Source organism: Tamandua tetradactyla, chromosome 16 (genome assembly GCF_023851605.1).
Source record: "Tamandua tetradactyla isolate mTamTet1 chromosome 16, mTamTet1.pri, whole genome shotgun sequence".
Lineage (NCBI taxonomy): Eukaryota > Metazoa > Chordata > Mammalia > Pilosa > Myrmecophagidae > Tamandua > Tamandua tetradactyla.
Window position 1 is genome coordinate 30,571,778 of NC_135342.1, and position 60,948 is coordinate 30,632,725.

Consider the following 60,948-nt stretch of genomic DNA (forward strand, 5'->3'; position numbering starts at 1 on the left):
AGGACTGGAGATGTGGGACAAGGAGATGTTAGACATATGATAATGGTCAAAAATGTCACGTTGTGACACTGGACAGGGGCTTGAAAGGTGATAGGACAAGTGGCATGAAGAAGGATGGGGAGATATGGGGAGACACGGACACAGGGATTTGGGACATGGGGAAGCTGTTCATGGAGGACCCAGAAAGTGGAGCATGAGGTATAGAGCACACAAACACATGGAAATGAGGCCAGAAGGATAAAGAAACTACTGGGCACAGGGGACACAGAGAATGGCATGTAGATAATGTAACACAAAATATGAAACTTGGGACAGAAGGAATGCAGGATATGGGAACTAGAGGGGATATAGGACAGTGGACATGGGGAAGGTAATACTTGGTGGACACAGAAAAAGGGAACACATGAGACCAAGGTACATTGTGGCATGGGGCACAAGTTACAGGACATGGGCACATGGTAAATAGGTGACATAGGATTCAGGGGCGGGGGATACAGGCACACAAGGTAATGGGAGTACAGGGCAGTTGAACATAGGATATGAATATTATGGGGACAGGAACACAGGCTACAGCATCCTGGGCATGAGGCTTCACAGCAGTTTGGAGAAAAACCTTCAGGTGACTCCTAGAACACCAGGGAACCAGAGAGCAGATGGGTGGCCCCTTCTTATAACCCTAACCCCATTTCCTTCTCATACAGCTGTACCTGGCACTGGCCCTCATTGCTGTGGTTGTGGTCACTGGTTGCTTTGGCTACTATCAGGAGTTCAAGAGTACCAACATAATTGCCAGCTTCAAGAACCTCGTGCCCCAGGTGGGTCCCTCAGTGCCCGTGCTCTTCAGATTCCAGAGACTGCAGCCTCTCTCTGGGGCCCCTTCCCATCAGACCTGCTCTGCCCTTCATCCATGGCCCCATCTCTCCCTGTGGACCCTCGTCTCTCTCCATCACCCCATCTCTTTCCATTTTTCACCTCCCCATATCCCTATTACACCCAGCAACCTCCATCCTCAAATCCTGCCCACCTCCCCTTGGTATTCCTGTTCCTCAGCAAGCTACTGTGATTCGAGATGGGGACAAGTTCCAGATCAATGCAGACCAGCTGGTGGTGGGTGATCTTGTGGAGATGAAAGGTGGGGACCGAGTGCCAGCCGACATTCGCATCCTGGTGGCCCAGGGCTGCAAGGTGGACAACTCTTCGCTGACTGGAGAATCTGAACCACAGACCCGCTCACCTGAGTGCACCCATGAGAGCCCCCTCGAGACCCGCAACATCGCCTTCTTCTCCACCATGTGTCTTGAGGGTCCGTAAGTCCCCTGCCTGCCTGACCCCCTGAGACACACTGCCTCCTAGATCACCCTGTCTCTCCACCTCCCATTGTTGCCACCCTCTTCCTGGCCACACTGCCTGCACTGGCTTCTGTGACTGCCATTCCAGCCCTAAGTCACCCTCTTGCTCCCTCTTCAGGTACAGCTCAGGGCCTGGTAGTGAGCACAGGTGACCGCACCATCATTGGGCGCATTGCATCACTGGCATCTGGAGTAGAAAATGAGAAGACACCCATTGCTATCGAGATTGAGCATTTTGTGGACATTATCGCAGGGCTGGCCATCCTCTTTGGGGGCACATTTTTTGTGGTGGCCATGTGCATCGGCTACACCTTCCTGAGGGCCATGGTCTTCTTCATGGCCATCGTGGTAGCCTATGTGCCTGAGGGGCTGCTGGCCACTGTCACGGTGAGCTGGGGAGAAAGATGAGGGGTGCAGGGGGGCGAGAGGCCTGGCCATCTGTTCATTCATTCATCCAGGCTTCCACCCATCCATCTTGCTCTCTTTTTACCTGTTTACCTCCCTGTCTACCCATCCACTTTTCCATCCACCCATCCTCCCTCCTACCCTATCCATTCATTCAGTAAACAGTTGCTGAGTCCACGCCCTGGGCAAATCACTGGGGTCTCGGAGATGCATAAGCAGGGTCTTGACTGGGAGGCTGAGGTCTGACGTGGGCAGCTGGCTTGTACCCAGGCCTCCCATCGCCAGCACCCAGCCTAAGGCCAGGCCTGGAGGAGGCTCAGGGAAAGTTCATTTCTCATTTCAATTGTGTTGGCAAGAGAACTTACAAGACCACGTGCGGTCTTTCAGACAGGGGACCTTGCTACTCTTTTCTGGGGCAGTTTGGGGAATATGTCCCAAATAGAAAGCACAGGCTGGACCAAGACATGGAGGCAAGAAAAAGTCTGGTGTTCCAGAGAAATGCTGCATATGCAGTCCTGTGGCTGGGGTAAAGGATTCCCGAGGGCTGGGAGCAGAGGAAGTGGGTGTGGGAGTGGGGACTGGTCCGGATGACTGGGTTTCTCATCTCTTCCCCAGGTGTGCCTGTCCCTGACCGCCAAGCGGCTGGCCAGCAAGAACTGTGTGGTCAAGAACCTGGAAGCAGTGGAGACACTGGGCTCCACATCAGTGATCTGCTCTGACAAGACTGGGACCCTCACTCAGAACCGCATGACTGTGTCCCATCTGTGGTTTGACAACCACATCCACTCTGCTGACACCACAGAAGACCAGTCAGGTTGGGGGAGGGAGGGCAGGAGCTGGCGTACATCTGGGTGCATCCCTGGTAGATGGTGAAGTCCTCGAAGGGAGCCTGGGAAGAGCTTTGTATTAATCGGGAAGGGGTTCCATCACGATTCGGGGGAGGGGTGTCAAGGAGGGGACTTGGGCTCTCAAAGGAGACTCCATGTGAGGTCTGGAGAGAAGGTTCTGTCCCAAGGCATGAAGGGGGTTGGGCCCCAGATCTGGGGAGGCGACCCTGTCCTGGATCTAGGGAGAGGGGTTGGTTCCTGTCTGGGAGAGCCGCCGCTCTGGGTTTGGGGCCTGCGCGGGTCTAAGGCCAGCCCCGACGCCTGGCCTCCAGGGCAGACGTTTGATCAGTCTTCGGAGACGTGGCGGGCGCTGTGCCGCGTGCTCACCCTGTGCAACCGCGCCGCCTTCAAGTCGGGCCAGGACGCGGTGCCGGTACCCAAGGTGAGGGCCGGCGGCGCTCCGGGGGATCCCGGGAATCCGGCGCAGCCCGGTTCGTACTTGACACCGGCCCCCGCCCCCAGCGCATCGTGATCGGCGACGCATCGGAGACCGCGCTGCTCAAATTCTCGGAGCTGACGCTGGGCAATGCCATGGGTTACCGCGAACGTTTCCCCAAAGTCTGTGAGATCCCCTTCAACTCCACCAATAAATTCCAGGTGTGAAGCCCCCCGCGGCCGGCCCTGCCACGGCCAAGTCCAGCCCGCCACAGAGCCCCGCCCACTCTCAGGCTGACCAAGAGAGGGGCTTCGCTCAGTTCCCTTACCGCTCCCTGGTCTTGCCACGCTCACACTCCCAGGCCACGCCCACGGTCCACTTCGCCCACAGCCCTTTCGGGTTCTCACTCTCACCCCAGCTCTCAGGTCCTCTGTGGGAGCTTCTTCCTGCCCAAGTCCCGCCCCCAGCCCGACTCAGGACCCTTATTCGGCCCATTCCCTGTTCCCAAGACTCTCACCCCGCAACTAGCCCAGTCCTAACCCTCAGCTTCTCCCAAGGACCCTTCCAGCACACGAGCCCCACCACCGGGCCGCGCCTTCAGCCTCTACCCAACCCGTTCCAGGTTCTGCTGTTAGCGTCCCGCCCCAAGCCTCCGGGCCTCGCCCACAGCCCCGCCCCCTCCCCCGCCCATAGCTGTCCATCCACACGCTGGAGGACCCGCGGGACCCACGGCACTTACTGGTGATGAAGGGCGCCCCCGAGCGTGTGCTGGAGCGCTGTAGCTCCATCCTCATCAAGGGCCAGGAGCTGCCACTGGACGAGCAGTGGCGGGAGGCCTTCCAGACCGCCTACCTCAGCCTGGGAGGCCTGGGCGAGCGCGTGCTGGGTGAGCCCCCCTTTCCCCAATTCCTGCCTCAACTCAAGATTTTCCCTAATCCTTGTCCTGAACTCTGATCTCCCCCAGTTTTATACTGGTCCCTCAAACTTCCCCACCCCCTGCCTTGACCCTGGACAGCACAGACCTGTGGTCCAATGCTGGATCCTTCACTTGTTGTGTGACCTCTGGCAAGAAAAGTCCCCTCTCTAAGCCTCAGTTTCCCGGTCTGTAAAATGGGGATGCGACAGCCCTGCAGGATGACTGCCAAGGTGAAGAGTAGAGCACAGGTTCGGGCAGCTGTAGGCGTCTTGTGCACGGTGCTGGTTATCTCCCTCATCTCCTGACCCTGTCAGGGAATATCCTCCTGGACTTCTGTCTGACCACCCTATTTCTTGTCAGGCTTCTGCCAGCTTTACCTGAGTGAGAAGGATTACCCGCCTGGCTATGCCTTCGATGTGGAGGCCATGAACTTCCCAAGCAGCGGCCTCTGCTTTGCGGGACTCGTATCCATGATAGACCCACCCAGGGCCACTGTACCAGATGCTGTGCTCAAGTGCCGCACGGCAGGCATCCGGGTATGCCGGGGAGAGGACCAGGCAGGAGGGACAGAGGACTGCAGTATTTGGTGATGAGAATCCCTTGCCAGAAACTCACCCAAAACTGGCTTGGACCTATATTGGCTCAGAAACAGAAATTTTCTGGCAAATGAAGCTTCTACCATAGGTGGATCCAAGAGCTCAGTGTCATCAGGGTGTTGCTTTTCTCTGTGCCTCAGCTCTGCTTTTCTCTCTACTGACTTTATTCTCAAGCAGTTCTTTCAATCTGGGGTCAAAGATACCCCCCCCCCCCCCCTTTCTCAGCAGCTCTAATTTACATCCCACAGAAAAAGAGTGCCTCTTTTACAATAGTTTCAGATTAGGCCATCATATCTATCTCTGAACCAGTCACTGTGGCCTGGGGAAGAAATACTTTGATTGGCCAGGTCTGGGCTCACTTGCCCAATCTTGGCCAGGGACCTTTCTTCAACCAGCAGCCTGAAGGTTGTTTTCCAAAGACAAGTCAAGGGCATGGAGCAAGTGCCAGCAGGCATCACCCAAGTTCTTCCCTTGAGCTCTCAGACCCCATAAGATCTTGGCCCATGTCACCTTTCTAAGCTCACCCCTTAGCCTTCTATTCCTTGCTCACCCCTGTCATGCCTCCCTGCTGTTCTTTCCACAGTTCAGGCACATTTTCACACCAGGGTCTTTACATTGGCTGTTTCCTCTGCCAGGAACACTTTTCCCCCAGATTTCCACACAGCAGCTCCCACACCTCTTTCAGGTCTTTGCTCAAATATCACCTTCTTGGACACACTTCATACTGAACCACTACTCTCTCCACTCTGCACTTGCCATCCCCTTTACTAGGCTTTCTTTTACCCCTTAGCAGTTATCACTTTCTAATATTGTCTACTTCATTTCTTTATTATATATTTTTTCTGTTGACTTCACAAGGATAGGCATTTTTGTCTGTTTTGTCCCTGTTATATCCCAGGCTTATAATTGGCAGTCACGATTAGTTGAATAAATGGATGAGTATCCACAGACACCTGCCAGGGAGGACAGGGAGATTGGGCTGACCTGAAGGAGTCAAGGGTCTTCCTGGTACCCCGCACAGGTGATCATGGTGACAGGTGACCACCCCATCACGGCCAAGGCCATTGCGGCCAGCGTGGGCATTATCTCAGAAGGCAGTGAGACCGTAGAGGACATCGCTGCCCGCCTGCGTGTGCCCGTGGACCAGGTCAATCGAAAGTAAGTCTCCTCAGCACCCCCCACAGTTTCTCCCACACCCCATATCAGTGAGACCCTGGCAAGGTCCTCCCACCACCCTCCCCAGGGACGCCCGCGCCTGTGTGATCAATGGCATGCAGCTGAAGGACATGGACCCGGCAGAGCTGGTCGAGGTGCTGCGTACCCACCCTGAGATGGTGTTTGCCCGCACCAGTCCCCAGCAGAAGCTGGTGATCGTGGAGAGCTGCCAGCGGCTGGTGCGACCTTGCTGCGGAGGGTGGGCCGGCAGGTGCCCTGGGCTGGCCGCTTGCTGACCACCGGCCCACCGGCACCCACTCCCTGCAGGGTGCGATTGTGGCTGTGACGGGGGACGGCGTGAATGACTCCCCCGCCCTGAAGAAGGCAGACATCGGTGTGGCCATGGGCATCGCCGGCTCAGATGCCGCCAAAAATGCAGCCGACATGATCCTGCTGGATGACAATTTCGCCTCCATTGTCACCGGCGTGGAGCAGGGTCCGGGCTGGGTCAGGGAGGGACCGGGCAGTGTGGGCACAGCAGATAGCTCCTATGGGGAGGCTGAGGTACCAGCTGTACCCCCGCAGGTCGGCTGATCTTCGACAATCTGAAGAAGTCCATCGCCTACACGCTGACCAAGAACATCCCCGAGCTGACACCCTACCTCATTTACATCACCGTCAGCGTGCCTCTGCCCCTCGGCTGCATCACCATCCTCTTCATAGAACTCTGTACCGACATTGTGAGTCCACGCCCTGGGCCCTTCTGCCCAGTGCCTACAGACATGTGTTCATAGACAGGCTTGACAGACAGAGGCCACCATGGACACTCCTGGGCATAGAATGACACAGACAAGGCATGTGGGTACACCAACACATAGTCAGGCATGGACACACTGTGGGGCAGGTGGGTGGGTGTGGGCAGACCTACAGACAAGGACACACAGGTGAGCATGGACAGACCCATGGACACATGGGAATTCCCAGGTGTGGATACCCAGACAAACAGAGCTATTAACAGAACGGCTGACTGGTCAAACACGTCACAGATAGACATCCCTAAAACAGCCACAGACATATAAAAACCCTGAGACCTCGAGGCCGACAGACAGAAAAGAGCCACAGATACTGCCGTGGATGCAGCCAGAGAACCAGCCATGATGACAACTATCTCAACAACACATATATGGTGCTTACAGGGGGCTGGGCACACATTCATTTGTCCTCATAGCCACTCTCTGAGATAGATTTTATTACTGTCAACCCTATTTTACCGATGAGCTAATTGAGGCATAGACAGGTCTAGTGACTTGCCCCAGGTCACATAGCTAGTAAGTGGCTGGGCTATCAGGTGCCCCAGAGACTGCACTGTTGAACGCTGGGCACTGCTGCCACTCTGTGGTCACAAACGGACCAAGTGGTGAGGTGGGGACACAGGGACATAGAGACAGAGAGTGACAAAAAGAGTCATAGGGTCATGGACACAGACACACACAAGGCAGAGGCAATGTCATAGATAGAGACTGGAGACAGGAAGGAAGAAACAAAGAGAATATGAGACCTGTGAGAGAGTGACAAGGAAACAGGCTGAGACTGGAGTACTCCAGAGACAAAGCCACAGAGACTGAGAGAGAGACAGCAGAGACAAAGGTAGACCTTCTGATGAAGAGGGATACCAGGACAGATGTAGACACAATTGTGCACTGGACATACCAACACTTCTGACAGGGGCCAGTCCGCACACAAGCTGTCCAGGCGGAAGTGGCCATGTATTCACTGCAGATCCAGCTTCCTAACCACAGTCCTACCACTGCCCACTGTGGGGGACTCCAGGGTGTAGAGGACAAGGGTCCAAGCAAACCGTCAGCCCGGCTCCTCTTGCCCTTGGCCAGTTCCCCTCTGTGTCCCTGGCCTATGAGAAGGCCGAGAGTGACATCATGCACCTGCGTCCACGGAACCCAAAGCGTGACCGATTGGTCAACGAGCCCCTGGCTGCCTATTCCTACTTCCAGATCGGTGAGTGCCATGGGACCACACGCCTGCCTAGGGGCTCTGATTTGGGCTCTGGCTTGTCTGGATCTTGGTGTCTGCATCTGACTCTGGGTCTCTGTCATTCTCTATGACCCTGTCTGCCCATGATGGTCTCCACCTTCTCTCTGTGTCCCGCTCTGGCCTCATTCCCCTCGACCCTGTCTCCATGACATTGCCTTTGTCTTTTGGGGTTCTCTGGGTACATCTCTCTTTTTCTCTGTTGGTCTATTTCTTTCTATCCCCATCTGTCTCTATGTGCTTGTGTCCCTATCAATCTTTCTTGGGGTCCTGGATTCTTTGTCCTTCTCTGTGTGTCCCTCTCTATCTCTCCATCTTAGTTTGTGTGTCTGTCTTTCTGTGTCTCTGTCCTCCCTGTTTCCTTCCCCTTCCCCAGGTGCTATCCAGTCATTTGCTGGCTTTACCGACTACTTCACGGCCATGGCCCAGGAGGGCTGGTTCCCGCTGCTGTGTGTGGGGCTGCGGCCACAGTGGGAGGACCACCACCTCCAAGATCTGCAGGACAGCTATGGCCAGGAGTGGGTGAGCCCCTCCCCTGCCCCATCCCAGGACTCCCTCGTTCCCAATGCCACCTACCTTGCATGTCGGTGCTCTTCTCTTCTGTGTGGGACTGATCTCAGTCAAAGGCTCCCAGACACCCAGACTCTCTGCCAATAGGGGGGCCCTTACCTGTACCCACTCTAGCTCCAAGCCCCTGCTGCATAGGATCCCAGCTGCAAGTGGGTCCTCTCCCTGCACTGACAGGACCACCTTGCCTCAAATGTGGGATATGACCCTATTCTGTTATTTTCCCTGTGGCGTCACTCATACAGAGAACTGTGTGTGTGGCAGACTTTAATGAAGGTTTGAAGAGGCTCCATCTCATTAGCAGATGGGATGTTTGTCCTGTAGAGTTACTCACCTTGGAGTAACTCTAGTATTAGTTCCAGTATTCCTGATCTGACATTGGCTATTAAAGTTATGTGACCCAGGGAAAGTTGCTTTGCTTCTGTGCCTGTTTTCTCACCTTTAAACTGGGCAAATAAACTCATGTCTACCTCTGTGGTTTAGCAGTATACTCCACATACCAGCAGCATTAGCACCTGGGAACTTGCACAAAATGCAAATTCTAGAGCCCCACCCAGACCCCTGGGCTCTGGAAGTCTGGGGGTGCAGCCTGGAAGTCTATGTTGTTAACAAGCCCTTTGGGGGATTCTGATGCATGCTAATGTTTGAGCACCACTGATCTACCTCGGAGGGTTACTGGGGGGATTAAATGAGATAATGTGTGAAACACTTGGGAGCTGGAGCAGAGTAAGTGGTCCCCACACAATTTGCTGGAATTAAAGTTAATCATGTTGAAAGATGGACCAAGTGGTGGATGTCCCCATTTAAAGGGGGCACATGCCCTCTCTTCCCCAAAGGCCCACCTCACCCACTTCACTCGTCTTGGCCTCTGGAGTCACTGGCCTTGGCAAATCCTGCCTTGGGATTCTGATTCCCTTTTCCTGGGTCCCCCTTTTCAGGTGCCCAGGAAACCTACATTTTTCCTTTCAGCAGAAAAGCAATCTAGACCCCACCTGGCCCACTCTTGCCCAGGCAGTGCCATCCAGGATCAGCCAGACTGGGGTTCTGTCTTATGTCCTGGGGTCCCATAGAACTGCAGACCCTGCATCCCTCCATCCCTACCCTGCTCCACTCCCTACCTCCAGCCTCTGATGTGGGGGAAAGAGTATTTTTCAGGGCTCATAGCCCCAGGCCTCAAGCGTCCTGCTGGCTGCAGAGGTCCCCCGTCAGGGCTTAGGTGGCTTTTGCCCTTCTTGGCCCCACAGACTTTCGGGCAGCGCCTGTATCAGCAGTACACTTGCTACACTGTGTTCTTCATCAGCATTGAGATGTGCCAGATTGCCGATGTCCTCATCCGCAAGACGCGCCGCCTCTCCGCCTTCCAGCAGGGCTTCTTCAGGTGTACCCAGCCGGCCCCTACCCTGCCAACTCCTGGTCCCAAACTCATCAGACCCTGACCAGGGCTGGTTGCAGCCAGCAAATCCTGTCACTGGATGTAACCAGGCCAAGTGCTCAAGTCCAGAATCATTTCCCTATCAGCTGGCGAGTGGCTCCTGCCCCATTGCTCAACTGATCCTTCCTTGTTTCCATCAACGGGGCAATGCAGTGTCAAATGTTTAGAACATTCTCCTACCCCTGAGGGCATCTGACCTACTTTGACCTAGCACCGTGATTTCCACCTAGTCCCCAGCTTATGACAGCCTATCTTCACCCCACCCCACCGGCAGGAACCGGATCCTGGTGATTGCCATCGTCTTCCAGGTCTGCATCGGTTGCTTCCTGTGTTACTGTCCTGGGATGCCCAACATCTTCAACTTCATGCCCATTCGGTGAGGGGCTGTGAGGTACACGTGGGGGGCTGGGGGCCATAGGATGCAGATTGGAGGAGCCTTCACCTTGCTATCCTGCCTGTGCCTTCAGGTACCAGTGGTGGCTAGTCCCCCTGCCCTATGGCCTCCTCATCTTTGTCTATGATGAGCTGCGGAAACTTGGAGTTCGCTGTTGCCCAGGGAGTGAGTTTGGAAACTGGGGGTCTGGGGGTGGGGGGATGAAATGCTCGGCGTTACTACCCCAGCCTTTGATCCCTAACATCTGACCTCCAAGCCCCTGATCCTCCATATCAGATTGCTGCTAATCTATAACGTCTGAGCCTCTGATCTGGGCTCCAACCTTGACCTTCCACATCTGCCCCCTCGGTCCCCAACCCCTTAGCCTGCACTTCCCCAGCACTGAGTCTCCTTTCTCCTCTCTCCTAGGCTGGTGGGACCAGGAACTCTACTATTAGAGGACCACTGCCTTCAAGCCATCCCTGCATCCACCACAGCCAGGCGGAGGCATAGCTCATTATAAGGACCCTATGGCCAGCCACCAAAACACGTGAACAACCAAGAGTCCTACATATGTCTGCTTCCACAGTGTGGCTCCCTAATCTTGGAGGGCCCTATTCACTCTCCTTTCCCACCCACAAGGGGCCTACCACTATTTCTGGAGAAATATTCTATTTCTTTCTCATCCTGGCCCTCTCAGCTGGCCTCAGGGAGTCCCCACCTTAAGTGGTGGTGGGGTTTTGATGGGGACTAGGAGTCAGCAGGTCATGGTGAGTTCCTCCTTAGGACTCCCAAGCTGGGCAAGAGGGCTGCCTGGGGGCTTTTGGTAAAAAACACACCCATTTTCTGCATAATAATAAAACCAGGTCACATTGATTATGTGCTTTTTATTCAGTGTCTGACATGGCCTCAAACATTTTTCATTAGGCCATTTGATCTCCCACAATCCTACAAGGTAGGGGCTATTTATTCAGGGCTTTATCTCCAGTTCCCAGAACACAGCCTGGTATATAGTACGTACCCCAATAAATGTTGACTAGGGGAACAAATCCCCATTTCTTTGCCCAGAGTAACAGTGTTTATTAAGGGCAGAACTGGATGTGACTGCAGGCAGCCTCCAGAATGGGTGCTTTAACCACCCCTCCTTTCTCAAGGGAACCTCGACACAAGGATGTCGTGCATCTTTCCCACATCCAGAAATACCTGCCTGTCCCCTTCACGGGGCTCCATTCTGATGCTACTTGCTTACTCCTTTTGCCCCAGCAATAGGCATCCTATCACTGGTTAGTCCCTGAGCAATTCCTGGAGGCTAAAGCCACAGGCCTCTCCTGCCCCACTTCACCTGAAAAGCTAGCCTCTCCCACTGCCGGAAACACTCTGTCCCTTTTCCCCCATCCATATCTACCATTTCTTTTCCCAGTCACCTGTTTGCTTCTCTTCCCCCAACCTTTCTTTAATATCAGTGTCCCTCTGGCTGAAGCCTGGGTTTCTCCCTCTTGGCTGCCACCCTCCCTGCCCCTAGAGCCTGAGTTCCCTGTGCTTGGTGACAGTCACATCTGTCTCCAGCCTCCCCCAGCACATCTAAGGGGACCCACATTGGCCTCTGCATCATTCCCCAAATCCAATGGCCTTCGCTGCCCCTATCTCAGTGACAGCCCCACTGTTCCATCAGTGAAGTTCATTCACTGAGGCTGGGAAAACGTGGTGAGCCCTCAGGGAGCCCCAAACTTGTATTTGGGTAATCTGGACTCCTTCACTTCCTTCCTCACCTGTCATCTCCCCACTCACCCGTTGTCCCCACTGGTAAAATAAAAAGACCCCAGTCATCACTCCCTCTCAATGCTGTGTTGATCTATTTTCCCCCTGCCCGCCTCCAGCCCCACCCTAGCCTAGCCTAGCCCTGGCCTTTCAGCCTCAGTCTCCCTCGCTGCTCCACATACACACAGTAGCCATGCAGCTCTTCCTGAAGTGAAATCTGCCTGCTTTTTTCCCTGCCTATAACTCTCCATGGTTCCCTAGTGCAGTCTTCAGAGCCTTTTGAGATTTGGCCCCTGCTACCTTCTGTAGTCTCAGAAGCCCCTTTAAACTCTATTTTCAATCGATTCTTAGGTTTCCCTGGGAAGGCCTTTACACACATCTTGATACATGCTCTTCTCTTTGCCTCACTAACTCATTCTTCAGTTCTCTGCTCACATCCCCTCCTCCAGGGAACCTACCCTGACTCCCACCTCCATCCCAGACTGGGTAGGGCAACTTCTCCAGGACACCCCCCGCCACACACACACACACACACACCCCTTCCTAACCTCTACTTTTCTGTTGGGGCTCCCCCCACCGCCACACACACACACACACACACACACACACACACACACACACACACACACACACACACACACACCTTCCTAACCTCTACTCTTCTGTTGGGCCTCCCCCCACCGCCACACACACACACACACACACACACACACACACACACACACACACACACACACACACACCTTCCTAACCTCTACTCTTCTGTTGGGCCTCCCCCCACCGCCACACACACACACACACACACACACACACACACACACACACACACACACACACACACCTTCCTAACCTCTACTCTTCTGTTGGGGCTCCCCCCACCTCAGCCCTGACCACTCTAGTCTGTCATTATAAGGTAGGTCTGTCTCCCTGGGCCCTACAGAAATCTGAAAGTATTTCACAGATAGCTGGCTACCAGGATGAGAGTCCCTGCAACCTTTATTTGTTCTCACCTGTGTCCAGGGCTAGATAGGCATGGGATAGAGGTTGTTAGGGAAAGTGACCCCATTCTTTATCCATCAGGTAACCAGGATAGGCTGGAGAGTGTCCCTCTCCTTCCTTTCCTCATCAAATTTGAGAAAAATTATTCACCGCACCCCCCAAAAAACATACCTGTGAACCTTGTCTTGAGTAGGGGCAAAGAGAACACAGTGAGGCCAGAAGGTGGCTGCCACATCTGAATATAAATGCTCTCTCTGAGAACACCAAAACTGTCAGAGCAGAGCTGAACAGGGCTGACTTTGGGCCTTCCTAGGCCAAGAGTTCAATGACATCATGCCAGAACCTCAACAGTCTGGTGAAGGGAGGAAGAAACTGCCCCATTCTACCCTGGGGGGAGGTGGGGGTCCCTGGAAGCACCAAGGCTGGGGAACAGCTTCCTCAGTGGGCAGGATTTATGTCAAGGTATAGCTTGAGCATGACATATTATGCCCAGCTTCAGACACATTCCTCAGAGAAGGGAGAAATGGGGCAGGATGCTGGCCCAGTTGGACAAAGGGGCTAGACCAAGGAAGGGCTGGGGAAGGGGACGGTGGTGTCCAGAACATGCGAGATAGTGGGCTCGACTGCTCTGCTATTTGGCTATCTCTGTATTCTGCTCCCAAGCCAGGAACCCAATCTGAAGGCCACAGAACAGAAGCACTGAAGAGACAGTGGTACAAAAGGCTAGGGGCCAATGGCCTAACTTGAATATTATCTAGATCAGAGAGTTCAAGGACAAAACAAAGGGTCAGGTGGTTGGACAGTCCAGTATGCCATGGGGAGCTCTGGATGGTTCTAAGTGGGAGAGGATGACTGAGTCAGACTGGGGTTTCAAACAGATCCCTTGGCTGTAGAGAGAGTGCCTTAGAGTGGAAAGATTGGGGCCAGGAGTCAAGGAAGTGGGGTTGGTTAAGGCTTGAGTAAATACAGCTGGACACAAGGTGAGGCTGTTAAGATGGACGGAGTTGCCAAGAGGCCTCCTTTCGGAGTCGAGCTTCCCTCTACAACCTGCTCCTGATAGCCCTGGCTTCTGCCACTGCTCAGAGATCATCTAGCCCTAGTGTATAATGAGAAAACAAGGACTCTGAGGAACTGCTCCAGAAACACAGGACAAGTCAATAGTTGGTGAGCTTTCCAGTTCACCTTTTGGCTCCAGAGTGAAAGTAAGGACTGGGACCCAAAGAGAGAAATGGAGGCAAAAATAACTTTCCAAATACTGTTTACTTCAACAAAACCTGAAGGGAGACAGGGAACAGGTAGGTGAATGACACCAAACCTAGGAGTGCACGTTGACAACGGCGACATACAGGGCCAGGGTGCTGAGGGCCAGCAGCCCTGTCACCACTGCTCGGGCTAGCAGTGCTGTCCAGCTGCCCAGGGAGCAGAGGTGGACGAAGGTCCTGTGAGAAAACATCACAATGAGGGAAGGAGAGCAGCTACACCACCCCCACTTGGACCCTCCTTGCCCCACCCAGCTCACTCCATGACAAAGGCCTTGTAGACACTAAGGAACATCAGCAGGAGGACAGCAGGCCGGAAAGTGTGGTAGAGGTCATAGCGTGTTATCATCCAGACCTGGGCAGATGCCACGATATAATGTACCTGGAGGGAGGCAGGAAATCAGGGCCAGGCTTTGGGAAGGAGTGTGGCCACCAGCAAAAAGGCATGTGTGGGTGGGGCAGGGGTGGCATACCAGACTGATGTTGGAGTCGATGCTCATCTGGATATATTTCCAGTCAAACTCAATGCCCCGGGCTCCCACCCAGAGGGGGATACAGCTGAGGAAGGCAAAGAGAGGGTTTCTCTAGTATCCAGACACCCTCATCTCTCAGAACCCAAGCCCCCACCCTCCAGCACTCCCTGGGATCCAGAGGTAGTTTCTCAGGCATCTGGGCTCCCTGCTGCTGCACAAACCGAGACATAATGAGCTCAGCGGTGGCCCAGCCCAAGGCAGCAACCATGATCTTGTACTCCCCCTTGCCGGCGTTCCGGGACATAACAAGGTTCAGGCCCATCAGGTCTGCCACATCTACACTGGCCTTCATGAACTCCTGTGGGTCGGTTGAGGCTTGAGTAAGTACAAGGTCAAAGAACTCCCACACCTGCACTCCCTCCCTCTTCCCTGGCGCACTCACTCCAATGAAGTCATAGATGCCGCCTTCCCAGGTGGGAAAGAAGGTGGCCAGGAACAGCATCTGGGAACAGAAAACAGAGCGCCCACCCTAGGGTTAGGTTAATGTGTGTGTGGGTGGAAGATCTGGGGGCAGGAGAAAAAGGCAGCACAGATGGTAGCAAGAATCCCAGGCTGCTGGAAGTTAGGAGGCAAGAGAAAGGGGATCTGGGGTCAGGTTGCAGGTGCCTGCCTGGGCTGGCTTCATGGGGGTTATTCAGCGTTTTTAACCACACAAAATCTTTTACCCATACAAGTGAAGTTTTCCCCGTCTAACTAAAAGTTTTATGCAAAAGCTACTACAAGACGCTTCCTCAGGTTCCACCCCTTCCAAAGCTGTTCCTCTATAGGAATTCTGGAGCCGATCCCATGTATAGGAATTCTGGAGCCGATTCCATGAGGATTTCCAAGGATTGTGCCGTCCTGGGGAACGTGTGGCGGGGTCGGACACGTGGGGTCCCAGCGATTCTCACCTTGCACAGCTGCACGAAGAGGTAGGTGACCCCGGCCTGGACGCATTTCCAGAAAGCGTTGTACTCAGACCTGGAGGAGCAGGCGGTGAGGGGTGGGCCCGGGCTCCGCGCCCTCTCCGCCCCTCGCCCACCCCGCACTCACAGGCCGCTACACTTGTATGTGATGAAGTAGGGGAAGTAGGCGAGAGCGAAGCAGTTCCCGAAGTGGAACAGGGTCATGACGCCGGCCGCCCCGTGCCGCCAGCGCGGGGGTCGCGAGGCGGCGTCTCAGAGTTCGGGTCCCTGCCACCACCCACTGTCCGGGCAGCCAGGGCCTACCGCCCACCTGCCTTCGCCGCGGCCCGCGCGCGGCCTTCTGGGAACCGTAGTCTGCGCTCGCAGCGCCGGCGCGCGGTGACGTCAGAGGGGGCCGGCCGTGCACCCTACGCAGACACTACACTAACACCGCGCGCCGGAACCGAGCTCTTTTGGGGACCCACGCCAGGCTTCCAGCACCACTGTGGTCCTCGTTTCCCTGACGTGGGATCAGGCTCTGAGTCGAGGCGTGACCCCTTGCCCAAGGGCGCAGGTCGTCCGAACAAGTGGGGAGGGGTATTTGAACTCGGATCTGAACCCGATGTAACCGGCACAGAGACATGGGGCGCAGTTGTGAGCACTAGTTTTTATTTCATCCGCGAGCACAGCGGCGACGGGCCCTCACGGACGGCGCCTTCTTCTTTCCCCGGGAGCCGAGTGCGGAGCGGGAAATAACAGGTCCTGGCCTGTGGGGCACAGGGAAGCAGGGCGTGGGGGGGGGGGGGGGGCTTCCTGCGATTACTTCTCTCGGCTGAACATGTAACACATGAGGTCCACCACCCGGTTACTGTAGCCGTATTCGTTGTCGTACCTTCGGAGGGGGAAGCGGGGCTCAGGGGTGTCCCTTCGGACTCCTCTGTTATCCTCCCCAATTCTTTGACCCCTTCCCCCCTCACCAGGAAATGAGCTTGACGAAGTTGTTGTTGAGCGCGATTCCAGCCTTGGCATCGAAGATGGACGAGTGGGGATTGCCGAGGAAGTCCGTGGAGACCACCTGGGTGTCAGAATTTCAAAGTTAAGTGCGGATTCTCAGAATAAGGATCGCCAGGAGCTTTAGGCTGGGCGTTCTTAGGCCTGACTCTTATTCATGGCTCTGCCACTTAATGGGCTGCAACCTTGGGCAAGTGACATCACTTCTCTGAGCCTGGTTCCTTGTTTGCAAGGTGGGATGGTGTGAAGGTGCCATGAAATGAGGATTGGAGTGTTGCCAGCACTGAGCCCAACAAAGTTAGATGGGGGCTCTGCCTGTCTGGGACTGGCCAAAGGATCCAGACCACAAGCACCCTAATGCTTTACCACTGACCACCATTTTCTGGGAATAGTGCAGGCTCTTCACACCAGGCAGCAGAGTATCTGAGGTGGAAGAAGTGCAGCAAGCTCTGAGGGTTCAGCTACGAAGTGGTGGGAATCCACAGGAGGGTTTTCAGCAGCTTGGGGGATGTGACCTGATTCCATTAAAATAAAAGATCCTCACTGGTGGGTAAGTGGGCAGGCAGGAGCTGAAGCAGGAATACAGTATCAGGCATGCAGAGATGGCTGTCTTGGGAGCAGAGTGACCATAACACCCCCTCGTAGGACAGGCACTTGACCAGGACCTGGCTCTGAGCAAGTGCTGAAAAAATGGGAGCTGGCTAGGGAGGTAAAGAGATACCATCTTAAATTCCTGCTTTTGTGGAATGTACATATGAAGGGAACAAACAGTGGCTATATTTTCAGGTGAGGAAGAGGACTACAAAAAGAATATTTTTTTGAGGGAGGTCTTGCTGAGGAGGTGAGTTGAAGTAGAGACTTAAGGAAATGACGGCAGAGTTGGCATAGGGGAAAGCTTTCCTAGGTAGAGCTTTCCAGACCAAAGGAGCATAAATGCAAAGGCCCTGATGCAGGGCAATTTGCCCTCACCAACCCTGCTGCTCTGATCTTGACCTGCTCGAAGCAGCTCTCTGGCAAGTGGAAATCATACCCCCTCCCTCAGAGGGCTCCTCCCAGGGTCCCCACTCCTCAGCCCCTACCTCATCCTCGGTATAGGCAAGGATGCCAGCCATGGGTCCATGGGCTGCTGCTTTTATGGCTTCCTTAATAGTGGAGTATGGGGCAGGCTGGGCCAGGCGGCAGGTCAGGTCCACAACAGACACATCTGGGGTTGGTACCCGGAATGCCATTCCTGTTAGCTTCCTGGAGAGTCTCACATCAGGGATGGGAGTGAAAATCTAGGGATTCTCCCTCTGGTCCCCCTTGTTCTGGGGCTTGGCTAGGCCCCTCAACAAACACCTCAAGGCTTGGGAGCCAGTTCACTCCTCTTGGGGTGTGCCCTATCACCCGGGTTGCAGTTTCCTGCCCTCATACCCTTGGAGCTCTGGGATGACTTTGCCCACGGCCTTGGCAGCCCCTGTGGAGGCTGGGATGATGTTCTGATGGGCCCCCCGTCCATCTCGCCAGGCCTTCTTTGATGGCCCATCCACAGTCTTCTGGGTGGCCGTGTAGGCGTGAACTGTGGTCTTGGGAAAGGAGAGTACTGAGTGAAGCCTTCCTGCTCCTGAACTCCATGCCTCTTTGTCCCAGCCCAGTTGGAGGCCCAGGTGTGGAGAGTCTGGTAGAGTCCCCACCACAGACCACAGGAGGGGCATGGCAAGGTCCAGTCTTGCCTGAGAGTTGCTTAGTGTTTTAAAAGAATTCCCCACCAGAGGGCCTCTCCTCCCCAAACCAATTTCTCCCTATTAACTTCACACTAAGCAAGTCCTAGGAAAGAAGAGATGTGAGTTTCTCTGGAATCCCTCCTGCCCCAATCCCTCATCCACGACTCACCATCAGCCCTTCTACAATCCCAAACTGCTCATGGATGACTTTGGCCAAGGGGGCCAGGCAGTTGGTGGTACAGGAGGCATTGCTGAAATGGTGCAGATGTAAAGGGCACAGTGAGGTGAGCTGCAGATCCACCCTTCCACCCCTCCACCTGTACCCCTCTAGGGGTGTTGCACACAGGCCTGCTTTGTGGAAGGCAGGATGGGGATGACTGGGATCATTGGTCCCAAAACATGCTGTCCAGGAGTTGTGTGTCTCAACAGATAGTTTTAGGTTAATATTAACATGATTGCTGTTAAGAGTTCAGGAAAGAGAAGCAGATGGATGTGAAAGTGGCACTAGTACCACAGGTTGAGGGGTAGTGGTGGGAGGGTGAGTCTGTTCCCTCCCCACAGAGGCTGTGTTCTCCCCCCCCCCCCACTCTACCTGACAATGTGCATGGAGCCAGGGTTATAGTCCTTTTCGTTCACACCCATGACAAACATGGGTGCATCCGGTGAGGGTGCACAGATGACCACACGCTGGGCACCTGCTGTGATGTGTTCCTAGGAGGGAGCTCAGGCGTCATGAGATGCTCTGAGCACCATAGTGTCCCCTGCCCCAGCCAGCCCTGGCCACCACTCCCCAACTCACCGAAGCTGCCTCTAAGGAGAGGTACACGCCTGTGCACTCCACTACAAAGGGGTTCCCGACGTCCCTCCAGGGGATGTCTTTGGGCTGCTTGCTGTGAAGGGTGGCATGGCTGTGAGCCAATCTCTTTCCTGTATGGCGCTCACCTTCACAAGTCACAGCTTTTACAGTCCCAAGGGCTGAGCATACACCTAACCTGGCCTGCAACCCATCAGCCCCATCCCACGTTTGTCCCACGTAGACTCTGCTGGGCTTGCCTCTGACCATTGCTACCCCTGTGGGCCACTTTTCATTTACGCACTGCGTCATCCCTGCTGCACCTGGGTACAAGCTACCTTGGCAACCCCAGGCACCAGTTTCCTTAGGGGGGGCCATCCTTGCCTATTCACAGCTGTGTCAATCTTGTTATGTGTGCTACCCAGAACGTGAACTCCGGAAGGGCCATCATGCCCAGCGACTTCCCCTTATCCCTAAGTCTTGCTGCCTCACCATGAATCCCACTAACCCTTCTTGTCTCTAATCATTCAACCTCTGCAACAGGGAGCCTGCTGTAGAGGCCAGAAAGGCACCCCTGGGAGAGGGAGTCAGGTACACTTGGTTCCTGCAGTGGCAAAGGTTTAAGTTAGGAAGGTAAAGAAGGTTTACCTTTTTCTGTTTTATGAATTGACATTTTTGATATTTTGTTAATTATTTGTATTTGAAACACAATACCCAATATCACTGTTTTCTACTTAACTTTCACAAATCATTAATAAATGAATAAATTGCATACAGGTTTTTTCCCTTCAGGGTTTATCACAACTGCAGTATTTGCTGGTATCTGTCTCATCTCCTAGACCCTTCTGGCAGCAGGGCTGGGTCTGTTTCCCACTGGGCCTGCTCCATCCATGGAGTTCAGTCAATGTTTGTGGTTTTTAAATTTACTAAAAATTTTATTACTAGCCATTCCACAGATATTTATAGAACACTTGGACACCTGCCATGTGCCCATGTCCTAAGTACTTTACCTGCATTAAACTCATTGAGCCCTCACCTCCTGTGGAGTAGGTGCTATTACTCCTGTTTTTCATAGGAAGGAGTGGTAAGGTGGAGGCAAAGGGAGTAAAAGGTAGAGGTATCTGGTTGCGCAGGCAGCCCTGAGGTCTGCATTTGTAGCTCTGCTGCCAGAATGACTGAATGGCCAAATGAATGAGTGAGCAAGCTTCTTCCTGAGCCATCCCACATGGTTATTCCTCATCCCTGGTCATTGCTCTGCCAGTCCACACTACATTATCTGGCCCAATAGCTCTTCTCTGATGCTCCCTATTTCCTACCTTCCAAGCCAGGGGACACTTTCTCAAATTCCACTGGAGGAATTGCTGAGTTGACATGGGGAAGAGTCTACCCTAGGAGATCCAACAGGCTGCCATGGGCCCTCCCCTCTTGCCCACAGGGCTGTTTTGAGGATTCCATTCATTCATACAGCAAGGATACACCAAGTATCTACCAAGAGCCAGGCAGGACTTTGGCCCTAGGTGCCAAAAGAGCAATGGTGAGTGCCAACTGGCAGGGCCCTCCTTGCAAGGAGGTGTGTGTGTGTGAGTTTGTCCTTCCAAGAGTCACACACACACTTGCTAATTCCAATCAGGCTCCAGATACCCACTGGCTGTCATGACATACAGGAGGAAAATGAGGCACAGGGGAGGTTGACCCTTACCCAACGTCACCTGCTGGGAAGGGGTGGGGCCAGGTCAAGTGCACACAAAACAGCATTGCTTTTGTTGGGTGCCAGTAGGACATCAACAGTGTAGTGATGGAGGGGAGAAGGAGTGGGCTGCAATAGCTGGAGGAAGTGACCCCTGAGTGAGGACACCGTTCCAAGTGGCAGGAATGATGGTGCCCTGACAGGTGGGAAAGGGCATGGCATGTCTGAGTAATGTCGTTCTGCCAGAGTTGTTGATCTCATAATTTCAAATGGGTCAAACAGCTTCTCCTATTCTCACTGACATTGTCCTGGCTTCCCCAGGTCCTCTTCCTTGCACCTACTCTTAACAACCTCACACGAGTCCTCTGACCTCTCTACACTCATCTTACCCTCAGCAAGTAGAGAGGTGCTACGAAAGGACAAGCCCAGAGGAGAGCGTGTGGAAGGCAGTAGATTTTGCCTGGGGCTGGAAGGGGTTATACCACAAGTGGGATGTGAAAGATTTTTTGATATCTTGAAAATGTTTGTAAATGTTTATATATGAAACATTAAAGTCTTGTGTTAACTGCTTTTGACTTAGGGATTCTGAACATATCTTTAAGGCTAAGTATTAATATCAGTATGAGTGGTAGATAGGTACTAAGAAGCCAGCATTGCCTGGGTATGAGAGGTATTGGCTCAGGGGCCCAAGAGGCCAGTAGCCAGTGTGGCTGAGGTGACATGGAAAGGCTGCAGGTTGGGGACCACAGCACTTGGGGACCCCATTAGGAACTGGCATTTTATTTAAAGGGTGATGGGAAGTCACTGGAGGATTTAAGAGGGGATAACCTGGTCTAATTGATGTTTTAGAAAGACCTCTAGCTACTGTGTTGGACCATATTGGAAGGAAAGAGATGTCGTTTCTTAGGAAGGGAGATGAATAGGTTTGAAATTGATAGGGGATAGAGTTTTATTTAAGACATGTTGAGTTGATGATATACCTGTGAAAAAATGTGCATGTTAAATAAAAACTATTCCTGAGTACAGTGGACCATCTTTCTAGGTTGGTGGTATTTAACAAGTTTTAGGAATCAGGGACCCGTCTGAAACCCCCTGTCCATACCAGTCTCCAGAAGCATTTATACACACTATTTGGGGTGTTGTGCATCCCGTTTGAGAGGTTGGAATTCCATTTTCATCATCTCCACACCCCCTGCCTTCCCATGACACAGGCGTGCATGGTGCACTTACCACTGGAAGACCTTGATCTCTCGGTTATCCACAACCAGCTCTCCATTCTTGCATTCCACACTCCCCTTGTATCTGCCGTGAGTGGAGTCATACTTAAACATGTACACCTGTGGGAGATGGACAGGCTCGTGGGCTTGAGGGTGGCTGCGGTGGTGGGGCGGGCATGAAGCAAGCATCTCTAGCAAGTTCCCATCTTGATAGAGGTGTGGACCTGTTCCACATTGCAGTTGGGAGCCTTCTGTGGAGTTCCCTGGAGCCCCTTCCCCAGGCTGTCCCTCCCCTTCCCACCCAGCCCCACTCACCATGTACTCCACATCAATGAACGGGTCATTCACCGCTACCACCTTAACGCCCTTCTCCATGCACATGCGCATCACCAGGCGCCCAATGCGGCCAAATCTGTCCCAAAGCAAGAGTGGTGGGGCTGCCCTCAGGATCCTGGGCAGGCCACTGGCATCTTGGTCAGATGACCTCACTAGACTCCTCTTTGCTTTTCCTGCTTCCTCTCCCCATCCACCCCCAAACACTATTTTTGAAAACTGCAACTCAGATTACATCTCTCCACGACTCCCTATCACTAAAACAAGATCCAAACTCCTTACTATGGCCTGCCAGGCCCCTGCTGGGCTTTCTACCTCCTCTCCTCCCCCTCCGAGCCACCCCAAACTCCTGGCATTCCTGAAGCACACTGAGCTTGCCCCCTTCACCTTGTCAGCTGCTTGTCTCTGCCTGAAAGATACTTTCCCCAGCAGGCTGCACAGCTGGCTGCCCTTTGTCACTCAGATTTCTCTCCAATGTCACCTCCCAGAAGTCTCCCCTAACCCTGCCCTCTCTAGACTTATTTTACCACCGAGTTCCTTATAGTTCGTGGCATGAATCATGGAACTGTTTTCTTTCTTTGCTTGCTTATTTTCTTCCCAACCAGAATAGGAGCCCTCTGAGGGCAGAGGACCTGTCTGCCTAATTACCTGCTATGTCTCCAGGGCTGGCAGAATGGAAACACTGATGGTGAGAAATGTAGAAGTGCTCCTGGGATATAACCAGAGGGCTGAGCCCTGAGGTTCAGGGGCTGTTCTGGGGTCAAAGCACCGACTTACCCATTGATACCCACAGTCAACTCCCGAATGGGAGAAATCTTTGGTGGAGGCTGGGCTTGCACATTCTCGCAGACTGGCTCTGGTTCAGGTGGGGCCTGGGCCGGGGGCTCAGACTGGGCCTCGGACTCAGCCTTGGGTTCACATGGGGGTGGTGGTCTGGTCACTATAGGGAAGAGGAGATGTTGGGGACCAGGGGACAGGGCAGGAAGGGGGAAGGATACAAATAAGCTGTACCACTGCAGTGAAAGAGAATAAACTTTCTTACCCTGCATCTGCTGCTGGGTCCTGACTCTGTCCCCAGTGTTTCCCACACCCACCTGATAACACAGAATGCATTTTCAAGTACGATTTTAAAATATTAATCCTAGGACCCAGTCCTTCGAGATTCTAATTCAGTGGGTATGAATTTAACAACTGCTTCTCTGAGCCCTGGTTTCCTCCTTGGTAAAATGGAGATACATGTTAGTCTTCTGATAATCATTTCCCCAATTTTACTGTGATAATTTTTTTGCTGATCTAGCCCAATGGTCCCCCAACTGTTCTGATGATAACCACCTAGGGGAGGCCTCTTCCTGGGAAACCCTGACACTATAATCTGCTCTGAGGCACAGGAATCCGGATTTAGCCGGCACTGCAGGTGATTCTTATTCTCAGGAGAGTTTAGGAAAATAGGGGTGATAATCCACCAGATGAAACAACTGGAAATCCACATCGGCTACTACCTCTCTGAATGCCCACTCCCATCCCCACATTGCACTTAAAAAAATGCCTGTACTAGTACGCAGGCTTCTGCCCGAGCTACCGAGGAGGGCCTGCAGATAGGAGGGCAGATGTGGAGCAGGTAGCCCGATGGGCAGACTGGGGCCAGGGGCTGGGTGGGCAGAGGGTTTCAAGCTGAGGAATTCAGCCTGGATGCCAGCCCTGGCTCAGTCACCTGCTAGCTGGTGGCCTTGAGGAAGTTGAGGAAACTCTGGTCTGTTTCTGGGGGTTACATCTGCCCCTCCACCTGGGCACTGCTGTGGGGTCTCAGACCTCAGGCCCGTGAGCAGCAGTTGTTTAATCAGATAGTAAGAGGGCTTGTGAGAGAAGACAGAAAGGGGTTGGAGAGAGACTGGAAGTAGAAGTTGCTTTTGGCACTGAAATCGAAGGCACAGGGGAGGTGGTAAGATGAGTGGAAGGTGGTCAAATGGCCTCAGCTAGCTGCCTGTCTGCTGCCCTGACCACTCCCTGCTGCCACAGATCTTGTAGCCCAAGGCTGAGCTATGGGTGTTGCCAGGAGCAGTACATGGTCATAAAGTGTTCTGTTTATTGCTGGCAGTGACCCTGTGGTTATTGGAGACCTTGAGGACATTTGCATTCCTGGAGCTCCTGCTCCTTCTCCTGCTATCATCAAAGGGAGAGATTTGTCTCCCTAGCTAAGGGTGGGGATGTGAGCAGAAACTCAGCCACCTTTCAGAAGCAAATCCGGCTGGTCCTCTTTTCCCCCTTACCCCAGCCTTCTCCTCCCTTCCACTCCAGAGGTGGGTACAAGAATTGGAGGCAAGCTGCTGAGCTAGAAAGGAAGAGTAGGGAGGAGCTGCAATGACGGGGCATCACCTGGAGGTGACACAAGGGTACAGGCACGCTCTCTCGCAATTACAGTGATGCTCCGTTTCCTGGGTGCTCCCATGGGCCAGGTGCTGGGCTGAGCCCTTCAGGTGCACCCTTTCGCTGAATCCTGGGAAGCATCTCCAGTAAACCCACTTTAGCAGGGGTGGGGTGGTGGTGAAAGGGGACAGGCAGTAGGACTGAGGGCTGTGGTTGCAGAGCAGGTGATGAGCAGGGAAGGATCCAAGTCTAATGGCTGTTAAGCTCTGGGCTGTTCGATCTTCCAGGGTCCTTGGACCCTGAAACCGGGATGAAGCCCGGTCCCACCCTAAACACCCGATCCTGCGATGCTGAGGCCTCCCGGCTGGTGCTCCAGGTTATAGGAGGTGAGCAGGCAGCCAGGGGAGAGGGCTACCTTCAGGAAGACCTGGGTTTCTTTGACTGGGTGAGGCAAAACTGCCCAGTGACTGGGAACAGGGACTCTGGAGTTCCAGAGCCCTGAGCTAAGTCCCAACTCTACCATTAGCTTGCTAAGAGACCTAGGGAAATTGCCCTTTCCTACCTCTGTTGGCCGCTCTATAAAATGGGGACAATAAATAAACTGGCCTCACTAGCGGGTTATGAAAAGTGAATGAGCCGACAGCGGCAAGAGCATGATAAGCAGGTGGCAAGTGCCCTTGCTTTGAGCAGTGCCCGGGAGGAAAGCCCACCAACACCCAAAGTGTCTCCATCCTCGCTGCCCACCACGAGCACCACGCAAACTCTGTGTGGACACCTAGCCTGCCTAGGTCCAAGATCCGCACCAACGCCCCCCCCCCCCCCCCCCCCCCCCGCCATCAAACCCCGGGCTCTTGTCGCCACCCTCGGACTCAACCTCCGACCCTGCCCCAGCTTCTACCTTTCTCACTGCGCGAGAGAGACGCTCAAGGCCCAGCAGAGGGTCCCCGCCCCAGTCCCCATTGCCATAGAAACCACTTTGCTGCCGACTGGGGGCGGCAAGGAGGGCGGGGCTGGAGGGCAGGAGGGAGGCTGCTCCCGGACGGACGGACAGACGGAAGAGCTGGGGCTGGCACGTGCCGGACCCGCCCCTGCGCCCCCTGCCTCCTCCGCCCACACTGGACACTGCGCGCGTCGTCGGTGAGAGGAGCGAGGAGGGACGCGGGCCGAGCCCTTTGCTGCGGCGGGGGATCTTCCACCGCCCTTTTTTCCCCCTCCCCCGGGTGGCTCCGCCGCCTCTCTCACCGGGGCATGGCTGTCGCAGCAGCTGAACTACAGTGACGTTGGTCAAGACGACGTCGCGTTTCGACATGGCCTCCTAAGGTTTCATGGCCTAGCGGTCCCGGGACCCGCCGTGATGTGACTGAGATGCCAGGCCCCAGGTCTCATGGGTCCGGAGCTTCTCCCTGTGACGTTACAGTGCCCGATGACATCACAGAGGGGTGGCACTCTGGCCCGAGCCCCGGGGCCACCGTGGTCCCGCTCCCTTCGAAGTGTCCACGGGCTGTGCACCACCGTTCTAAAGTCACCCACTGGCACCTGAAATGGGAGCCGGCTCTTCACCATGGTCCTCGAAGCTCCTTTTCTCTGTTATCTCTCTCTCCCTTGGCACATTGGCTTTATGCTGTTCCTTGATCTCTGAACTTTTCCCTAGCTGTTCCCTAGCCTGGAAAGCCCTTCTCAGGTCTTCCCTTTACTTTCCTTGGTTTCCTTCAGACATTAGTCATCTTTAAGAGCAACACTCTTGGATTCCCATCTACAGTCCCTTTCCTCGTCACTGCCAGCCCCCACCTGCAGGCCCTCGCCAACTCCCACAAGTGTCTACCCATCTCCCAGGAAGCCTTGTCTGACTTCCCCATCCTGGGGTGGGTTGGCAGCTCTACCTGTCTGCCAACGTGCAAAACTGTTGTAGTACTACACTCGATATATTTTTTATTTTCCTCGTAGAACATGTCTCTCTATAAAAACCCACTTGTTTGTTCATTTGTTTCCTTGCCACATGTCTCTGCTCACATGTGTAAGCTCTATGATGGAAGAGTTCTCTTCTGTCTTGGTCACTTATGTCTCCTCTTGTCTGGAAAAGTGTGTGGCTCTTAGAGTGCTCGCTTATGATGACCTCTTCAGAACGGTTTCTCCTGACCCCCCAACCTTAAAGCAAGCCCTAGGTTATATTCCTCCACAGCACCCATCCTTTTCGGTGAAGCTTTTCATGTAGCTCACTATGATCTAGTTATTGGTTTACTCGTTCACTGTCTTCCAGTGGGCTGTAAGCTCCCTACAGGCCATGCATCTGAGTCTGTTTTGCTTACCACTGTGCCTCCAGCACCTAGAACAGTGCCTGGCACAAAGCAGGCTTTCAGTAAACTTTTGGAAAGAACGAACGCTGGCTCTCCTGCCCCAAGCACGGGAAATGGGGGCTTGCCTTGCATATCTATGAGTCACAGGCAGGCACCTCCATTTGCAGGGCTGGTTGCTACACAGCTGTGAACACAATGTAGGGGGTATAGGGGTTTTGGCCAGGAAGGTTAGTCATCTTCCCAAAGCAAGGGGTGGAAGCAGGAAGGAACAGAATGACATACGCTCCCTATAATCTCCATGGGAACTCAGTTAGCCCAGCACCTGCCATGGGGCAGGGTGAGGGTGAGGCTCTCCTGCTTGGATGACCTGGAAGAGTTGGAACTGAAAAGAAATGGGTGCATGGATGGGGAGAATTCAACAAACCAATACCAAAAAAAGAATGATTAATGTTTAAAATATTTTTAATATATATGACCAAGGGAGAGGAGAAGAAGAAAAAAGACGGCACAAACCAAACCAGAATTGAGAAAGGACAAAATTCGTACAACTTTGTAACAATGGATTTGAAAATCTAGATGAAATTAAAAATTTTCTTAGAAGATATAAGGGATCCAAATTGGTACCAGAAGAAATAGCAAACCTGGTTAGGCCAGTAATAAAAGAAGAAAAAAAAGGTGTTAGGATATATCCTCCCAAAGGTTTAGGATCCAGATGGTTTTATGGGCAATATTTACCAAACCATCAGTGAACAAATATTCGTCATTGTACAATAACTGTTGCACATTATAACCTGTGGGTTGTAATGTGGCTGGGATGTCCATTGGCAGCTCCTCTGCAGAGGGTCTCCGGGCAGGGCACTTTCTCTGAGGCACTGCTCATCAGCAAGCATGCTATATGCTTATTTGGACACTTCTTTGGAGTGTTTGCAGGGAGGGCTGTGATGGCTGAACTCACTCTGGGAAACCAGCATGACCATGTTACCCATCCAGCAGAGGACAGCCTAAGAAAGAACGACTTCAGCCTCAATAATGAAGACAGATGCTGAGGTACAGAGTCACGTCATAGCAGATGGGAATGGAGAGACTGAAGAAGAGCAGTCGAGGCCGACAGAAGATGGAAGAATGGGGCAGAGAGTGGGTAGAAAAAAAATGATGGAATAAATTTCAAAAGGAAAACCCCTGTTTCTCAGTTTTGGGATGGATTAGGATTCTGTTGCTCACCACCCACCCTTTCCCACCCAACCATCTCCTGGCATGGGAAACACCTTCATTAAGGCACTAGATAAAGGCAGGAGAGCCACATCTGAGGTTGCCCAGGGTTTTGGCTTTCTCTCTGGACCATGAAACTGGGAAACAGATTTGATGAGCCCCAGCTTGTAGGGGTGGCACAATTAGTCACTATCTCTAGGCAGAGCCTTGAAAAAGCAGGTGTCTTGGGTCTCTCAGCCTGGGATGCCTGGGCCTGGGAGGAGCCAAGTATCCAGTATGTGGGATGAGACCATGGTTCCTGTGAGGGGAGTGGGCCTTGCCACCCTTGTTTCAGCAAAGCCTGCAAACACGTGCCGATTCTTGCCACGCCTGGGCACCCACATACATAACTCTACCACTTGCCTACACCCTGCACATTCCTTCCTGCCTGACCTTCCCACCAGCAAACCCTGCCCCACCCCCTCTCTGTTTCTCCCCTTGACACCAAGATCCAAATACCTTTCACCCCTGCACTCAACTGTACCCACCCACAGGTTCTCATTCTTCTAGTCTCAGCCTCCCTCCAAACTGGCTCCCAGGTAGATAAGATACACTGCCACACATCTACCACTTCATCAACCCTTCCTCCATTGCCCCTCTTCATGCTCGAGGCCAAACTCTCAGCTGTTTCCTTCTCCAACTTGTGCCAAATGACAATACTTAGGGTTTCAGGTTGGGACTAAGGAAGCCCCAGGGAGAGGAGAACAGGAAAGATGAGCTCCTGGCCCCCAGCCCAGGTTCTGACTGTGACAGTCTTCTGGTGTCCCGGGTCTTTGGCCCCTCCCCAAGGCTGCCGCAACCGGCTTTTCAGGAGACACTGCGTCCTGTCCCAGCTCGTGGCAATCAGCCCCCTCCCTCCCCGCCGCCCTTGCCCAAGGGCTGGGAGGCAGGAGGCCTGGGTTCTGTAATGAGAATAATATCCTTGCTCCAAAATCTGCAACCTTCCTCCAGGATCCTTTATGGTTCTGGGCATCAGGCACCCTTCCCTTCAGGGCCCCATGAGACTCAGGCTCAGTCCTGGGCTCTCTTCCTTTGGCCTTTTCTAATTCATTCACTCTTTCAATCTATAATTTATTCACTGAACCCCAGGCAATCAGGTAGAAGCCTGGGATATAGCGGTAACTAACAAAGACAAAGACATTTGTCTCTGGGAGCTTACCATCTGATAGGTGAGAAACTAAAAAATAATTTTGGATGATGACAAGTGATATGAAAAAAACAAAAGGATAAGCTTAGAGAGTATAACTGGGGGGCATTCAGGGAAGGTGTTTTTGAGAAGGTGACATCTCAACCAAGAACAGAATGAGGAGGAGCCAGTCATGTGGAAATCTGGATTCTGTATTCCAGGCAGAGAATGACAACTGCAAAGGCCATGAGGCAGGGAGGAGCTTGGCATGTTAGAAAAATGAGGAGACAGTGTGGCTGGAGCATAGTAAGTGTGTGTGTGTGTGTGTGTGTGTGTGTGTGTGTGTGTGTGTGTCAATAAGAATAACAAGAACAAGGTCTCATGACTTCCTCAACTCCTGAGTCTCCCTCTACCCTAACTGCCCTACCAATCCTTGCAAACTCTTGTTGCTGGGAAGCTGAATGCTCAGCTTCCTACTGAAGAATGAGGCCTGAGTCCCAAGAATGGAGGATCATTGAAGGAGGGGTTGGAAGAGAGGAGGTCTGGGTAGTGGGTGAGAAATGAAAGGAGGTGGTGGTTGGCAGGGCAGTCATCTGGGCTCTGGGGTGGAGGGTCCAAGCAGGGCAGGAAGCAAAGATGCCAGGGTTCTTCTCCATTCGTGATTCACCCTCTCTTCCTCCTCCTCCTCATTGCTCAACCCCAAATATCCCTGGGAAATACCTTCTTGACAGGGCACCAAGTCACTCCTCATAGGAGTGATTGAGTCATGAGGGGTGGAGGAGAGGGAGGGAGGTAGAGAATAAATAGCAGCCTTGTTTCCCTGGCTCCTCTCTGCATCTTCCCCATCTTACCAACAATATGTATCCTGCCACTTTGGTTAGCTCCAGCTTCCTCCTGCTGCTATTGGGGGCTCTGCCTGGATGGGCAGCCAGCAATGACCCCATTGAGAAGGTCATCGAAGGCATCAACCGAGGGCTGAGCAGTGCAGAAAGAGAGGTGGGCAAAGCCCTGGAAGGCATCAATAATGGAATCACTCAAGCTGGAAGGGAAGTGGAGAAAGTTTTTCATGGACTTAGCAATGTGGGGGGCCATGTCGGCAAGGATCTGGACAAGGGCATCCAGGGGCTCAACAACGGCTTGGACAGAGTGGCCCATGGGACCAACAGTGCCATCGGACAACCAGGAAAGGAAGCAGAGAAGTTTGTCCATGGGGTCAACCACGCTGCTGGACAGGTTGGGAAGGAGGCAAACAAAGTGCTCCAGGGGGTCCACCATGGGATCAACCAGGCGGGAAGTGAGGCAGGAAGACTGGGCCAGGCGACCCACCATGCCTTTGGGCAGACTGGGAATGAGGCAGGGAGGTTGGGCCAGGGGATCCACCATGCTGTTGGGCAGGCTGGGGATGGGGCAGGGAGGTTGGGCCAGGGGATCCACCATGCTGTTGGGCAGGCTGGGGATGGGGCAGGGAGGTTGGGCCAGGGGATCCACCATGCCGTTGGGCAGGCTGGGGATGGGGCAGGGAGGTTGGGCCAGGGGATCCACCATGCTGTTGGGCAGGCTGGGGATGGGGCAGGGAGGTTGGGCCAGGGGATCCACCATGCCGTTGGGCAGGCTGGGGATGGGGCAGGGAGGTTGGGCCAGGGGATCCACCATGCCGTTGGGCAGGCTGGGAATGGGGCAGGGAGGTTGGGCCAGGGGATCCACCATGCCTTTGGGCAGGCTGGGGATGGGGCAGGGAGGTTGGGCCAGGGGATCCACCATGCCGTTGGGCAGGCTGGGGATGGGGCAGGGAGGTTGGGCCAGGGGATCCACCATGCCTTTGGGCAGGCTGGGAACGGGGCAGGGAGGTTGGGCCAGGAGACCCACCATGCCGTTGGGCAGGCTGGGGACGGGGCAGGGAGGTTGGGCCAGGGGATCCACCATGCCTTTGGGCAGGCTGGGAATGGGGCAGGGAGGTTGGGCCAGGGGATCCACCATGCCTTTGGGCAAGCCGGGAATGGGGCAGGGCAATTGGGCCAAGCAATACACTATTCTGCTGGGCAGGCTGGAAATGAGGGAGACAAAGTGTTTGAAGGGGTCTATTATGGAGCTAGTAAGGCTGAGAAGGAGGTGGAGAAGTTTGGCCAGGATGTTCACTATGCTGCAGGGCAGGCTGGAAAGGAGGGAGACAAAGTGGTCCAAGGGGTAAGTCATGGAGTTAACCAGGCCGGGAAGGAGGTAAAACAGTTTGGCCAGGGTGTCCACCATGGAGTCACCGAGGCTTGGAAGGAGGCAGAGAAGTTAGGTCAGGGGGTCCACCAGGCTGTTGGGCAGTCTGGGAAGGATGGAGACAAAGTGGTCCAAGGGGTCCATCATGGAGTCAACCAGGCTGGGAAGGAGGTGGAGAAGTTTGGCCAGGATGTTCACTATGCTGCAGGGCAGGCTGGGAAGGAGGTGGGGCAGTTTGGCCAGGGTGTCCACCATGGGGCCAATGAAGCTTGGAAGGAGGCAGAGAAGTTAGGTCAGGGGGTCCGGCAGGCTGCTGGGCAGGCTGGGAAGGAGGGAGACAAAGTGGTCCAAGGGGTAACTCATGGAGTCAGCCAGGCTGGGAAGGAGGTGGAGAAGTTCGGCCAGGGTGTCCACCATGGGGTCAATGAGGCTTGGGAGGCGGCAGAGGAGTTAGGTGAGGGGATCCACCAAGCTGCTGGGCAGGTTGGGAAGGAGGGAGACAAAGTGGTCCAAGGGGTAACTCATGGAGTCAGCCAGGCTGGGAAGGAGGTGGAGAAGTTCGGCCAGGGTGTCCACCATGCGGTCAATGAGGCTTGGGAGGCGGCAGAGGAGTTAGGTGAGGGGATCCACCAGGCTGCTGGGCAGGCTGGGAAGGAGGAAGGCAAAGTAGTTAAGGGGGTCCATCATGGAGTCAGCCAGGCTGGGAAGGAGGTGGAGAAGTTTGGCCAGGATGTTCACCATGCCATTGAACAGGCCGGAAAGGAAGCAGACAAAGTGGTCCAAGGGGTCCACAATGGGGTCAACCAGGCCGGGAAGGAGGCAGAGAAATTTGGCCAAGAGGTCAACCACGCTGCTGGTCAGGCCGGAAAGGAAGTGGAGAAACTCGGTCAAGGTGTCCATCATGCTGCTGGCCAGGCCGGGAAGGAGGTGGAGAGGTTGGAGCAGAATGTTCATTATGGGCCCAACCAAGCCAGCAAGGAGGCCAACCAGCTGCTGAATGTAGGTGAACCAGGGTGGGGAAACTGGGGAGAAGGGGGTGGGGGAGGGAGAGGTTAAGCCCTTGGGACATTTAGAGCATAATTTGGTGAGAGAAGAGAAGCTTGAACAGCTATATTTCCGTGTCTCCCATTCTTCCTTCCCCATCTCCCTCACAAAGGAGCTAGTGGTCAGTTGGCCAGATGGATTAAGCCATATTATGTGCCAAGCCCTGTACTGGACAGTGTGGAAAGGACCTGGTCCCATAGAGAGAGAGCAGACGTTTGGGCTTAGGAATGGAGCCCCCTGGCTAGTTTAAGGAGTGGGAAACAGGAAGCCTTACCAGGGGAATGGAAAACAGGGACTGAGTTCTATTGCAGCCCAAACAGTGTGAGTGTTGAAAACCTAGAACCTAAGAGTGAGCAGGAGAAACTACTTTTGGAGTTTCTGTTTAATCTTCACAACAACCCTCAGAAGTGGTCAACATGAGAATGCTGACTCCCTGATTCTCAGATAAGAAAAGTGAGGTGCAGAGAGGGGACAGGGATTGGCTGAGTTCATGTGGCTAGACTCTGGCTCTGGCAAATTGCAGGTCAAGCTTCTTTCTCTTCCTCCACACTGCCAGGTCAGGGGAGGCTTCCCAGAGTTGCCAATTCCTGTTTCTAAGTGGCAAGGTTCAGATATTAGAGGCCAGAATAGATGAGTAGTGACTTTCACAACAGAACAGGTTCCAAGAGAGCCTGGGGTATGGGAGAAACTTACTCGTGGGTGCTCCCTTCCCCATTCACACATCTTCACCAGGAATCTTGGGGATCAGCAGCATACCACACTAGCTTGAGGTTTGACCCAGACCTCAAAACCCAAGGCTGTTGGGATCCAGCGCTGGGGGGTGGGGTAAGGGGTGGGCTGAAGAGGAAAGGACAATATAGAGTGTTTGGGGCAGAAAGGCCTCTGAGTCAGACTGCAGGGTTGACTCAGTAGAGGCCAGGAAAGGGAGGCTGTTATGGGATTGGAGGCTGGCAACAGTGGCTGGAGTTGGGGGGCTGGGGGTCAGCACCGGGGAGGCCTTGATGAGTGTCTGGTGTTAGGGTTGAGGGCAGGGATCAACCTGAGTTAGGATTCAGGCAGGATTTGAGGACAGGGCTGAGGTTAAACCAGGGTCCTCCTGTTTGCGTGGGTTCCCCAGGGTCCCATTCCAGTCAGTCTCCTTCTCGATGGCTGAGAGCCTTTCATTAACTAAAATAAAAGGGAGTCAGGGCAAGACTAGTCAGTTGGAGGCAGACATCCTTCCTGGCTTTTCTTCCCAGCTCTCACAGAATCCCCTCAGCATCATGGGCCTCAGGTTTTCCTTCTGGATGGGGGATGTGCAGGAAGGGGTATGTCTATCTCTGCCTCTCCCAGACCTGGTCACACTAGAGGGGAGCAGGAATTTGGGAGACCCTCAAGGACTGGGGGGATTATAAGGCTGGCCTGGGCTTTGTCCACAGGGCAGTCATCAAGGCAGTTCCGCCAGTCAGCATGGAGGGGCCGGAACCACAATTCCGACATCTGGAGTAAGTCTCTCGAGCCCAGCATGGATGTGGTGGGGACGTGGGGGCCGCTGGGATCCCCCTGGGATGGTGATGGGATGGATTCTGGTGACTGACCCTCTTGTCCTTGAATTCCAGGCCTCTGTCAACAAGCCCTTCATCAACTTTCCAGCTCTGTGGAGGGTGAGTGTCCCGTGGTTATCCTTCCTGCTGTCGTGGGAGATGCTCTTATACCCACCTTCCCATTGTCAGTTCACGGACAACTTCACCATGGGCAGACCTGGCCTTTGCAGACACCATCCCACCTGTTCCTTGGCTCTCATCTTCCCTTTCTCTACCTGCTCTTTTCCCTTCACAATATGCTTTTGTCTTTGGGTGCTTTCCTTTCCTGAAGCAGGCACAAGCTGGGTTTCTCCAGGGGCCCATGTAAATTTGGGAGCCAATGAGGGGAGAAGGGGCATTCCATGCCTGTCTTCTGTCCTAGTCATCCCTCCTCTGATTCCCAGGTTCTGGCTGGCTTCTCTCCCTTCTCCAAGCTACCACTGATACCTCGGCTGTCCTTCCCTGCTGTGTTGCACCCATCTACAGGGGTGCTGGGAACCTGTGGCTCTGCCCTTTCCTGGGTTGAGAGGGGCCTTCCCCTACCAGCCTAGAGGCTCCTGTGGATCCTGATCCTTATTCTTGGCTCTCTTTTTTGCATTTAGTACATCAGCTATCTGGGACTGGGGCAAAGGGGCCAGAGTGTTTAACAGCCCCAGAGAATGGCACCTGGAACCCAAAGGCACACTCTTATTTAAACTTGAGCTCTGGTGGTGGGAGGGGTTCTCTGAGGCAGAACAGACAAGGCTCCTTGATTCTTACAGAGGCCCCACCTGTCTACCTGGGAGGGTTGACCCCTATTCTTCTTAGCTCTGGTTGCCCTCCTCCCTTAGATATTCCCTAGAACACAAGGTGTCCTGTCTTCTCACTTCTCTTAGAAGGTGTGTGTGTGTGTGTGTGTGTGTGTGTATGTCTTGGCCCCTCATGGCTGTGTACCCTGCATTCACCTCCTCTCTCCTTCTCTCTCCCAGAGTGTCACCAACATCATCCCCTAAACTGATGCGTTGGCCTTGCTGAGCAAACTGATGTTCCTGCTGTCAGCTGAAATGACCTGGGGGTGGGGAATAGTTTTTGGATTCCTTTAAGGGGACTGGACTGAGGATTGTGAATAAATGTGACACACTGTGTTCCCTCATCGCGGTTCACTGTGCTCCCTAAGGTGGAATGTTTTTCTTTGGGGGTGGGCCTGGGTGTCTTTTCTCTCCTCACTATGCTGCTGAAGAGCTGGGCATCTTAGGCACAGAGTGATCTCATTGAGGAGGGCAGTCAAGGAGAGGCGTTAACAGGGACAAGCCACATGTTACCAGTGTGCAGAGTTTGTGCCTGGCACTGGAGCACTGGGCAGGGGAGCCACTCAGGCTGGAGGTGAGGCCAGAAGCACCAGAGAGAGAGTGGTGGTAGCCAAGGTAGAGCCCAAGGGGGTATGGTGCCAAAGGAACAGTAATAGTGATTTGTATTTATGGTGCAATTGAGGCCTGCAAGCCTCCCAGATGGGTACTGTTTACAAGCACCTAGTTAGATGGGCAGTGCAGTTACTTTCCCCATTTTATAGAAAAGCAAATGGAGGCTTGTACAAGTTAAGAGACATGATCAGGTCACAGTCAGTAAGTGGAGGGAGAGAAACAACCTAAGAGCTACCAAAGATATTCTGAACACATGGAGGCTGGTTCCCACTGGCATTCATTGGTAGAGAGGGGAATCTGTGGAGAAGAACATGGGGTGGTCTGCTTAGGGGCCAGGGCCCCCGTGGAAGGCAGGCTGACCACAAGCAAGGAGGACCTCATTACCAATGCCAGGAGGGAGATCCAGAAGGCCCACTTTTCTGGACCTGTGACCCAGAGGACGCTTACTAGGTTCCAGGTATTGCTGAGGGGACTGTTCATATTCTAACTGTTCAAGCCTCAATAGCCCATTGGCTGAAGTCCTGTTATTAGAGCCATGCCATGGACAAGGAACCAGGCTCAGCGAGGCAAGGGCCTTGCCTGAGTCTCCCCAGGAGAAAGCAGCAGATCTGGATCTGATTCCCTGTCACTAGGACCTGGACGGTCTTCTCTAGGACACTTCCCAAGCACCCCCTCCAGGGGGCCACAACTTCCTTATCTACTAATATGATGGGGTGTCTACAGTGGAGAATGACAAACATTGCTTCTAGCTCCAAAATTCCATCAATCCATGGGACCAAAAATGAGAGACTAGATATTCTTGTCACTGGGGAAGACAGGCATATAAACCGAATATAAAAACAAGTACAAAGCAATGCATCAATAAGAACAAAATCACACACTGGGGGAGGGGGCACAGCTGCATTTCCACATTAAAAGTGATGTCCTCAACACCTTATATTCACCGCCTTTTTCCTTATTTCTATGATACCATCATTTTATTGTATATGTTCCTTTTCTTCCATATTTTATTTTGAAAAATTTCAAATATACCACAAAGGTGAAAGATTTTTTACAGTGAATAACCGTATACCCATCATGCAGATCCTAACATTAGCATTTTATTACACTTGCTTTATCACACACCTGCCCACCTAGCCATGCCTTGAAAAATTTTCAATGCATTTCAAAGTAAACTGCAGATGTCTATTACCTGCATTTTTCTAAAAAAAGAGCGTTCATTCATTGTCAGACATTTGTTGAGAGCTTACTCTGCGCGGGATCTCATTTTACACACAAGGGAGAAGGCCCTACTTAAAGGAATCCTGTAGCGAATACTTTTGAAAAGGAAATATTTGATGGAATAACTTTTTTTAATAAAGTAAATGTTTCCACTTTTAAATTTTTAAGTTTTTTTTTTTTTTTTTTTTTGCTACATTTGGATGTGGGTCCTGAAAGTGCCAGAGATATGGGACCACTGATATGTCCTGGGAGCGCCTAGAAAAATCTTGAGTTGGCTTGAAAGGGTGACTGAGGCATGGCTCTCTCCTGCCCCCAGGTCAGCGGTGCTGGCTCCTTTGCTGGGAACTCTCTCCATGCCCCTCAGCCCCCGGGTAGTGCCTCCTCACCCGCCAGGTCTCAGTCAAGTCAGGGAGCTCCGGACCTAGACACCAGCCCGCCCTTGCTGGTGTCTCTTCAGGGTCCCTGATCTTTTTCTTCGCAGTGCTTATGATAATTTGTAACTGTACATTTACTTATTTAAGTCATTTGTCCTTTAGACCAAGAGGATCAAAGAAGAGTGGAGGCCAGGCACGGATGTTTGGCAGTTAGCAGAGGGGAGGCCACTGGGTCCAGGAGACTTAGGAAAGGCCGTGGAGGGAGGGTGGGTAAGAAACAGGCCGCACTGCGGCCACTGGCCAACCAGGCTGGGAAGTAACAAAGAGAGGAGCGGCCAGTTTCTGCCGGCCAAGAAGAGAAAGGAGAGTGTGGGTGGGGGCTTCACAGCCACCTTTTATTGGGTACTTCCTCAGCGCACTGAGCATTTACAACCATGATTCATTTCATCCTCACGAGCATCCTGTGGGGCAGGAACCGTGATGACCCCCTCTTGGGGCGTGAAGTTGCAGCTCCCAGAAGGGGGTGCGTGGCCCGAGGCGTGTGCTAATCTATGACCACAACCACGGCAGGGGTCACTGCTGGGGAGGTGGGGCTACTCCGTGACCCTCAGGGAGGGGCAGTGGGCTGCTTTAGAGAAGTCTTTTAAAAATAAGTTGATGCATTCGGCCCTTTCAGGAAAAAATGTGTGTGTGACTGAAAATTAAACTGCCAAAGAAAGCACCCCAACATCATCTTCACATCCTATACTACCAAGAACATGTATTCAGTGTCCTGTGTGCCAGGTACTATTATAAGCTCTTTCCATGTATCCCTTCACATTAATGCCTCTTTACAGATGAGGTGGGTTAAGGTCATGCCTGGTAAGTGGTAGGGCTGGGATGTAACCCTGCCGATGTGAGTCTGAAGCCTCATCTCACCACTAAACTTGGGGCAGCCTCCATCCTGTCCCTCCTGGACCATTGCAGCAACCGCCCCACTGCTCTCCCTATTGTTCCAGAGAGGAGTCCTTTTAACACCTGAATCAGAGCACAGCTGGATTCAGTCCAGAGCCCTCCGCTGGCTCCTCATTCAGAATAAAAAACCACATTCCTCACAATACTCCCCAACCCCACCCATGCCCCACAACCTGGGCCTGTTAACCTCCTTTGATTTCAACTTCTCCCATTCCCCATCCTGCTCCAGCTATCTTGGTCGTCAACCAACCCAAGCATGCTCCTGCCGCAGGGCCTTTGCACTGTCGCTCTCCCTCATGACTCACTCTCCCTTTCTTCAGATTGCAATTCACATCAACAAACAGCTCTTTTTGACCACCCTATTTAAAACACCTCTTTGTCTTTCCTATTTCCTCACCATGATGCATTTTGCTTCATGGTGCCTCTCACTACCTGATATGTTTATTGTTTAATTTCCCCCGGAGTGAATGTAAGCTCCATGAGGAGAGTGATTCTGATAATATTGTTTGTTGTTGTATCCCCAGTGCCTAGAATAGGTTTGGCACAGAGTAGATACTCAATAAATATTTGTTGAATGAATGAAGCAGTGAATTCCAGAGAAATGCTGCAGCAGAGGAGCCTGTACATGAGGTGGGCATGCCAGATTTGTGAATGCTGTTATGTACAAGAAAAAGGGAGACATGGTGATAGATGATACAGGGGAAAAAGTGCAGGACCAGGGGTCAGGCGATTCTGTCCAAATTCTGACAGCTTCATTTTGCCATGCTCTTATTACATATGATCTTGTGCATGATCTCTAACAGCTCTGCGCCTCAGTGACCTTCTATAAACTGGGAATAATATCTACCTCTTTAAGTTGTAGTGAGGATTAAATGAGATCATGTATGTGAAGCACCCAATTTTCTACTTGGTTCACAGCAGCTATTTAAGCAACATGCCTTAAGTCTGATTTGAGATGGTTCCTCAAATCACCAGAGATGTCTACGAGTAGTTGTTTCCAGAAGATAGAATGTAGAATACTGTTCGCCTGGGAGAAGTCAGGTGACCTGTGGGCATAGCTTTGAATAATGATGAATTATGAAGTAAGAAACTTCCTGTCTCCTCAATTTACTTTCAAGCTTTCTGAGGATGTTAAAGAGGAAGACCCAGTTTCTGCTCTGGTGTGTGTTGAACTTGCAGATCTCCTGTTTAACTGAGAGCTTGCCGCAGCAGGATCTGGGATGGTGCCATTGTTTGCTTCTCACTGTGCCTTTTTGGATACCTTCTAGTTATGGACAAGTGATCCTGGCTTTCCATGCGTGGTAGTGATAGAAAGTCTTCTCTTAAATATATTTAAGAAAGTAATCTGGGTCGAAGACAAATGTTAGTAACAGAGAAGGGGGAGGGCAGGGAGTTTCTAGTGAGGGAAGTTTGGGAACCCCCTACCCCATAAACATAAAACACTGGACTCTGTGTTCCTGACTTGGGGAAACAGCAAGGTCCTGGGGCTGGGGTCTCCACCACCAATCCTGGAGGGCTCATATTTACTCTTGTCATCCCACCCTCCTCACATGTGGCCCCAGGACAAAACCAAAAACCACTCTACCGGAGGAGAGCTAGGGACCTTTGAAAGGCTGGGAGAGGTAAGGGACATGAAAATGACAGAAAAAGGCTTGGGAGCTGGTGCTTAGGAATGTGGTAGGCCTGGGCCTGGCCTGTGACTCTACCATGTCTTCTCTGTGTCCTGCCTGAGCTCCAATTTCTTTGTCTCTAAATGGAGAAATAATAGGACCTATCTCCTGGGGCTGCATGAGCCTTAAAATGCTTAGCCCAGCACTGGGCACAAAGAAAGCCCTTGGTAAACTGGAGCTGCAATTATTATTATCATTATTACTACTAGCACTGTCATTATTACGATCATTAAAAAGTCAGAGATGGAATAACAGGGAGGCAGGCACTGAGGAGGACAGACAGGGATTGTGTTTACATGGTTAGAAATGTTGGGATGTCACAGGTTGGGGTGAGGAATTGGGGGTGGAGAGAGAGGGAGGGAGAGACTGAGAGACATTGAGAAAGGCAGATGGAAACTGGCCCCTCCTAACTGGGTGACGACTCCCAGTGAACCGAGACAGTGCCAAGTGTGAGGACCTGGTGCTCCTGGGAAAAGAGAAGCAACCACACTTGCTGAGCCGGGATGGGATCTGAGGAGGATGCTTGAGTTTTACATCCTGGACTGGGACTGGGGGAGAGGGAGATGGGGCTGATCGCTGGCTCTTGTTCTTTTGCTGATCCCTCATCCCATGCCAGTGTTGCCCAGGCCTCTGAGGGGAGGCTGAGGGTGGGTGCGGTGAGCTGCTGCCATGGGGAGGCTGTGATCTCATGCACGTGCCCCCTCCAGGGCCGGGTAAACAGGATGTAGGCCTGGGTCAGTGGCTCCCTCCCTTGGTCCTCCCTCCCACTCGCTCCCCTGGGCTGCCGGTCTGCCCAGCTGCCCTGCTCACGTGCAACTCTCCCAGCCAAGAGCAGCTTGCACGCTAAGCTGAAAACCTCTGATAACTGCTTTCAGAGCTGTGGCTGCTTCCTTTCTCAATGCCTGGGGTCCCTGCTGAGGACTTTCTCTAGCACCTTATAAATACAGCTCCATGGCTTCCAGCCTCCCACTGTGAGCAACGTGGGAGAGGAGGGAGATGGGAGACAAGGGCTGACTGAAATGGAAAGTCAAGAAAGGGCAAAACCTGATGCACCCCCACCACCCCAAGGCTGGCTTACTTACCCCTAGGGTGGGTCCTTTGCCACTGGACTTCCCTATCTTTGCTCCCCTGGTGTGGTTCTGCTGGGGCTTTCTTTCTCCCAAGTTCCCACCCCTACCCCCGCCTCCAGGTGATACCACCAGCCTATCTCCTCCGATGCCTCTATCCCCACCCTGTGCCCCAAATTCCTGCGGTTGGGAAACTGAAACACTTTTGCACCATCTCATCCCATTTCTCCCTCCCTCCCTGATGCACGGGCTCCCTCTCTGTTTCAACACATACTCTCAGACTCACAATTATAGCTCATTACCCTATCGATGGCTGGGCCCTGAGTCACTGGGGGAGGAACTCAGGGCTGCCCAGCCCTGTTACCTTCTCCTCCCAGGCCACAGTATAAGGAGTAGTGACAGGGAGGAGGAGGACTCTGGGAAGTTGGGGGAACTTGGGATAGGAGGGAGAGGGCTGCAGACCCAGAAAGGGGGAAGAGCAAGGGATCAGAAGGAAGAACGGGAGAAGGCAGGCAGACACAGAGGAAAAAGGGAAACAGCAAAAAGAAGCAAACTTGGGTGGAAAGAAGGGAAGATACTCAAGAGAGTGAGGGAGCTGGGGCAGAGATGGATTTACAGAGGTTCCTGGGCTGCCTCCTGCTGGCCCTGTGCCTAGGCAGCGGGGCAGCCATCCCACTGATGAATAGAGGGCAGGATGCTGAAACAGGCATCGGGGGGAACGTTGGACATGGTATCGAAGATACCATTGATCATGCAGTTCGGGAGGCTGTTGGCAAAGGGGTGGAAGAGGCAATGCACTCTGGAAACAGGGACGCCTTGGGCTCCGAGGTGGGAGATGCCATAGGCCATAGGTTCAGAGACACCATCTATGGTGGGGCTAAGGAAGCAGCCCATGCTGTCGGGAACACTGGGGGTGAGGCTGGCAGGCAGGCTGAAGGCATCATTCAACATGGACTAGATGCTGCCCACGGTTCCTGGCAGGGGATGCCTGGCAGCAATGGTGTTTGGGTGAGTGGTTGAGGAGTCGGGTGTGGAAGCGGGAGGTTACAGGCAGCTCCGGTGAGAATCTTGGGAAACATGTGAAAGGACAAATGGGTCTCCTCTTTGGGGTTGTCTGTGGCAGTTTCATTCTGCATTCTGCACACTTCCCCCACCATCTCAGGGGCTTTCTCTACCTGTCTCTCCCTATATTCTCTTCTGTCTTATGATTGGTCACCTGCTCATCCCCATCAGAGTCAGAAACGGCCACACTAAGTGCTGGTATGGTATCCTTGCAGGGAACCAATGGCCAGCCTCCAATTGGAGGCCATGGTATTTCTGGCTCTCAGAGTGGCCTCGGAGGCAATCCTGGAGGTTCCTGGGGCCAAAGATACCCTGGTGCCTCAGTTGGCAGCTTTGGAACCAACTCTCAGGGAGGCTCCTGGGGCCAAGGAGGCTATGGAGGGCCATTCAACTTGGACACCAATGCTCAGGTAGAGTAAGCTGCCCAGCCCTGACACTGGCCTCCCTCCTTTCAAGCCCACACTCCTAATCCCTCTGCCCTTGTGGACTGTGTGCTCACTTTCACCCTCCCCGCAGGGGGCTGTGGCCCAGCCCGGTTATGAGTCAGTGAGAAGCAGCAGTAACAACCAGAATGTAGAGGTAAGAGGAAGAATCTGCAGAAGAAGTGCATGTCTGGGTTATGTGTGGGTGTGTGACAGAAAGTGGTGGAGAAAGACCAAGTGGAAAGGCAGGGAGGGAGGGGTGGGGTAAGAGGAAGAAGGGTCAGGGAAGGGATGGATGTGGAAGGAGGCTAGGAAAAGGAAGGGAAACAAAGAGAAGGGGACAGGAAAGGAACGAGTTCAGGGAAAGAAAGCCCAATGATTCAATAGGAGAGGCCTGGCACGGGGAGACAGTTTGACTTCAGCTCTCTAAACACACCTGTCCTCTTCCCTCCACAGTGCACCAACCCTCCGCCCTCTGGCTTCCGTGGAAGCTCTAGCAACTCTGGGGTAAGAGAAGAGGGACATGTCACCCAGGGAGAAAACACAAACCTGGCTCACCTTAGCCAGGGAATGTGCCAGGGGTAAGAGAGGAAGGGGAGGGAGGGAGAGACTATGTGTGTTCTGGTCTTCATTCCTTGGCTCTGGTCTCTTGTGGCCCTTCAGGGAAGTAGCAGTTCACAGTGGGGCAGTGACAGCAGCAGTGGTGGCAGCAGCAGCAGCAGCTCAAGGCTCAACTGGGTGAGTTTTGCTGTATTATTGAAGGCTGGGATGGGGATAAGGTCCCTGCTGACAAGTTTTCCTGAAAGTTGCTGCAGACCCGGTGTGGTGTCAATGGCAACACTGGCTGTTGTCATCCTGGGGCTCTGAGCCTCTGTGCTCTACCCAACTTGTCCAACCAAGCAGCATTCCTTCGGTAATTTTTCCAGAAGAGGTGCCTTGATCCCTGCTTACTCTGTTGCCCCATCTTCCACTCCCCGACGGTGGAGATGTTTTATCCCCTGTCCAACCTTTATTACTGCAGTTCATGTCCACTTTGCAAGCTGACTAGAGCATAGGGTGACAGCTGGAGGAAGAGAGGTGGGCACAGAGAAATAGGACATTTGTTTGGGAAGCTCACAGGACAATGGGGGAGTACTGCATAGACATAAGGACACTTACAGAGCTGTGGTGTAGATGACACTGAGATGTGCAAGAAGCTGCCCTAACCCTCCATGATTGGTGAGAGGGCCAGGAGGGGAGCCACTGTCTGCCAGCTGCATTAGGTAGAGCTCCAGGAAAGGGGCTTGGAGAGAGGGAGCCACATCTGGCTTCTTCAGGGGCTGGGGAAAGGTGTAAGGCAAGAGGAGGGGAGTAATTGCAACTGGCCTTACAGTATAAGCTGCTTGAATTTACTGCTCCTTTTTACTACCCCCTCTTACTGCCATCTAGAAACAACCATTAGAAAATGCAAGGAATTTTGATCAAAATGGCTACTCAGGCTTCCAGGTAAGGACTCTCGGGGTCCCGGGAGTGCTGGTGAGAGAGGCAGGGGGAGGGCAGAACAAGTCTCAGCTTCCCTCTGATGGCCAGGATCACAGCTCCTGTGTAGGTCAGCTCCAGATGTTCTTCTTGACCCCTGGCATGGGTGGGGGTATGGCACAACAGCTCAGAATCCCCCAGACCATGGCACATTTCCAAATACACTTGACCACATCTGGGCTTCTCTGTGCTCAGAATCTTTTCTCAGTGACCAACTGGCTGAAGATGGGGAAGATATGGAGGTTGGGGAGAAGGTTAGAATCTGATTGGGGATTAAACACATTCTTAACACAGCTGGGAACTGTTTGGTCCCTTTACAAGTCCTTCTAAGACTGCGTATGAACATTTGGTTTTCTTTGAAGGGATCAAATACTGGTTCTTCCTCAGGCAGCAGTGGTGGATATCGTGGTGGCAATAAACCTGGGGTGAGTGTGTGGGGAGGAATTTAGGCTCTTTGGACGATGGCTGGGTTGCGAATGAGGGTGAATTGTTTTTGAGGTGGAGCTGACATAGACTAGCCTGTGGGTTAAAGTGCTGCGATTTGGGAGCTGAAATTGGTGTCCAGGAGGGGACTAAGATATGGTGTCCTTCTTCACTTCCTCCTATAGTGTGACAACCCAGGGAGTGAAGTCCGTGTGTCCGGAGGATCTGGAGGTCAGGTAAGAACCAGGCTGGTGGTAACAGCCCCCCCAACATCACCCTCACCCCCACCGTCCGGGCCTCCTCCTCATCGCTGGCTCCTTGCTCAGCTCTTCCTATGCCAACCCTGTCTGGAGGAACTTACAATGTAGGGGAAGAAATGAAATAAATGTATGCTCTGAAAAATACCAAGAATCCTCCACAAAGCTACAATTACAAATCCTTATGTGGTATGCCTCACTTTACACCCATAGCTGGGGCTGGAGAAAGCATGTGCAAAGCAGGCTTTTAGAAACATAATTGTTTCAAGTGTCCTCTAACCCAGCCAGTGAACAGGATTCAACGATGAACCCTACGGCAGAGAAGTGTTTTGTGTAGATTTACCCCCTAGTTATTTTGGAAATCTGGGCATTATGTCAACACTCACAGCACTCACAGGGTGTTATCCTAATGTACACTTGAATCTCCTGGAGGTTTTGTGAAAATGCAGGTTCTGATTAGCAGGATGGGGTGGGGCCGGGATTCTGTGTTCTTCAGGAGCTCCAGTGAGGCTGTCACTGCTGCTCTGCACTGGGGGAGGAGCGGGGAGCACACAGCGAGCAGCTGGTGGGGGCGGAGGATGAGAGGAGTCGGGGAGTGGGGGAGGTGAGGGGGTGTAGATGGAAGAACATAGCAGTGGGACAGTGGGGTTAGGTTGAGGAGGCTTTCTGAAGAGTTCCTCATATATTAGAGATACTAACATTTAATGAGTACACAGGCTTTGAGAACATTTCTTCCAGCTTGTAACTTTATTTCTAGTTTTTGGTATACCAAAGTCTCTCATTTGTAGATAGGTGAATATACTAATCTTTTCATCTTTGGTTTCTGCACTTGGTATGTTGTTGTAAAGGTCTTTATTTTCTTCCAGCACTCCTAATACTTGTATAATTTCTTTTTTTTTTCTTTCAATTTAATTCTTTAATCCATCTGAAGTTATTTTTGATATACTGTCTGGCCCTAATCCTCAATTCAACCAGATTTACGCTACCCTTTGGATCAGAGCTGTGTATTCCTTTATGAGGGAAAACCAGTTACAAACAGAAGGGAGGAAACTGACAAGATCTAATTAAATCCTCCCCACCCCCCAATACTTACTGATTTAAAATGCTAATTGTTAATACCTAAATATTTGGGGGGAGCTTCTGAGGGTTCTGCTTTGTTAAACTGATACATCCATTGTGGGACAGGATCCAGGGACCGCACAGTACACTCATACCTGCCAGTGCATGTCCTCTCTTGTCACCTGCCTTTTCCCATGTTTTCTTACTTATCCTTAGAGACTCATGCGTCTAAATGAATTTCCAAGTTATTTTGACAAGTTATCTGAGAGAATTGCATTAGGATTTTTAAAGGAAGCGTAGTAAACCAATACCTTAATTTGTGGAGACAACTCTAGGATACGTAAAAGTGATTTCTCATCCCTTAGGGCTCCAGAGGAGGACCAGGAGGCCCCAGCAGCATCGGCACCAGGGTAATGGGATGGCAGGCCTTGAGGGTCATCAGTGGGCTGGGGGTCAACTCTACAGCAGCAATACTGAGGGGGCCCAGGGAGTAGAGCATCCCTTATCCTGGCTTGATCCACATGGTAGCTCTTGGAGTAAGATGATGCTGATGGGCCTAGGATACACCATGCTTCACATAAAGTAATGAAAGCTGGATTGAAGAGGAGCCTACATCTAACCTACGAGGAGACTAGCTCATCCATTTGTATGCCATCTTAGCCCCTGCTGGCTCTCTAGCTAGCATCACCTTTGTGACCAATGCAAAACTTTGGTCTAGACTGAGTCCTTCCATTTAAATTAGTCTGGCTGATTCCTGCCTCAAAACCAGGGGCGAATCCAGTTGCTTTGGTGGCAAAGGACCTTCCTGCTGGAAAGGAGTAAAAACAGAGATCTATGTTGCCCATAAATATCATAAGTGAGCAGTAACCCACTCACAGGAGATTGAAACAAGAATTGCCAGGGAAGATGGAGGTACCCAGATAGAAGGGACTCTTTCTTGGGGTCCTGGGAAATCCTCTCTTAAGTTGATTCAGGAATTCCTCACACAAACCCTCCTATCTTTCCCTCTTGTTCTCCAACCTGCCCGCCTCCCTGCTAACTCTTCTCTATTTTATTTCTCCATAGGAAGTAAGCAGAGAGAGTAGTCACCTTCTTGGGAGCTCCCAAGGCACTCCTCAGGTGAGCCCAGGAGCAGGCAGGGTGGGCTTTAGGAGAAGGGATGGTTGAGTGTGGGGTAGAATGGTTGGGGCCTGGCGAAAGAAATATGAATATCCATTTCTTCTTGTAAGTTGCTTTGAATCTGTGTCACTCTCATCAGGAGACTAGAATGGGGGACTCACCTCCTCAATTCATTCATTCTCTCCTTCCTTCCAAGTGGGATCTGAGCTGTAATGTTTCCGTGAGGGGCAAAGCACACAAAACTTACAGAAGAATGGTCAAGGGGATGTATTTTTTGAAAACTATGTTTAAGAAAGCAGCATTTCAAAGTGGGAAGCTACTGAATTTTGAGTTAGAAGATGGGGTTCAAACTCTAGCTCCATCATTTACCTGTGTGTCTTCAGGAAAGTCAGTTAACTTATCTGAGTCCAGGCTTCCTCTTGAATGAAATGTGAACAGTGAAGCCGAACCTACTCACCTACTCACAGTTACTATAGAGCTTTCTGCTTGTAGCCAGGCCAAGGTGGTCCAGAGCAGGCTTTGGCTTCAGATATGGTGATAGACCCTGAGACAAGCTGCTGGATTTCCTTCTCTGTAAAAATGGAGTTATCTGCCACAAAGGAATGGGAAAGGATGAGTACAATACTCAGCAGTGGGACTGACACATTAGCTATTCTCATTGCTAGTGGTGCTTTTGGGGCATGGGGTGGAGGGAAGCAAGAATATGATTCAGGGGATGGAGTGTACAAATAGTGAGTAATTCTAAGAAGTCTTTATAGAGGTGGGAGTTTTGGGTGCTGTTTAAAGAAGGGAAGGCTTTACACAGAGGAGTTCCCAGCTTGAGCCAAGGCGGAAGTGAGTGGACAAAGATCAGGTAACAGGTGACCTAATTCCCGGCATACTTAAAGCCTTGGATATCAGTCCTCCTTTTCCTCATCAGGGGCAATGGTCTGGTGGAGAGAATGGAGAAGGTGAAGCCGTGAGTGGAATAAATACTTTGGTGAGTGGAGGCATTATGCCACTTTGGGATGGGCCCACAGTCTTGACACCCAGTTTGCCTGCCTTCCCATCCTGCCACTTGCTTACATCTCATCCCATTTCTCATCTGGTTCCTTAGAACTCACAGACGTCTCCTGGATTCCTCAACTTGGATAGTTTCTGGAAGGTGAGTTCTACAAACTTTCTCTGCTTCCTCTTTTGGAAAACCAGCCCCTGTCCCTTGCCCCACAGGCTGATGTCATTTTTCTGTACCCTTGACTGCTCTCTTTCTGGGGCCCTTAATCACTAAGAATATGATCTAGTTTGGTCATCCTCCTTTTTTCCCTCCTCTCCCCTCTCTGCAGAATTTAAAATCCAGGCTGGGTTTCATTAACTGGGATGCCATAAGCAAGGTAAGGGCTGGGAATGCCATCCTGATCTTTATGGAAGAGGGGGATTGAGAAGAAAGCTAAACTGTGTGATGAACTGGGGAAACAATGATGGCAATGGAGAAGGCCTTTAGGCCAGTGCTCAAAAAAAACTGAGGGGGAAGGACAGCAGAGATCTGAAAACAAAGAGGATCTCTCTCTTTTTTGGGGATAAGTTGGGGATGAGAAGAGAGGATGGGCCCCTTTTTAATGTCTCAATATACACACCTGAACAAGGTTCAGAACTTGGTTTCCCCTTCAAGACCTAGAGGAGAGTAAGTAGGCCTAATTCTCTGGAAACGAGGGGTATGAATAAGGAATCAAGGAGAGCTAAGGACCCACATGAAAACCGATACTCACTCCAAGAGAAAGAAGGGAAAAGAAAGTGAACATCTGCTGAGGGCCTGATGGTGATGGGTCTTAGTCTGAGTCATGCATGTACATGATCTTGGGCCTACAGCCCAACTGTCCTTCCTCCCATCCCATCCTCCCTCTTGCAGAGGAGCCCCTGGGCAGGATTATTTGTCCCAGAATAGCTAATGTACCTCGAGAACAGAGGAGGCTGGACTGGAACGGAGGGGATGAATGGCAGATGAACAATCCAAACAAATACCAAAGGCAGAAGCTGCAACCAGTGGTCCACAGATGTGTTCTGTTTGATCATCTTTTAAAAAAAAATATTGCTATGAATTGGCTGCCAAAGTTAAAAAATTTGAGAGACCTATATAATGATGTAGATGTCTGGTTTCTTGTGAAAAATCTGGCAACACTAGGTCCCACTTTCCATGAGGCAGTGTAGCAGCTGCAGCTGCCCCTTGTGACAGGGCATTTGATCTCCAGCAGTCAGGTACCCTCTGCCTGTCACGGTCAATTCAGCCATCCCACTGGCCTCTGCAAGCAGTTGAGTTTCTGACCCTTTATGTAAAAGAATGAAGACTAAGGATCCCAGCTCTCACAAAACTGTGCTCTTTATGCGGGGGAGGGTTGTGGTGGTAGGGAGGCAAAGAGAGAGCCCAAACCTCAGGAAAACCAAAGTCTGACCTTTTGGGAATAGAGTGGGGGAGTGAAAGATGGGAGAACACAGATGTTCCTAGCTGTAGTGGATTTCTGGTTAGAATGAACAAAATTACTGCCCGAGAGATATTCTAGGGAGAGGGGCAGAACAGAGCTGGGCATGGTGGAGGAGGAAGGAGCAGAGTCTCCCAGCCACAGTGAGTAGCAAGGTGAGAGGGCTCTAAGTAGTGCTCCCGGTGTGTGGAGGGGTCCTCCAGCCACGTTTGTGGCTTTGACTGAATGACCCTGCAGGTTTCTGTTGCAGGGGTCCATCTCCCCTTGCCTTGGGCCACTACTCCCCTGAATGCCTATTCTGAGAGCTCCCTCTTAGAATTTATTTCTTTGCCCAGGACCAGAGGCGCTCTCGCAACTCATAACCTCCTGAGAAGGAGTTACCAAATGGATAGGAGCCCTGCTCCCCATCCCCTTCCTATAATACTTCCATCTCATAACTAACCTTACCCCGTGTTCTTGAAATAAACCTTAGCTGCCCACACTCCCAGTCTCTGCTCCTTTTTTCTGTCTCCCTTATTGCTCTGGGCCAGGGAGGGGGTAGGGGCCTTGAAGGGGTCACTTCAGCCCTGCAGTTTTGGGAAGTGGGCTGAAAGTGGCATGCAAGTGAAAAGGTGGGAAGTTCCGGGAGCAAAAACTTCCAAGGTAGCAAGTAATTCTAGGAGTTTTGCTCTAAGTAATATTCTGCTAGAAAACGGGAGCGAGGGAGGAGGACACTGTATATGTGTTGGAAGGCAGCTGGGTTAATGACACCAGAGAGCTAGCCTCTCTCCCCCTGATGCCAAAAACAGTTTTCTGGTGTCCCTATAGACATGCAGTTTTCCTGGAATCCTAGTCACACTGAATCTCTGAAGGCTGAGAAATGGCAGTAGAAGGAGTTAGAGGGCTAAAGTAAGTAAGGCGTCCGGTCTCCTGCTAACCTGCTCCCCACCTTTCATCCACAGAGCCAAGTCCCAAGCCCCAGCACTCGAGCCCTCCTCTACTTCAGCCGCCTTTGGGAGGTATGCAAATTCTCACCTTTTGAAGAACTGGGGATTCTGGTCATCCTGTCTCCATGTCTCTCTCAAGGCATGTCACAAAATTTCTCTCCTTTTCCTTTTTGAGACTGACAACCTCACCCAAGTCTCATTACCAAATTGTATCACCGAATGCTGACAGCTCCCTCATTCTCCCATATGCTTGTCTTTAGCTAACCCCAAACCACACCCAGGCTCCAACCCCAGTTCCTACACCTGTTTTTTTTTTTTTTTTAATGTTTTTTACTGTGAAATATAACATATACACAAAAAAGCAATACATTTCAAAGCACATTTTAACAAGTAATTATAAAACAGATTTCAAAGTTTGGTATGAGTTACAGTTCCATAATTTTAGGTTTTTCCTTCTAGCTGCTCCAAGACACTGAAGACTAAAAGAAATATCAGTGTAATGATTCAGCAGTCATACTCATTTGTTAAATCCTATGTTCTCTGTTATAACTCCTCCTAATTCTTTGATCCTTCTCCGAATCTTTAGGGCTATTTGGGCTATGCCCATTCTAACTTTTTTATGTTGAAAAGAGGTGTTGACATATAGGAGGATGAGGGGTGGAATTAGTTGGTGTTCTTGGAGAGGCTGGTCCCTCTGGGTTTCAGGGCTTATTTGCGGAGGAACCATGTGGAGGTTGTAGGTTTCCTACACTTTATCTTGAAACTACCCCCCACATGCTGCCACATACTTCCTCCCTCTTGACCACTGATCGCTCCTTTGTCCTTCAGGATTTCAAGCACAACACTCCTTTCTTCAACTGGAAAGCCATTATTGAGGTAAGGGAGGCAGAATCTTGCGTTTGGGGGTCTGCAACTCAGTTCTGGGATCACTGGGCTCTGGGTCCTTGACAAACAGCTTGCTGATCCCTCTCCCTGCCCATCTCCCCCTTTCCTGCTGAGATGCCTCTCTCCCTTTTCCCTGTCCACTCTTTAAACAACCTTGAGCAGGGTGGGGATGGAGAGAGAAAAGCTGTGAGTCACTTTCAGAGGAGGTTGGGAAGTGTTCCCTAGGATAAAAGCCTGTGAGTTGGTGCCTTTACAGGCACAGAAACATGAAGCCAGCCACTCTCTCTGCTCTGCTGCTGTTCCTGCTGGGTTTTGCCTGGCTCGGGGGAGCCACAGCTGGGTGGGTAATGCAGCAGGAGCAGGAAGAGGGGAACCACAAGTTGGCGGGGGTGGAGGGGGTGGGGGGAGGTGACCTAGAACTACTGTCATGTGCTGGATAGAGGGAACTGGGGGAAATGCTGAAGGGAAACAGGCGAGCAGTATAGAATGGGTGGGTCAAGGGCAGGCAGGTGCAAAGGGTCTGAATATCTGGGTCCAGAGAGGGATGGGCAATCTTCGGTTCTGCAGAAGACTACAGCTTGCTCTGCACAGCTAGCAGCCTTTGAAAACAGAACTGCTGGGCACAGAGACAAGGGTTGCTTGTTCCACATACCTACGTGGACCAGGCATATGAGGCCAGTGAGGCTGGACAGGTGTGGCCGAGGGGAAGGCCAGGATCCCTCAGCTGTGTTCTGTCAGCCATGCATGCAGGACCAGTGTAGCCATGTCATCTGATTTTTCAAGAAAGGCTGGAAATCTTCTGCCTTTTAATTTTTTTTTCTTTTGCCTATTTTTTTTATTGTAAACCATTTTTTTATTCTTTTTTTAAATTTTTTTTTATTAATCAAAAAAAAGAAAAGAAATTAACACAACATTTAGAAATCATTCCATTCTACACATGCACTCAGTAATTCTTAGTATCATCACATAGATGTATGATCATCATTTCTTAGTACATTTGCATCGATTTAGGAAAAGAACTAGCAAAACAGCAGAAAAAGATATAGAATGTTAATATAGAGAAGAGAATTAAAATAATAATACTAATAAAAATATATATATATATAAAAAGGAAAAAGAAAAAAAACAAAAACAAAAGATACAAACACACAAACAAACAAACAAAAAACCATATTTCAGGAGCAGCTTCATTCAGTGTTCCAACCTAGTTACATTACACTTAGGTATTATTGTGCTGTCCATTTTTGAGTTTTTGTATCTAGTCCTGTTGCACAGTCTGTATCCCTTCAGCTCCAATTACCCATTATCTTACCCTGTTTCTAACTCCTGCTGGTCTCTGTTACCAATGATATATTCCAAGCTGATTCTCGAATGTCGGTTCACATCAGTGGGACCATACAGTATTTGTTAGTTTTGGGCTAGACTCACTCAGCATAATGTTCTCTAGGTCCATCCATGTTATTACATGCTTCATAAGTTTAGTCTGTCTTAAAGCTGCATAATATTCCATCGTAGGTATACGCCACAGTTTGTTTAGCCACTCGTCTGTTGATGAACATTTTGGCTGTTTCCATCTCTTTGCAATTGTAGATAATGCTGCTATAAACACTGGTGTGCAAATGTCCGTCTGTGTCTTTGCCCTTAAGTCCCTTGAGTAGATACCTAGCAGTGGTATTGCTGGGTCGTAATCCATTCTGCCATTCTATGTCTTTTGATTGGGAAATTCAGTCCATTAACTTTTAGTGCTATTACTGTTTGGATAATATTTTCCTCTACCATTTTGGCTTTTGTATTATATATATCATATCTGATTTTCCTTCTTTCTACACTTTACTCCATACCTCTCTCTTTTGTCTTTTCATATCTGACTCTAGTGCTCCCTTTAGTATTTCTTGCAGAGCTGGTCTCTTGGTCACAAATTCTCTCAGTGACTTTTTGTCTATAAATGTTTTAATTTCTCCTTCATTTTTGAAGGACAATTTTGCTGGATATAGGAGTCTTGGTTGACAGTTTTTCTCTTTTAGTAATTTAAATATATCATCCCACTGTCTTCTAGCTTCCATGGTTTCTGCTGAGAAATCTACACATAGTCTTATTGGGTTTCCCTTGTATGTGACAGATTGTTTTTCTCTTGCTGCTTTCAAGATCCTCTCTTTCTCTTTGACCTCTGACATTCTAACTAGTAAATGTCTTGGAGAACGCCTATTTGGGTCTATTCTCTTTGGGGTGCACTGCACTTCTTGGATCTGTAAATTTAGGTCTTTCATAAGAGTTGGGAAATTTTCAGTGATAATTTCTTCCATTAGTTTTTCTCCTCCTTTTCCCTTCTCTTCTCCTTCTGGGACACCCACAACATGTATATTTGTGCGCTTCATATTGTCATTCAGTTCCCTGATCCCCTGCTCAAGTTTTTCCATTCTTTTCCCTATAGTTTCTGTTTCTTTTTGGGATTCAGATGTTCCATCCTCCAGTTCACTAATTGTAGCTTCTGTCTCTTTAGATCTACCATTGTAGGTATCCATTGTTTTTTCCATTTTTTCTTCTTTGTCCTTCACTCCCATAAGTTCTGTGATTTGTTTTTTCAGATTTTCTATTTCTTCTTTTTGTTCAGCCCATGTCTTCTTCATGTCCTCCCTCAATTTATTGATTTGGTTTTTGAAGAGTTTTTCCATTTCTGTTCGTATATTCAGCATTAGTTGTCTCAGCTCCTGTATCTCATTTGAACTATTGGTTTGTTCCTTTGACTGGGCCATATCTTCAATTTTCCGAGCGTCATCCATTATTTTCTGCTGGTGTCTGGGCATTTGATCAGATTTCCCTGGGTGTGGGACCCAGCTGGTTGAAAGGTTTTTCTGTGGAATCTCTGGGCTCTGTTTTTCTTTTCCTGCCCAGTAGGTGGCGCTCATGGCGCTCGTCTGTCTGCGGGGCCCACCAGTAAAAGATGCTGTGGCTCCTTTAATTTGCCAATCCGAATCTCGCAGTCGGCCCGGGAAACCGCGCGTGGAGGGGGGGTCGCTGGTCGCCGCGGCTTGGGGGAGTGCCGGTCCAAATTGCCCAGCTGGCCCGAGATACCAAGCGTGACGGGAGGGCCCCACTATCCAACGTTCCCAGTCAGACCGGGGAGCCACGTGCGTGGAGGGGACCCCAGTCGCCAGCCGCCCCGGCCGGGAAAACGCGCGCCCCTCGGGTATCTCACTGCAGCAGATTCTCCCTGTCCATTCAGCCGTTCCAGAATGGGGTACGCTGTCTTTTTGGTCTCTGTCGTGACTCCGGGAGCTGTTTCATATTGTTTCTGTTTCTTTAGTTGCTTTTCTGGAGGAGGAACTAAGACCCGCGCGTCTTACTAAGCCGCCATCTTCTCCGGAAGTCCTGCCTTTTAATTTTTAGCAACTAATTTAAATTAAAAAAAAAATACATGCAAACCAAGCAAAATATGTCTGTGGGCAACCAGTTTGTGACCTTGGTGTTAGGGCTAATAGTAGGCCAGATTTCAGGGGTGGATAAGGCAGAGAGTTAAGTCTGAGTTGGGGAGAACAGCCTTACATCGTAGTGCGCATGTCTGTGTGTGTACGTGTCCTAGTAGAGAAGTTTTGACAGCAGGAGCTAAACTTCCTCCTTCCTACTGCTTAGAATTTACTTCTTGCCTTGATCTGGAACTGGGAGAGGGAGAGGAGGACCAAGGGGATCAGGGACATTTTCTGTGGCTTCATCTGCTTTCTTGAATTTCTCCTGTCTCTCCCCTTTTGACTCAGAACTAATCTAATAAACTCAGCTTCTATAGATAACAGCTTATCCTGCCCAGGACCCTGTAGTGACCAGCATGTGTGTACAGGGATTCAACCCCAATGAAGGGACCAGGGTTGGGGGAGGTAACGGGTGGGCTGGGGCTGAGGTGCCTGGGTCCGCCCCAGGAGGGTCTGTGGGTTACTGTTTGTTGTCCTAGCTCAGTCTTGGTCCAGAGCTGCCAAGGAATCAGGGGCATGGGTCAGGGTGAGGTTGACAAACTTGGTTCTCTACCATTGCTCCACAACTCTGAGTGTGGAAATCTGTGTCCTATGTTTTTCTGGGCCATCATTTTGTTTCCTCCAGGCTCCCTGCTTTCTCTGTAGGCAGCATTTGTCACATACTAGTGAGAGGGGTGCGACAGGATGAGGGTGGGGTGGGGACAGGGAAGGCTCATGCTCCAAAAGGAGGACAGAACCCAGGCTGTAGGATGCTGGAGCTCCAGAAGCCTGGCCAGGCCTGAACAACCATGGAAACAGACCAAGAGTGGCTCCCTTCTCTCCTTCAGGGTGCAGAGGCCTCAGCATTACAAAAGAGGGCAGCTGGTGCCGGGCAGGTGAGTGTCTTTGCCCTCAGACTCCTCTCTTGATGGCCCTTGGTCCCTTTCTCAGCCTTGTTCCTGAGTCCAGCCAATCTGAAATTCTCTCTCCTTCCCTCTTTATTCCGTAGTTTTCTCAGTCTGACCCAGGATGGCAAGAAGGGGCAGCTGTAACTTCTAAGGTAGGATATATGCTGCCTGATCACTTCCTCAGACTTCTGTTTTTCCCTTGGTCTCCTACTCTCACCTGTCAGTAACACTTGAGTCGCTGAGAGAGGTACCAAGGGAAGGAGGAGGCAGGGCCATCTGGGTTAAGACAATCCAGTGAGGTGAGGGTATGGGCTCTGGGCAGGCTGGAGCGGGGGATTTGAGAAAAGAGAACATATGACAAGATATGACACGAGGAGGGGAAAAGGCAGGGGATTTAAGAAAGGTTCAGTCAGGGTAGGGAGGTGGAGCAGAGCAAAATGCCTTTGCCCCCTCTCGTCTCACCTGCCTCTCCCCCTTCTCAGGCTTTCTTCCATAGAACTATAATTATAACCAGCAGGAAAATCCTACCACCTATGATAGGCAATACTCAGTCAAGACCTCTCCTAAAGTAAGACTTGTCCTGCTTTCCAACTGGTTTATCTGCCTGGGGAAGAGGTAGGGAGGGTTTTGCCACGGGGACCTCTATAAGTTAACTGAAGCCAAATCCTGTTTATTTCTGAAAGCCAGGCCTGCCTATTGTGTTGTAATGGAGACTCAGGTTCCCTGAGAGCAGTTTGGAAGTGGAGGGTAGAAGGATTCAATGGTCACCCACTCACTCAGAAAACCTTAAAAGGGAGCAACAGCTGTGTTATGTGTAGTAGAGAAAACCAAGAACCAATATCCCCTCAAAGAGGAATGTCTGGCTCTAAAAGATTCCATGACCCATGGCAAAATCAACAAACAGCCTTTTCCCTCTCTGCCTCTTTTTAATCGCCACCTTTTTGGGATGGGGTAGGGCAGACTAGCACTTCGGAGGTACTTGCCCAGGAACTTGAGGCTGGTAAGAAAATGGAAGCTTTATTCCATAGAGGAAACAATAGGAAAGAATATTATAAAGAATTTTGCTTCATTCAGTTGCAAAGAAAGCAATCTTATATATTCAGTAAACGAATGCACTAAACAGTTATGAGGTTGGCAAAGGAAAAAAACAGGCTGGGTATTTTCTTCCATCTTTCAGAACAATAAAGCTCCCTGTCCTTGGGGAGAGGACCTACTGAGAAATCAGGAACAACACAGTGACTGAGAGTAGATGAAAAGCAGCTAATACTACCAGTGGAGACCCACTTTGCCAAATACTTGGGGCCACTTTCTCACCACCCAAGCAGAAGGGATACAAACCTATCCTCTTTTCCCTCCCTGTGGTCAGTGTGTACTCAAAGACCATGTTCAATATCATGGATAAAAGGTACTTAGAATGGTAAATACGCTGTGAAAAAATATCCATGGGCTAGAGGTCCACAGCCAGACTGAAAGACCTGTTAGATAGTCCTGGTTTGAGCCTGCCATTGCTACTGGGCTTTCCTGTGCCCTGAGGACATGCAAGGAGGCAGAAAGAGCATGGTAGCCTCCATATTGCCACCTCTGATTTTTTTTTTTTTACAGGGAGGAGTCACTATTTCTTCCTCGGTGAGTATGGGGGCTCAGAAAATCTGGTTCTGAGAGAAGGGAGTCTGAGGCCAGAGGGTGTGGAGGGGACAGTATGATGTCTACTCAGACACACCCCTTGTCCTTCAGGCTTCCTGAGTGTAACCTGGCCTGCTGCAGTGGGCGAAGTTCTGGTAGGTGAGTGTAAAAGTGAGCTAGAAACGTGAGGCCGCACCTGGGAGCCAAGGCTTAGCCACCCTCAGGGGCAGTGCTGGGAGCATGCATTTCCTCAGCCCTCAGTTAGTGACACTAAGTCAGGTCTGCTCTGAGTGGATGCTTTAAAGGTATTGAGGAGGAGGAGGCCCTATTGGTGGGGTGGGTTAGAGAAAGACTCACAAAAAAATGTGCAGGGACACGCAAAAGGCACCATGTGAGTGAGTGCTGAGTGAAGGTCAGAACAAGAATCTACTGAGCAGAATTGCAAAATTTGCTTTAGGTGGGAGCAAAAGAGGAAAACTGTAAACAAACTGTGGGAGCACAGAGGCTAGATAAAAGAACACCAGATTTCAACAGACTCAGCAGTGTCACCGGTATTACTTGTTCCTCTCCTTCTAGAAGATAATATCCAATCATACTGAGGACCTGGAAAACATTGGTCATCAAGAAGCCTGACTGCGCTGCCCCCCAACTTGTACAGTCCTCCCATACTGTGCCAGCCCCAGCCTGGATGCTGACACCTCCTTTTTCGAGGTTGGGGACCTTGTCTGTTTGTTTTTTGTTTCTTCCCATCTCAGTGTGGGGTCTCCTTGACCACTGGGCTCATCGGATAAACTGGCCACTTTCTTCACTTATCCATCTTTGTGACCTGAAATCTCTGTGACCATTGTTTAGGAGGAACATCCTACTTTTGAGTTTCTCTGTAGAAAATAAACCTCAATCTTGTTCCCCAAAACTTTCTCAAATTTCATTCTTCAGTAGCATGCTGATGGCCTGGATGAGGGGAGCTGGAGGTGGGATTTAGGGGCAGATGATATGCCTTCCTCTTGGGTGTATGAACAATGGCAGGCTGAAAGAAAGGTGACCTAGGCTTTAGTCCTGACAAGAACTAGCTAGCTCATCTTGCTGTGCCTCAGTTTCCTCATTTATAAAAAAAATCATCTTTCGTCAACCTATAGCTCAATACCATGGTCACTGCACATAAGTAGTCATGGTTTTTCTGGTAGCCTGAAAAAGCAAAAGAGCTATTCCAGTCAGGAGATGGGAGTAAAGAGGTTGTTCAGAGAGGAGACCAGTCTCAGCAGGTCAGGGGAAGGGCAGAAAATAGGAGGAAGGGGCTGGTAGAGAATGTGCCTTGGCATATAAATAGACTGAAATGGGGATGATAAGTATGGGTGGGTTGACTTGTTTAGGATATTGGAGGGAACTAGTTATACCCAGCACTTTATCATATGAAGCTGCTCTGTGCTTTCAGGATGCTGCAGGGGTGGGGGTGGGGGGGCAGTAGAATTCTACTCCATTAAATTACTACTACATTATGTATCAGTGAAACAGGCAGAAGCTCTTGGTGTAGGCTGAGCCCAGGCTTGTCACAACCCGAGGAGCCCTTGGAGACAGGGCCACAGAGTCTACAGTTAGTGCCTGAGTCAGAGTCCCATCAAACCAGTGCAGCGTGCCCAAGTGAAGGAGCCCCACCCTTGTGTCCCCCTGACATGGCCGTGGTGACCAGGGAGCGCCTTGTCAGCCTAAGGGCCTCCTTCCGAGATTGCAACCCCCTGCCAGCTTTGGTCATTGCTTCATCCCTAGTGTATGAATAAAGGAACCTGGCCCAAAGCTGATTTCGGCAACTTCCCTGAAACCCACCCAAGAGGGAGAAAGATGGGAACTCCTTTGCTCTGCATCCTCTTTATAACTATGTCCTTAAATAGTAGCTATTATTTTGTATCCATCCTCCATATCCCCGCTCTGTAGGTAGGGCCTTGCAGTACCTCCTCACAGCCCCAAGGGGAGGAGAGGGGGCTGTTACAGAGAGAATACTCAATCCTTACCCCATGTAACAACCAGCTTCCTGGAACATGGGGTGAGAAATCAGAAATGGCTGGGAACTCAGTTCTCCTAGAACAGCGGAGATAGTCAACACAGTCCTGGACTTGGGGATGTTTCTGGTTGGGAGGGTTGAAACAGATCTTTAAAGTTTAAAGTAACACCTCTAAGGCCCTCTGGTGTAAAGGGCCCTCTAATAAAAGGGCAGACTGCCCTTTTCTCCTGCCAGGGCCTCTGCTGTAACCTCCTAACATCCTTGATTTTCATTTTTTTCTCTACAATCCATTGTCGAATGACAGGAAAGGAGGTAAATCAGACCACATGGCTCCTCTGCTCCAAAACCTCATCAAGCTTTTCAGCCCTGGGACCAAAACCCCAGCTCCTCTGCATGGCCTATGGCTCTGCGCAGTCTGGTTTGGGCCTCCCTTACCTAAATCATCTAGGACTTGCTGGGAAAATGCCCCCAGAGAACAGTGTTGTTCTCTGTCCCCAAGGAATCTGAGATCTTCACAGGGCTGGCTCTTCAACTGCTTTCAGGTCTAACTGGAAAGGTCCCTCCCCAGGCCATCTTAACCAATGTTACTTATCCAAAGATTATCATATTGCCCTGTTTTATTTTCTTCAGGGCACATATCATTCTCTGAAATGATCTGGCTTATTTATTAGTTTTTGTTAGATTAGGATCTGTCTCCTTCACAGGGATGTAAGCCTACAAGAGCAAGTACCCTATCTTGAATTCCCAGAGCCAAGAGCCAAAGTGACTGCTCAATTAATATTTGTGAAATAATAGATGAACGGGGTATCAGAATTAAGTGGGATCAACCCAGGAAGTCTTCCTGGAGGATGTTTAAGCAAAGAACACACAGGGACAGAAGCAGCAAAGGAAGAAACCAAACCTGCTGGGTGATGCAGCTGCTTTCTTGGCTATGATAGTAACACTGGCAGAGGGAAGAGGTGACAGGATAAGGATGACCAGAGTCCTGCTTCTCAATACCCTTCACACCATACCCCCTTGTCTCTAAGCCTTCTTGGCTTTTCATCACATTCACCAAGACCCCTAAGAAACCATCCTTCAAATCCCCCAATTCCCTCCCTAAACCCAGGAGCCAGGCTCCCTGCCCTGAGGTGTGTCTACAATGTAGCAATCAGGGCTGGGTCTGGTCTGCTACCCAAACTCAAGTTCTGACAGATCTGGGGTGGGGTGGTGTGGGGCAGGCATGTGGGAAAACAGGGGTTTACTGGTGTTCCCAAAGAGGGAACTAGGAAATCAACCAGTCTTGGCAACAGGGTGATGCAAAGGCAGCTCTATGACATCTATGTTACACATCCAAAGCAAAGTTGAGCCCCAGAAGATTGTCTGAATTGCTGGGACCCTCTCCCAACGAGCCCTGTCCCACCCCTCTCTTCCCTCATCTCCCTAACGACTGGATACTGAGGGGAACACAAATTCACTGAGGCTGCATAGATGGGAGGACAGAAGCCTGGAGCGAGACACTACATTCTAAAGTTAGCATTTATAGTGAAAATGCTAGCTGAAATTACCCCCGAATATTCATCAGGAAGATGCCAAATGGAAACAAATCATTAAGTCCAACAAGCCAATTTTCTCCCACAGAGGAGCAGAATTCTATTTCTTTGGTTGAGCAGATGAATTAGGGGTTTGTGTTTAAATGCAAATTTTTTTTAAAAAGTACTTCTCTTTGAAGACTAGAACCATAGTTGGTATGACAAGATGTTTATACTACAAGAGACTTCTAGAAACCAAGGCAACTTTAGGTTCATCCTGCGACATACACTCATTGAGTGCCACTATTCTCTTAGTTCTCTGTTTTCATTTTGCCAAGAATACATAGCTTAAGTCACTTTACTTAATGCGCTTATGCTTGGAGCTGCCACCCACGGCAGGATACCTGAACAAGGGGGCTAATGGGGACCAAATACAGCCTGCCTTCCATTCTCTTGAAAGAGGGTCTAATTCACATAAGATGCTGCACAGAATGGCTGAGACTCTTTGGAGGCCACTTCTCCATAGTGTGGC

At 51.2% G+C, this 60,948-nt stretch overlaps 5 protein-coding genes across 16 annotated transcripts in view; 3 read left to right on the plus strand and 2 right to left on the minus strand.

The window, feature by feature from the left end:
- ATP4A (ATPase H+/K+ transporting subunit alpha) overlaps positions 1-10,963 on the plus strand; it is a 12,517-nt gene extending 1,554 nt beyond the window's left edge. Inside the window, exons 5-22 of the mRNA XM_077133626.1 lie at positions 702-815; positions 1,051-1,303; positions 1,468-1,736; positions 2,370-2,568; positions 2,914-3,023; positions 3,104-3,238; positions 3,711-3,903; positions 4,294-4,469; positions 5,551-5,687; positions 5,773-5,923; positions 6,012-6,180; positions 6,270-6,424; positions 7,574-7,697; positions 8,107-8,252; positions 9,542-9,675; positions 10,004-10,105; positions 10,197-10,288; positions 10,532-10,963. Of these exons, the coding sequence (XP_076989741.1) occupies positions 702-815; positions 1,051-1,303; positions 1,468-1,736; positions 2,370-2,568; positions 2,914-3,023; positions 3,104-3,238; positions 3,711-3,903; positions 4,294-4,469; positions 5,551-5,687; positions 5,773-5,923; positions 6,012-6,180; positions 6,270-6,424; positions 7,574-7,697; positions 8,107-8,252; positions 9,542-9,675; positions 10,004-10,105; positions 10,197-10,288; positions 10,532-10,560 (2,688 nt within the window). The 3' untranslated portion in view covers positions 10,561-10,963. The remainder of the gene's footprint in view (positions 1-701; positions 816-1,050; positions 1,304-1,467; positions 1,737-2,369; positions 2,569-2,913; positions 3,024-3,103; positions 3,239-3,710; positions 3,904-4,293; positions 4,470-5,550; positions 5,688-5,772; positions 5,924-6,011; positions 6,181-6,269; positions 6,425-7,573; positions 7,698-8,106; positions 8,253-9,541; positions 9,676-10,003; positions 10,106-10,196; positions 10,289-10,531) is intronic.
- A 3,137-nt stretch (positions 10,964-14,100) lies between these two features.
- TMEM147 (transmembrane protein 147) lies at positions 14,101-15,910 on the minus strand. 2 transcript variants are annotated; one of them, XM_077132114.1, is made up of 7 exons: positions 15,684-15,910; positions 15,542-15,611; positions 15,034-15,093; positions 14,813-14,949; positions 14,592-14,676; positions 14,379-14,500; positions 14,101-14,298 (listed from the first exon to the last, which is right to left on the minus strand). In XM_077132114.1, exons 1-7 carry the CDS (start codon positions 15,758-15,760, stop codon positions 14,175-14,177), a joined length of 675 nt encoding a protein of 224 aa, XP_076988229.1. In that variant the 5' UTR covers positions 15,761-15,910; the 3' UTR covers positions 14,101-14,174. The 2 variants fall into 2 exon arrangements, with proteins under 2 accessions (XP_076988229.1, XP_076988230.1); XM_077132115.1 differs by having other exon boundaries at positions 15,867-15,889.
- A 273-nt stretch (positions 15,911-16,183) lies between these two features.
- Positions 16,184-26,070, minus strand: GAPDHS (glyceraldehyde-3-phosphate dehydrogenase, spermatogenic). Of its 8 annotated transcripts, none has more exons than XM_077132105.1 (12): positions 25,886-26,069; positions 23,057-23,219; positions 22,262-22,358; positions 21,960-22,066; positions 19,049-19,139; positions 18,842-18,960; positions 18,419-18,500; positions 17,960-18,111; positions 17,626-17,788; positions 17,091-17,247; positions 16,513-16,610; positions 16,184-16,302 (listed from the first exon to the last, which is right to left on the minus strand). In XM_077132105.1, exons 1-12 carry the CDS (start codon positions 25,950-25,952, stop codon positions 16,204-16,206), a joined length of 1,395 nt encoding a protein of 464 aa, XP_076988220.1. In that variant the 5' UTR covers positions 25,953-26,069; the 3' UTR covers positions 16,184-16,203. The 8 variants fall into 8 exon arrangements, with proteins under 8 accessions (XP_076988220.1, XP_076988226.1, XP_076988222.1 ...); XM_077132111.1 differs by lacking the exon at positions 25,886-26,069 and adding an exon at positions 25,542-25,667; XM_077132106.1 differs by having other exon boundaries at positions 16,297-16,427; positions 25,886-26,068.
- Positions 26,071-30,119: 4,049 nt separating this feature from the next.
- SBSN (suprabasin) lies at positions 30,120-35,257 on the plus strand. The gene is made up of 4 exons (XM_077132116.1): positions 30,120-32,518; positions 33,982-34,047; positions 34,162-34,206; positions 35,094-35,257. The coding sequence occupies exons 1-4, from the start codon at positions 30,170-30,172 to the stop codon at positions 35,115-35,117; spliced, it is 2,484 nt and encodes an 827-aa protein (XP_076988231.1). The 5' UTR covers positions 30,120-30,169; the 3' UTR covers positions 35,118-35,257.
- Positions 35,258-41,188: 5,931 nt separating this feature from the next.
- DMKN (dermokine) lies at positions 41,189-57,822 on the plus strand. 4 transcript variants are annotated; one of them, XM_077132117.1, is made up of 20 exons: positions 41,189-41,819; positions 42,089-42,283; positions 42,390-42,452; positions 42,752-42,802; positions 42,959-43,033; positions 43,724-43,780; positions 44,176-44,238; positions 44,422-44,472; positions 45,918-45,962; positions 46,618-46,671; positions 47,591-47,650; positions 47,768-47,815; positions 47,994-48,041; positions 50,066-50,122; positions 50,879-50,926; positions 55,227-55,274; positions 55,388-55,438; positions 56,889-56,912; positions 57,021-57,068; positions 57,486-57,822. In XM_077132117.1, exons 1-19 carry the CDS (start codon positions 41,418-41,420, stop codon positions 57,027-57,029), a joined length of 1,449 nt encoding a protein of 482 aa, XP_076988232.1. In that variant the 5' UTR covers positions 41,189-41,417; the 3' UTR covers positions 57,030-57,068; positions 57,486-57,822. The 4 variants fall into 4 exon arrangements, with proteins under 4 accessions (XP_076988232.1, XP_076988233.1, XP_076988234.1 ...); XM_077132118.1 differs by having other exon boundaries at positions 57,021-57,064; XM_077132119.1 differs by lacking the exon at positions 56,889-56,912.
- Positions 57,823-60,948: the final 3,126 nt, after the last annotated feature.

Coding starts and splice junctions, on each gene's coding strand:
- GAPDHS (XM_077132105.1), bottom strand. CDS start 25,952: ATGTCGAAACGCGACGTCGTCTTGACCAACGTCACTGTAGTTCAGCTG. Junction 22,359..23,056: donor TTGACTGTGGGTATCAATGG/GTAAGTCGGTGC, acceptor GCTTTGGGACAG/ATTTGGCCGCATTGGGCGCC. Junction 17,248..17,625: donor TTGCCTATACCGAGGATGAG/GTAGGGGCTGAG, acceptor TTACCTCCCTAG/CCAGCTCCCATTTTTTCAGC.
- SBSN (XM_077132116.1), top strand. CDS start 30,170: ATGTATCCTGCCACTTTGGTTAGCTCCAGCTTCCTCCTGCTGCTATTG. Junction 32,519..33,981: donor AGGCCAACCAGCTGCTGAAT/GTAGGTGAACCA, acceptor CTTTGTCCACAG/GGCAGTCATCAAGGCAGTTC. Junction 34,207..35,093: donor ACTTTCCAGCTCTGTGGAGG/GTGAGTGTCCCG, acceptor TCTCTCTCCCAG/AGTGTCACCAACATCATCCC.
- DMKN (XM_077132117.1), top strand. CDS start 41,418: ATGGATTTACAGAGGTTCCTGGGCTGCCTCCTGCTGGCCCTGTGCCTA. Junction 42,284..42,389: donor ACTTGGACACCAATGCTCAG/GTAGAGTAAGCT, acceptor CCCTCCCCGCAG/GGGGCTGTGGCCCAGCCCGG. Junction 43,034..43,723: donor GCAGCTCAAGGCTCAACTGG/GTGAGTTTTGCT, acceptor ACTGCCATCTAG/AAACAACCATTAGAAAATGC.
- TMEM147 (XM_077132114.1), bottom strand. CDS start 15,760: ATGACCCTGTTCCACTTCGGGAACTGCTTCGCTCTCGCCTACTTCCCC. Junction 15,094..15,541: donor TCTTCGTGCAGCTGTGCAAG/GTGAGAATCGCT, acceptor TTCTGTTCCCAG/ATGCTGTTCCTGGCCACCTT. Junction 14,501..14,591: donor TCGACTCCAACATCAGTCTG/GTATGCCACCCC, acceptor GCCTCCCTCCAG/GTACATTATATCGTGGCATC.